The following is a 72,089-nucleotide window of genomic DNA, read 5'->3' as shown; positions in this document are numbered from 1 at the left end:
TTACGAATTAATGATTATTTATGACTGCTAATAATGAATGATATTCTACTACTTCCCCCACCATTGTAACTGTAACTGCATAGATTAGACTCTATAGCTGCATGATTAGATACTATCTATCTATTTTACTGATGTCCTACACTGACAGCTGTCACCCCTAAATTGAACATAGTTGAATTCATTGTCTCCCATTCATTAGTAATGCACTGTGTACCAGGTGCGAATGTAGAATCAGCATTAGTAAGATACTCTTACCGTGATTCTGCTTAGCTGGCCTAATTTTAAAAATTTGCGCAGCTTGCACTGAGTCGCGCAAACCTGGGCTAGAGCAGAGCCTGGTCGGCACTTGGCTGGTCTTGGCTTGACTAGACACACGTGCATTCACACGCCGATGCACGAAGTGTTCACGGGGTCACATTAATAATCACGAGTATAGACTAGGCGTTGATCGGGTTCGATTGGTATCGCTCGGCAGTCACAACACCAATAGGTAATTAGCTTAATCAGAATAATTGGAATAATTAGCGTAATAGGTCTAATTTGGCACATTTGGAACTTGGTCTAGCTTAACTTGCATCCCTAGGCAAGCTAGCATTAATTATGTCTTAATTATGCTAATGAGGTTAATTATTATAATCTACATACTCGAGGCTTCATCTCGACGAGCTTTCACCACAAGTCAGTCGAGACCTAATGAGTTAATTAACGTAATTATTACTAATTAGGATCATTCATAATTAATATATCGGTATCGCTCGGCATCTCTTGCCGAGCTCGGCATGACTACGCAGACTAGAATCTCAACTCGGCCTAATTAGGGCTAATTAGCCTTCTGGCTGTATTATGCTTGGCTAATTAGTTTTCATCCTGCTGAACTAAACTTAATTACAATTGGCTATGATTAACATGCCTTAACTAGGCACAGCTATGCTGAGTGCGCCGGCATAATGATGATTGTGTTTTGTCTACATCGCGAGTAGTACAAAGCGTGGGCATAACTCTGCTGTAAAAAAAATATTAATATTAATTACGCTGCAGAGCCCCTAAATGCCAATTAGCAAACATTCCAAATGTATTCAGCCTCTTCCTATATCCTTTCATTTGATGCATTACTATGTTGTCGACCCCTTAATTTATTGACCATATACCCGCATTTGGCAACTGCCTACAACGATCACTAATAAACTATAATCGTCATCTTTGGCATATCTTTTATTTGATACCTTGAATTGCTAGGTTCCATAGATTTTCCCCAAATTATCCCTGATTACTAATTATCGACAACTATCACTAAAGATAATTGCATGTTACTATCTATCTCGGATGGTAATTTCGTACATTAAATACCCTATATATATCATGTATACATATCCTTCTATACTGAAAGATTTCTATTATAACCTTAAAATTGGTGAATTCATTGCAAGTGATTACTTATATGGTCAGGGTGCAAATGTGCATAATGTTGCTGAGTAAATCTCACTCAGTGTGAATTCTTGGGGGTCATTGTCAACTCTGTTAATTTTTCATAGTAATTAAGCTAAAAGACCCCTAATCACTAATTAGCAACCTAAGATTCTTATATCTTTGATCCTCTTCGTCTCCACTTCTATGTCATACATTACAACGCAATCCTCCTATTAGTTGATTCTTATTTACTCCTTTTCTATTTACCTCAAAGTGTAAGTATTAATAATGACAGAGTACAATTACCATATCTCTTATACCTTTGATTACTAATTAGCTATAACAGTATCTACTGCTAGTTACTTGCATGCGACAGCCATCTAATATTAATGGCGTGCATTGCAATACTAAATCTAAATATATATATAATATATATGTCCTTCTATACTAACCGCCTTCACCAATAAGTTTTAAGTAAATTGTTAAATTCATTAGTACCCTTGATTACTTACACCCAGTGGAGCAAAATTCGTATCCGTATCAATATATCCTGTCAATTCTTACCTACTTTGAATTACGAGGAACTATTCTCATTTTGGACCATCTGCTCTAATTAACCTAAGACTTCTCATTGCTAATTAACAACTTAAGACCTCCACAGTATTCATACCTCCATATCTTTAGCAACTTCAAGAAAAACAAGATTATATAAAAACACTGACATTTTCACCCGTTTTAGGGCAACCGTAAACACTATGAAGCGTATGCACCCCTATAAGGCGGTTTCGCTGCAATGCACCTTAGACAAAAGTTCCCGTCGAACCTCAGAAACTTCGCCGACATCCGCCAAACTTCACAGGTACGAATATTGAACCATCGAGATTAGGTCCCTTCAGTGATTTAAGCAGGTGAGGGCGCATTGTTTTTATATAAATTTTTAAATTATCTCCTATGGAGTTACACATAGCACATAAAAGTGGCTCTCGAACCCAGGAAGTTAATGGGAATAAAGCAAAACTTCTCGCACTGTGGCATAATGACTCCCATATTATATGGACGAAGTGATTTAAGCGTATATTGAAGCGTTACACTACAATAAATGTTTAAAGGTCGGTTCCCATTGAGTGACGCTGCCACTTAGCAGCCAACACAACAGATGGCGCTAGTTGTCAATGTCCCGAATTCCTGGACACGGGCCAGGAAGAGGGTTAGGTGAAACAATGGCGGGAAACGATAGGCGGGGACGCGGAGAACGAGTGAAGTTCTCCAAGGACACGATTAGTGCCGTGAAATCGCGAAACCAACCACCGCCGCCCGTAGCCCCATTTGGCACGTAAGCGCGCTACCTGCTGCCGAGTCCATTGCTCCATGCATGGGCGCGGCGTGCAGCCTCGCCAAACTAAAGCTAGCGCCGTGAATAGGGCGCCTAGACGTTTTAATGCGATAGCGTTAGAGCACACGCTTGAAGAAAAACTCGTCTCTGCAAAATTGGAAGGAATTCACCTGCTTTTTTACTCAGTTATTGCTGGAAAAACTTTGTTAAATCGGGTTTGGTGGCGAAGCTAGTTCGGGTTGATGATAATGCTGAGCCCTACGGGTATTTGCTGGGGAAACCAAATTTCTTCTTTAGATCCGAAACTTTGTAAAATTGGGTTTCGTCAGATCGAGTTTTAACTCTGATAAGTTGAGGAAAGCACTCTAGTGGGCCATAAGGTTACATGGTGTCTTTTTTCTGCAACAAGGCTCCATGAGGTGGGACAACTATTGACGAGCAGTCTGCGAGGTACGTTCTACCTTGCCGCCTATTTATGGGTAGACCGTGATTACTTTAATAATGGGAAGAATTCTGTATGCTGGGGTTTAAGTAAGATCTAATAAATCAGCGCGACAAAAAAAAAAAAGCTTTCTGGGCTGACATTAAGAAAAAAAAAATCATGTCTGGTGATGTAAAACAGGACGTACGATCAATCATGTGAAACTAAGATGAAATACCGACTAAAACGTTCATTAATGTTTATAAAAGTGTATAGTTTGTCTGAAGCCAACGGTATTTACTAGAAAAATACAAGCACTAGCTAATAAAGGCTCATGTTGGATGTCCACTCTTACAGCTATGTAACTGTCGCATGTATGTCCTACTCTGCCACTTCCTGACTCATTAAATGCTTCACACACTACTACAGTTCCCATTAGGAAAATTTGCCACGTTACTGATTTTGAATCCATGAAAAAATAACTTGAGTCCAGATCGACAAGCGTGTTTCAGTTTATAGGTCAACAATTTGTATACGCGCGTTGTAGGGAGCGTCCTTCGGTAACCTGTAATGTCCGTTACCTTACGCACGAAGTCAGAAGCGGAGAGGGAGAGAGAGAGGATGCATTTCTTCAGCGCTTCTACGCTTTTTGGAGCAGTAACACTATCGAATTTGATTATATTTTTGAATCGCGGTGCACTTCACATCAATTTCTAGTCCACAAAATCACTTATTGTTACACACATGGATTTCAAATCCTGACGCAAAGCGGATGACGAGCATGAATAGTTCGAACGCCCAATGAAGGCTAAATAGACCGGTGCTACGCGTTTGTTCCAAGTGTTAAATTAGGCTAGGTGGATTTCAACATCGTACTTATATGGCCGACTGCTGTATAAAAACACTGTCTAACGACAGCTGGCTTGGGAATCGTTTCATCCATAGCTGCTGCCTTCGCGCCTTCGCGCCTTTGCACGCCGTTTGCCAACATCGGCGCTCCTGCATCAGCGGCAGGGGAGACGTGTCACAGACAGGTGTTGCCGCGGCCAGCGAAGAGATTTCTGATCGCCAGCGTGAACGGCGAGCTCAAATAGGAAGCTCACGCTGACAACGCTGGCTGCGTGAGCGTCAACAACGCTGACGGCATGACTTCCGCCGTCAGCGCTGCGAAGATTTCGATCACCGACTGGCGCGGCTTTATTAACGCTGTCTGAACGCCCGTGGCACGTAATTAGCACAACGCGGTACCCGTCCCAGAATTTCGCTTTGGACTTTTTCTATATAATTGCTTTTACGATCTCGCTTTGGCTGCCCCCGTTCAGTAATCAACACGTCAATGGCGCGGGCCCTTTTGTCTGACGAGTCGTAATAGCCAGTGCGCCACGCCAGAGCGTGGACTAAGCGGGTGTTTGATGACGTAATACTGCTACCCCTCCTCCCCTCCCCTTATTATTACATGTGTTATGCTTTTGTTTTCTTGCCTCAATATGTTCGTTTGTTCTGATTACAGACTTTCTTGGATTTCACCCCAATTCACAAATGTCTAAAGTGTTTAGCTTGAGTCGTGTCTATGAAATAACGATGGCGTTGCCTTCTCTCGATCTGGGAGTGCAAACGTAAAGACAACGGAAGAATTGTACGCTTCTCGTCTGCTTCTCACCGCGTGTGTTTCCAACCAGACCTGAGCCAATAAAAACCTATATTAAAGATTTGACATTTAGCTTGCTAATGCAATGTAAATAAAACTGAAATATTCTAATCAACTGTCACTTATTGGAAGGAATGGGCCCGAAAGTGACGGTGCACTCTCTGCCGCGATAGTACAAAAGCTATACGACAAATTAACCACCTGTTCGTTCTTTATCTACTTCTTTGCAGGCAAGCTCACTCTGTTTAGTCATTCAAGTACCTAGCCTTTCACCTAAAGCAAGGACGTACCGCGGTGAGCAAGTGCCTCAGTATTTTTTGTTATCTCGTAAGACTTGCCAAGGATACGAGCGAAATCGATCTCCTTGGAATGTGTAACGCATCTTTCGGGCGTACTTTCTACGTCCATTCCATTTAAATCTAATTTATTAAATGGTTAGCTCAGTGTGTCGGTCAGTTAAAAAAAAGTGTTTTGCGTTACCCGCGTCGTATAAAAAAAAAAACAAGCGCGCATGGTGATTCTATATCGCCTATCAACAATTGTGAGCTCATGCGCGCTTCGTCTCGCGTCTGTCTCAGAGCGCATGTTACCACTAGTAGTATTTGTATTGCGAGTGGTATGAAAATGTTCCAGATGCAACTTACGTTTGCTTCCAATTGCCCCTATCGATCTCGCAGTATATATCACCCCAACCCCTTGGACAATTGAATTCAAGAAATGTATGCTGATCGAGACGCTCTAGGATAGCAAATTTAATTCATAACCGAGTATCTCCTCTTCCGGGTGCACCTCTTCCACAGATCAGGTGGCTAGCGTTGTCGTCTCGGCCCGCGCTACTATAGCAATGGCGTGCTCAGGGCTCATTCTCATACACGGCCGATCTTCTTCCCGTTGAGTGTTAACGTGTGCGCTTGTCGTCAGCTCATCGGTGGTGCTTCTAGTCTTCCCGCTATCTCCTGGCTCTTTATTCATTATTTTTCGAGCTTTCTTTTTAATTAATTCGCGCTGTTGTGCGTATGTCGGAATGAAAAAACAAATACGAGATGGTTGACGTGCAACGACCCTTTAACAGCGACAAAGAAGGAATGTTTGTGGCCGAGCGTTCAGTCCGGCCGCTCTAAGATCGAGCTCTACGAGCGCTGCAACACTCTCGATACCCGGCGTGGAAAACGCGAGAATTGTTCAAATTACTAATGGTAAGCCAGGCCTATAGGCGAAGCTTCCTTTTCATTACCAGTCTGTTGCGCTTCAATTCTTCAAAAGCAGAGATGGTGAGTGAAAGAGAGAGAGAGAGAGAGAGAGAAGAAGGGCAAAGGCAGGAAGGCTAGCCAAGCACTCGCTCGACTGGCTACTCCACACATGGGAAGGGAGAATATAGCTTAAAAGAAGCACCTGCCCGATCACTTCCTGTGAAACTTTTCAGTTTACCTACATTGTTCCTCTCGCTTCGGATTTACAGACCGGTGCTACTGAAACTACATCGTCCTAAATAAAAAGCAACGATCCGCAAAATAAAACACACCAAGAGAGTACTCGAAATGGAGAGATAACGGCGCAATTTGGTCGGCTTTTCCTTCGTCCGTGACCTCTCGGAAAGGGTCTGACGTGCTCATTTTTAATCGCCTTAAGCGAGTGATATTGAGACAAACGATCACCCAATAAAAATAAATGGTCTTCACCGGCGAGGAAGCGAGCATGGCACGGGAAAAGAAAGGAGGGATAATACAAGGATACACTAAAATAAAAATGCTTCTATATCAGCGTAGTCGTTCCGATTGAAATGAAAGGACCAACAATATATATATATATAACTCTGGTGGCAAGCGGACAAAGTTGCAAGAACATCTTAGTTTCTCTATTCTGATCTTCAACTCATAAACTCAAAGCTTATCACAAAAATATCAGGAACAATAAAAAAGAGAAAAAGAACCCAAAACAAGATTACGTTTCCCTGCTTTATTCTTGGCTCAGCTATATGCCGCAGTACTTTGTGAATTGTGCTTCGAAGCGGTTTGAATCCATCCAAAATACCACTGCTGGCATTCGTTACGCCTATACGGATCGCGTTGTTACCGCAGTTTTAAATTTATTTCGTCCAGTAGTTCACCTTGCGGCAAAGTACGACGTGGCTGCAGGGACATAATTGCAACGCACAGGTTCGAGATTCGCATGAGTACGTATAATCTCATTCGAGTACTGGGCCTCTTTACGCAGTCATATTATAACTGCTGCCTAAGTGACCACGTTAACTTTATTTTTTAAATGTTTGGTTGAACTGACGTGATAGCAGCAAAACTTGCTTATTATTTCCTTTGTTTGCGCAACATCTTTGTGATGCAGCTTGCGGAAAATGCGAAGCAAAAAATTTCTTAAATTACCATCTCGGCACGTTTATCTATGACATGACATGACATGACATGACAAGAACTTTATTGGAGTCCTGAGGAACTCGAATCTATCAGCCTATTTTCTTATGTACAATGCCATTCTTGTGTTCTTGAAAGCAAGTTACAGAATATTTACGACATTCGCGCCCATTAGAATGTATTGTCACGTGGTCGTGACGGCGGTGAAGAAAGCAAATACTTAAGCCGGTATATATGAAACTCTTTAATGACCGAACTTTTGCCCAGAAAAACAATGGCAGTCAGAGTGCAACGATATCGGCGCACAGGGTAGTCGGCCGTCCAATAATCATGATCATTGGCGCCACCGTCTCTTTTTATAAATACAGGATTGAAGAATCCAGTTGTATCGTTGGCGGCCACGTTAGTTCCAGAATGGACTGCTCGCGTTGTGCGCGCACTCTTATCAGAAGTGTCTGAAACAATCTGGAAGGTTACCAGACATTCAGGCGCGGCCTGCGCCGAGCAGATGTTATACACGTATGACAGGCAGTTTACATAAACAAACAAAAACAAGCGCGCGTGGCAGTATAGTGTAAATGGCGTCGAGGGGGGGGGGGGGTCACGGCATGTGCTTATGACAGCAAGTAAAAACCATGCATAATGGCAGAGTGTACAAAAACTTTAGTGTATACTGTAACTTTAGTAAATATTAGACATGCCCCTCCATCCTTTTTCCCCTGATTAACGGCTAAAAAAGAACCATCCAAACGTAACACGGTTACAGCTATACTGTAAATACAGAAAAGCTTTTTTTTTCAATGCTAGAAAAAGCAATCGCAGAAACGAAAAGAAAACAAAGAAGGCCATCTGTTTCGCTACACACACACACACACACATATATATATATATATGTGGGTGTATATATATATATATATATATATATATATATATATATATATATATATATATATATATATATATATATATATATTAATGAGAACTAACAGACAATAACGCCAAGGAAAGTACAGGGGGTGTTAACTGTAGTATTTAGAATATAAATGTGAAGGAAGTAAAGTGGACGAAAAGATGACTGGCTGCCGGCAGGGACCGAACCTGCGACCTTCGAAAAACGCGTCCGATGCTCTACCACTGAGCTACGGTGGCGGTCATCCTCCCGTCCACTTTCTGGGGTATATATGTTGATTTAAACCTAGGAGTGTTAGTCAGCGCCAATCGCAGCCATGGCGGCGAGTGTGGAACACTCGTTTTTGCCTGTTGGCGTCACGTAGCACGTGATATTTTTCCGTGCTACGTGTTATATATATATATATATATATATATATATATATATATATATATATATATATATATATATATATATATATATATATATATATATATATTATATATATATATATATATATATGGTTTGAAGTGTCATACTAATGTGTGAAAAATCGAAGTTTAACGACGAAGACCTGAGCACGGCATTATTACAAGCGACGCGCCGGTCTTCTGTGCACTTGCAGTTTGAAATGATCTTACTGAAATTTATTTCCGACAGACCGTTTCTGGTTCGTTTCGGAAGGGCTTTGCGCAATGCCTGTGCGTCCATGGAATATGTTTGCCCGAACTAGGAAATGAAAAGGAGCCGCTAGTTTTTGGAAAAATGAAGAGAAAAGGTCGGAGAACGGTTGCCGCGCTCATTTCCCATTTCGTTTCCGGCGCGCGTTATTACGCTGTTGGATACGAGGAGAAAAAGTCTTTAATGTGGAAAAGTTCGCAACGAGATGCACTAAGTGGGGCAAGGACCTTCCTGCTTACGTATCTTCATTTATATTGCTTCGTTCTGTTGCTTCTTTTATTCTTTCTCAGGCAGCGCGCGGCAAAAGGCAGACTTCGTTGAATTTAGGAGGAGGAAATTATAACTCGCAACGCACACAGACATTTAAAAGTTTCATTTCTCATATCTGACCAGATACCTTTAGTTCTTCCTGATTCTCTCTGTTTCTCTATCCTCTGAGCTGGAAATGACCAAAGCTCGAAGTGACTTGTTGTTCTAGCTAAATGCTAAAAAGTTATCGCTTTTCGATCTCTCTCGTGTACTTGGCGTCCATGTAATGGTGATTATCATGTTGCTACAGGTTAAAAAAAATTGAGGCGACCCTAATCGTAGGTGTCTGGTAGTGGCAGTCGCACGTCAGAGTTCGTGTGTCCTGGTGTATTCCCTGGGTTAACCTCGCGTTTCGTCGCACTGCCGAAACAGATCTCAGAGGCCACATGCAAAGAAGCGCGTCGTTGATGTCTGCTCTGCCAGGTGCCGCAAAGATGCCAGCTTCTCACTAGAAAACCATCGGCTCTTTCAATGAGCTCATTCAATTAATTCGCATTAATTACCATGACAGTTAATTGGCCCTTATCTTAGGTAAACTTATGCTCCGGTATAATTATGCACCCAATATAACGTTTTAGCTATAGAACCAGAACCGTCGATTTCGTAGCAGTTTTATTGTGTAAAGCATGTTTTCTGAATAATCGGAGAAACCGGAAGTAAGTGGTAGACCGGAAGTGTTTAGAAGGGAAACAATAGTGTCGCCCGTCACTCGTGCCACTAAAAAATTACCACCCGTTGAGCGTCTGTTCCCGCTTAGCAGATTTCACGATGTATAGAAGAGAGCGGAAAGGAGAGGCCCCCTACTCGAGCCGCGTACCCATAGCACCGAGTCCTATGTCGGGGTACCTCGCTCTCAGTATATAAAAAAAAGAAGGCTTGATTCAAAGTGCCTGATGGCACTGTGATTCGAACCCAGTACCTCCTGCATTGAAGGCCGACGCTCTATCCCTGGACCTCCAGCCGCGGTTAACCTTTGCTGCCCAGTTCAGTGTTCCAGCACTGGAGCTCTTGCTTATAAACTTCAGAATCTTGCTTATAAAGCAAATGTGGACGCCACGCTAATTGAATTCCTACCAATAATCTTTCTCACCTGATCACCGCCGGTTAGCAGTATTAACCTTCTTATATGTTTATGCAAAAACAAGTTTCATGAAATCAGAACTTTTACAAGGTTATTTACTCATATCAACGCATAAACGTTGATAACTGAATAAGCTAACTTTTAAGAGAAGCAGAAATACTGCTCACTTCAACACTTTCTGCCTCACGGCCATAACACAAACGCAGCATGCTTTGTGGTGCTTTACCGCGACTTACCTAGAAGCTACGATTGGCCGCCCAAACAAGGAATGCTCAATCAACGACGACCGAAATGCGTGCAGCTCAAGACACCGCGAGATCTAATTTGTACCAGGAAGGTTTTGTCAATTATGCTTGCGCACTGTAGTACCATATACGGTTGTCGCCTAACACGCCACGTCGGGCAACGCGCAGGAATGGCCTATATCTACATTCACAGCCGTACATTCCTGAAAATCACCGCTTCTCTCACCACAACTTGGCAGGCACGATTTCTTCGAGGCCGCATTCGTACCGCAGCCCTGTACCACGAAGGCAGTCAAACATTTCGTGTTTCTGGTGCGGCGAATAAGGCGCCTTATTCAGTCCCTGCCACACTGACGTGTAAAGTTGCTTCGCCAAAGCCAAAAGCCTATATATTTTATGTGTGTGTGTGTGTGTGTGTGTGTCGCGATGCTAGCTGCTGCTTATTACTTTACGGGAGCCAGGTGATCACGTTACGCAGCCAGGTTCAGGCTTCCTCCAAGAGACGCAATACCCGCCGTGTCGTTCTGTATCTAGAGTTTCTGCCTTCACCCGCCACTTCAGGAGCGCTGAGCGGCAAACATTGCGTGCCTGTTGTGTATCTTACTGCTCTCTCAGCCACGAAGGAAGTTCTCGGAAGCCACCGCTGCCAGCGTCTGTTTTCGGCCATTCCGTCATCTCGAAAACTTTGTTTGAGCCGTCGTGTTTCCCTCCTTTTCATTTGTTCTCACAGAAGTCCTTCTTCCTGTCTATCCAAGTGCCTGATTCCTCGTTCCTTCCCGCCTACCTCTTCCTGTTTACGCCCAGGAAACTTCGAGAAAGTGTTTGCTCCCATGGACATCTTGATGTACTGGCTTATAAAAGAGCAGCGGCTCTGGAGTTGCGAGGCGCGAAAGTGCATTTGCACAGTTCGGCGAATTAGTGAGGCCCGGTGAGGTCGTGTGTGCCAGAAAGTTTGACCCGATTATTGGGAAGCGGATGTGTGGCAGGCAAGGGGGTGGGGGGCGCAGGCAGTTGAGCGCTCTTAGGGTTCGGGAGGGGCGGCGCGAACACACAGTAATTAGATATGCCCTCTGGGTCGACCGAAAACGGCCTTTCGGGTCAACGCCCGAACGATGAAAGTGCGCGGTTACAAAACCGGGGCAGCATTTGTTTGTAGCTATTAGGACTTTTAGCTTTACGTATACTATACGTTACCTGCGTTACCGGATACCGGATGGAATCGGCGCGTGCGCGTACCTCTACGGTACGTAAACTACTCGCCGGATAGGCTTTACGTTTACGGCCCTATCTCGCAAATCCACCTTATTTCGTGCTGCTCGCAATATCCGCTTCGCGGAGACTCCAGCCGCCGAGTCAAAATAAGCCGAAGTGCGAGCGCCACTTACGATCACCTTGTTTCAGCCGGATTACCGAGGCTAGAGCGACCTAGAACAGCGAATCCGTAAACGTGAGAGACCTATGCCCCTGGCAGGCTATACAGGTGGCGCCATCTGGGTTCCGGAAAAAACGTCCCCGGAAAAAACGTCCCCGGAAGATACGTCCCCTGAATAAACGTCCCCGGAAAAAATGTCCCTGGAAAAAATGTCCCCATTTGCGTTGTCGGAAAAAACGTCCCCAGACGGGACCATCGAACGTTGCGCCTTCCAGTCGCCAATTCTTCATTTCTCAAAGCAAAAAAAAACAAAGAATATGCGCGAAGATTGCAGTTTACTGAAATAATACAGACGCCATAATGACATATTAACTTCAGCCACCCGTCATTAAAGGTACACTAAAGGCAAATAACAATTTATGTCAGAGTGAAAGCTCAATGTATGACACCTTCTAAAACGGCAATATTATCGACGGCAGTGCCCTACTTACCGAGAAATTAAGCTAAATGTATCACAGATGAGCGCCACGAGTGGGACATTTTCGAAGTTATCCCGATGACGTATGCGAGTCTGCCTACAATAAATCACTAGTAATCAAACTAGCAGCAATAAAAAAGGAACCTTCCGCGCATCAAAAGACGTAATAAAATGCTGTTTGTTCGTTTCCGTTTGATTCATGGAAAAAAAGAACCTCTGTGGCATTGCCATGGGGAACAATCATGCGGAGGCCGGAACAGAAGGCTGGGAAGCATGGCCCAGTCTCGAGCCGGTGCACCCCCAAAGAAGAGGAGCAAATCAGCGGTCATGGCCATGCAGCAGCGTGTTCATAACCTATGTCAGGACTATACTGCCGGGAAGACGAAAGTTGAAGATTTCTTGACGGCTGTCGGACATACGATTCGGTTTTAATTTCACTTGTTTTCGAGCAAAATGTGGCAGAAAATTTCAGAAGTGTCGAATAAAGAATGCAGTGTTTTGTCAAGTGAGTTCGCACAAGATTGGTTTTTCGGTTAATTTTTCACTTGGGGACTTTTTTTCCTAGAGAGCAATGCCAGAGGGGACGTTTCTTCCGGGGGCGTTTATTCCGGGGACTTATCTTCCGGGGACGTATATTCCGGGGACGTTTTTTCCTACACCCGCGCCATCTAGCGGGTCCAAAGTGAACCAGGCAAGCACAAAATTGTTATTGAAGATACATCGGGCATTCTGCTTCAAATGTAAATGCCTTGCAGCGGCATAATTACGCATGAGTCGCCTTTTTAATCATTTCCTCCCTTAAAAACACTAAGCGAGAACAAACGTGTCCATGGCTGTGGTTGCACGAAGCGTCACAAGATATCGACACCATCGTCCGGTAACCCGGTATTGCTACGCCCCTTTGCTTATACCGGGATACTGCACACGCTAAAACCTTCCGTATGATTTTGCCGCAGCCTGCTCAGAGCTGGTCAGTTCAATATTATCTAAATTAAATGTAGTCTAAATGCAGGTATCATCACCATTTAGTGGTTTGCGAAAACGTAAATGCATACGCTTACGTACGTACGTAAACGTTTACGTATATGGCGAGCTAAAACTTTTCTAAAACATGCGTTCCGGTTACACGGTAAACGCAATCCGGTATTCCGGTAACACGGTAACGTTAAAAAGTGTAGGTGCACGCTAAAAGTCCCTATTGCCTCGTTCGGTCTCTACGTATAGCAATATAGTTGCTTGACAGATATCTTTATCTGTTGTTCTTCAGCGTCGACAGTGTAGCGAAGAGAAGTACCTACATCACCGACCATGAACGGAGATATCGAGCACCCAGCATGCCTTCTCTTCGAAGGCCACAATATTGTTGAGCAGCTATAGGCATGTCAATTAAAAAGGAGAAAAAAAATGAAGGGAAGTGACAAATTCACATTCGAGAGTCACACGAGCGTAAGTTTCCAGCTCAAGTTGGTTTCAGTTTGTACAAAGCGCTAAATTTCGACTTGCGTTTCAACTTAAGCTTAACTGTCTTTCTATGGTACAGAAAATAGTCGCCCCGTTTTCGCTCAGAACACCGCGGTGAAAATTCGTTGCTTCCTCTGTGGCCGAACGTGGCATTGCGCACACTAGGCAGCAGGGCACATTTAGGGTACAGAGTGCACGGACCGTGCTGGTGCACCACTTAAAAGCGTATGCAGCTTGGGCTCCAGCAATATCCAAGCAGGCTTTAAGTTCCTGCGCATGCTGCCAGTCGGGATCCTTTAACCTACAGCTCTTCAGTTCATTTTCATTCGTGCACGTTTGCACGCTGCCACACCACGATGGTGAGCGTAACTGGATACATTCGTTTACGCTAGTTACGCACAAAAAAATTCTATTCAATTTCTCGTTCTCTGCTCTCAAAGAACCCGTATGTTCCTGCATCGTAGCCGTCACGCAGCATGTATAATAATTATAGGAGAAGAGGAACCCAGACCACAAACGAATAAGAAAAAAACGCCAGGCCTGCGCCGAAACCGCAGCACAGTCACAGCGAAAGCTGGAAGAGCGGCGTTTCTAGAGCCGATTGTAAGCTTTCTTGGGGCTACTAATACAAGTACACTAGCAAGGTGCCCACTACGCCATAAATGACAATTTTTGTGAAGCTGGGAAGCACCTACTAAGCCATTATTCGCCATTCAGCGGAGAAGCGAGGTACCAGCTACACGTCTGTAAGGCATTATGTGCACTTTGTTGAAGCGACGACTGATGACGGTGGATAATTAGGCCTCAGCCCTTTGTAATGGGTTGGAAGCTTTAAACGACCCACTAGTTACGTAAATCATATTCTGTTACGTCCGGTCGCTATTTCCCTCTCCCGTCATGCTGTATAACATACGTTGACGTGGGACAGAGAGAGGGGGGGAGGCGAAGAACTTCACTGAGACCCCGAGGAAATGGATCATGCGCTTATGGGCTTCCTTGGCAACCAATACAAGTGCAGTTGCGAGGAAACCACTACGCTATAAATCGTTGTAATTTTTGAGAAGTATGAAAGCAGGCATTATGCCATTTTTCGTCATTCTACGGAGAGCCGTGGTACCTGCTAAATGCATGTAAGGCATTATGCGCACTTTGTTGATGCTGTGCCTGATGACGACGAAGAATTATGGCGGAGCCCTTTGTAATGGGTTGGAAGCATTCAACAACCTTCTCGTTGCGCAATTCGGATTGTGTGACGCCTGGTTACAGAATTCGCGTTGTGCGACGCTTGGTACTTATTTTACCCTTCTACCACGCTATATTGTACATGTTAATGTGGTTCCTTCCCGACATGAAGCCTGTATAGACCTTTTTGCAAAGCAGTTTCAAGCACCGGCATGGCTCAGAGGTTGAATACTGGGCTCCCACGCAGAGGGACCCAGGTTCGAACCGCGTTTCATCCTGGAATTTTTTTCTTACTTCGAGCGATAGTGGTTACGGACACCGGCGGTGGCGGCGGCGGCGGACAACTACGGCGTCAAAAACAACCGCTGAAATGATCTCATAACAGCTTTCGCTGTAAAAGACATTTCGGCTCCCGCCACGGGAGCCTTGCTCACGTGGTGAAGAAGGGATAGGGGAGCCGGAACGACATTTCCTTATTATGTTGTGGCCGGTGTTCCTCTTTCACCTTTTCTGATACTAATTAGCAGCCAGATGGGATTCTGTCAAAGCTCGAGTTCATGCATATTACTTACGCACTATAAGTGGAGTATATTATGCTGCATCTATTATACCTCAATATAAGCGTAACAGCAGCAGTAATATTGCCATTCATGTTCGCTCTCTGCCGTTTTTATCAACGCCTGCAGCGGCACTCCGCCGGAGAGTCCAGTCATGACGTTCGTTCTTTATCCGCTGCTGGTGTCTGGCACAGGCGATCGGACGATCTTTACGTCGATAAGCGTTGCCGCCAGCCATGAGTAACGACGCGCTTTGTACGAGAGTAGAGTCTGTCCTCCTCGTTAGGCGAAGCGAGACAAATGAACGGACACTGACTCGCTGGACAAACCCGCACCCTAGCTGCATGCACCCGGTGCCTTCGTCTCTTGCTTCCTTCTTCGGCGGCATTCGGTCATTCCCGCAGGGCTCGGCGAGGACTATAGCGGGTGGACGTCCGGCCCCGTCGCCACACCGGATATAGGAGTGGATGCAAATGACTGCGCACGCGCGAAACATGCGGAATGTGTTCATCATCAAAACTCGTATTGTAAAAAAATTGCGGCTTATGCAACTGATCGCTGATTCCTCCGCATGAAATCGATTCTCACAATGCGTGGGATACGCAGGAATTTTTAGATGCGAAGTATCTTATGGCGGAGTTCAATCCGGTGGTGGTGGTGGTGGTGGTGGTGTGCGGCGTGACCACCCTTACTGCGCATGCGCATACCCTCTCCACACAACTCCTCTCCCCTTCCCCCTCACCATTCCTCCTCTCCCCTTTTTCCCTCTCCACATGCCCTCTCCCCTTTTTCCCTCTCCACTCCCCCTTTCCACACTTCCTCTGAAACGCGGGCTAGACATGCTGAAATTCTCTTTTGCGCAACGCCGCGATGAGCACCTGCGCATGAGCGTCCCCTCCTCCTCTCTCTCCTCTCCTACACTGCCACCCTCTCGCGTGCCTGTCCACTGCGTTCCCCGCTCGCCCTGCAAGAAATCACGGCCAGGCTAAAGGGAAGACAAGACGCGCGTAGCGTTTCTCTTCGCGTTCCACGACGCGAGGTCGGTAGCATGCCCAACGAACGCCAACGGAACGCGATCGTGCAAGTGCTCCGGCTTCGCATCGCCTCATGGTCCCTTTTAGCGGGAAATGGTGTAATGTTTTCATCTCTACTTTGTCTGTATATCGCGTGTATCCAGTTACATAATGAAAATTTGCGCCCATTGTACTTTGCAACATCTCCTGTCTTCAGCGATATGATTTAGACCTGAGAATGAAAGTAAGCAGCACATTTGCACTAAGAATGAAAATGTCCTAAATGCTAAGATATCTAAGAAACAGCGGCGGAACTACAGCTTCATACAGCGCCATGCAATGCGGTAATGCTTGGCAGAAAACACCGAACAAGCACGTCCATGTCTAAAACATTCCACGTCTAGTTTTGCCACGCCGGTGCACGTCTCGCCTCAGCAGTTCCGCACATAACGCGTAACAGCAGTGAGTTATAAGGCACACGCGGTGCAATTTATGAACGACGCATCGCTTCAGGGAGACATAAGATGGTACGAAAATAAAAACATACATAGCAACAACAGGTCGCCCCGAGGGAGGCACCCTTATAATATTGATTTTAAGAAAAGCAGAGGCTGATGCCGCCAAGCCCTCTACTCTTACAGAAACGACTTTTGAGTGCCTCCGGAATGCTCCTTCCCACGTAGAATCATGCATTCGCAATGTGTCTCCTGAAACCGAAGTGCGTCATCATATATACATCCCCCTTCGTGGTTCGATTTATGTCAAGGATGGAACGCTATTCCAGGCAACATGTTTGAGAAGCAAATTCTCGTTTTTTTCCGTCAGCTTTTCTTCGCGCATAAGTATTTTTGAGATTGAAGCATGAGGTTGTATCCTATAGAAAAAAGTATTCTTTCTCGTTTTGCAAAAGCTTTACTTTGATCAGCCGGAAATATAGAGACAATGCACTATCGTTAAGGGTATATAGAGAGTGGTGCTGGAACGAGGTGCACACCTCCCGTACGAGCACTATGTAGGTACTCATAAAAAATACAAATATCAGCCACAGAGAAAACGTAGAATACAAAACTGCGCATTGCTGCAGCTTCCATAGTTTCGTCTGACAATATCTACGAATCACTTAGGTGAAAGCCATTGTTTTCGCTACTTGAGAGCACTTCTTCATCAACCCTATATTCTTCCGATTTACATAATTGCGCTCGTTATTATTATATTGCTGGCAATGCTGTTAGAACTCCTCGAGATTTCCCGTTAGACAACTGATAACCGCCAGACATTTTTCGGCGCTCTCTTACGCCGATGGTGGAAACCTTCACTCGCTTTCAATAGCGCCTTGAAGTTTGCCTTTCACGTTCCTAAAAGTCTAAAATAGACAATGGCTTGTCTTCGCTTGCAAAGCCCAGCAGTCAGCTACGCTCGCTTTTTCTTGTGTACCTTACTCGTAAATATTGCAACAGTGAGCTTTTCAATATCTATAATGTGAACAGTCCTGCCACTAAGTCATGCTCGCCTTCGTGTCCTGGCTTTTTTGCGTATGAATGCGACACGTCGTCATCATCCGCCAATATTATGTCCCTTAATAAAACATCTTGTTGGGTTAGTTGGTTCATACTGTGCAAAAGTCAATGTATATACCTGTTGTTCCTTCGCCCTGCGTTGCGTTGTTACCATTTGCACTACATTATGTCTGTTGCAAGCCAAGGGTTTGATGAATAAAGTCACGAATAATCTCTTTCTCCTCTCACCGTGATATTTTTTAGGTATGTAAGATAAGGATAATAATCATATCATATTCCCACTTGTTAAAAAATTTTGAAACCTGGCTTAGCCCACCAAGGCCTTCAGCTCATTTAGTATTTTTATTGAACCACAACACGACAGTAAAATGTATAGGACGATAACAAAAGAAAACGTCGCTTCATCAATCTTTAAGCAGCATCAAATATATAAAACCATGCGTAGGGAATGACAGAGAAATGTTACTGAGGCAAGGTAGTACTTCACTTTATTGGGTTCAAAACGGAAAAGCTCACGACAGTACGGTATACATAGGTTCAAAACGCTGCAAGCATTTTGTCTTTTCGACAAAAATCGGACGTAATCCCAGAGCACCGCGAGGTCACCGCTCATATGCATGCTGCGCCTATAGCTCTTCGAAGCTTTCGAAGTGGAATTTCTCCGTTTCCAAAATGCACACGCTCCGACGCACGGATGCCGCAGTCGTGTGTACGAGACGCCCAGAGACACCGGGGCGCAAGCTGCCGACCCCCCCCCCCCCCCCTTGGATTCAACACTCGTGTCGTCTCTGTGCCTTTGCAGTCTTTCCTTCCTGAATGCTCCTCTAAATTCGAGCATTATAAAGCACGCGTACGTGATCGACATTTGCGCCGAGGTGGCCGCCAAACGGCGTGATGCGACTACGAAACGGAGCACGCCTGCGCCGTCGCCACTGTCAAGGCACGCTTAGAGCTCGAGAAAGAGCAAATATTGAAGAAACAAATAATGAAAAGGTCCTGAACGAAGAAGGAGTTAGCGTGATCCTGCACCAGAGATGAACTTACGCTTGTCCGCACAGACAACCTGGCTCCTGTCACGTTTCCGTTGCATCTGTTGCTGCTGCAACTGATGTGCTCTTTTCTATCATGTCAAAAATGCTATATCGAATTTAATTTTACTGAGACGCTCTCTCCAAAAAGCTTCCGAACCGAATATTGCGGAGAACATACTCAGATTTTTCACTCTTCGTATGATTTCTCTTGACGTTGCTCAGCTTTCTGCGCAGGAAGTAAAGAAAGAAAAAAAGCTGGAAATACGGATGCAAGAATACCTCACGAAATTCTTCGTGCTGCATATCTAATGCACGTCTTCACGAAACTTTTGTTGATCTCGCTACTAACTTCTGTTTTAACACCATCCGAATATTAGCCAACACCTCGAGGTGGGTATTTGGTATTAGCGAAACAAAACGAGACAAAATCAATCACTGTCCGTTAGTTAAAAAATATTCAGTATCATCAAGCTTAAAAACTGGAGGGTTTTTATGTATGCGTCATATTCTGTACTCTATTTTGGCTCTCGAACGATTGTAGCTACAGGCATACGTTCAAAGGTATGACTGCAGCTACAACGTAAGCATGAGGAGTAAACCGTCTGCGCTTACGCCGCTGGAGAATGCGCTCAGCGCGAGCCGCACGAACCACGCATTCCTGTATTCACGGTTTCTCGCTGAATAGTGAGCGACGGAACCGTTGCAAGCGCTTCGTCTGCGGCTGCTGCTAAACGAGTTGCTTAGAGCCAGCGACGCCACAACATTTATTGCGCTCAGGTTTCGCATTAGCAAGTATCGTAATGATGGTAGTTTTTTGTTAGTCCCAAATTCACATTTTCCTGTCGAGGGTAGACCCCAACCACTGACCATGTTGACCTTTCTTCTTTTCTGTTTGTTTTATTGCGTATCGAGGACGCAGATATTCTTATATCAGTAAAAGAACTTGGTGCCGGGCGGCAGTTCCCTTTTCTTTACCGTAGTAGTAAATTTACGTCCTTTGCAGCTAGTAAGAGCCCTGAGCATAAGAGAGAGAGAGAGAAACTACGGAAAGAAAGGCTATGGAGCGCGTAACTTTTTTTGCTTGCTATTACAGGCAACACAGAAACGTGGAATGTTAATACAAAATTTCTCTACTACGCACATCTCTTATTGCTAGGAATGCATCACAAGTGAACGCAAACGCAAATGAGAAAGCAAGGGAAATACACAAACATTTTGTAATGGACGTACTTTGAAAAAAGCAAATACAGACGCACACAAGAGAAAAAAAAAGACTGTAGGCAGCTTTTTCAGCCGAGATTATCCTTCCTCGATGGTATCGCGTGTAAGAAGCGTACGCAGATGGAGAACACCTAGGTGGTATGGGCTAGCCAATTTCAATGCAAGGGGGATGCGTAGTTCAGTTGAAAAAGTATCAAAAGGGAAAGAGAAAGGAGGCTAAGTGGTCGAGTTGAGTCGGTCGGTTCGTCGGTCGGTTCGTCGGTCGATATATGTGCACACACATTTCCTGCCTGCTCGAGTTTATGCCGCGATCCAGCTTCTTCAGTTGGTGGGCTGCAGCCTACGAGGACAGCACTATCTGCATTGCAAAAGGCGCTTGTGTTTACAGAACGCGAAGACTGGGAGAGCAGTACACGCGTAGTGCAAACCCACGTTCTTAGCAGCGCAACACTTCTGTCGCTACAGGCACAAAAAACGACGGTCATGCGTGAAACAATCAAATGCACCAGTAAAAGGTCACAACGAAATGTAGCAACGTGAAATGACAAGCAATCTCGATCAAGGATCAGATTATCATATCCGAAGCGGCTGACCACCGACGAGCCCACGATCGAGAGAGAATCAGTTATGCAAAATGACACATGCAAATACGCATGCGACCGGCGTACCTTCGAGGGCCGCACTGCGCCGGGTTTCCCTCGTACGATGCCGCCGTCACGGAAATCTGTAATTCGTGAAAGCTTCGCTTAAGAAGAAAAGACTGCCTACTGTTGCGCGAATAGCTTCAACTGTGAGAACTACAGAGACTCGGAAAACTGCGGGCAAGCGAGACGGCCAGTGTCCTGTGCATTTCAAACTTTCGGCTTGTTTATAACCCGTTCCATTTGCAGTGCTCTGCGTTGCGTTCATTCGTGTTAGCTCATTGACTATGTCTTGCCGACAATAAGCATGAAGAGACCACCGCGCGAATTCGACAAGCTGCTCTCTGATGAGAGTGGAAGGCCTAGTTTTCGTAGCGTATTCTTAGTTCAATGCGGGCTCGTCTCGACACTATTTTGTAGTTTGTCGGTATTTGTATTACTTTGCGTAGCGCATAGAATACATCCGCAGCTTTTGCAAAGCAGGCGATTGCAGCGCCTGTTGCGGTTGCAGATAAAACCAAGGGATCCAGGCGACCAGACCACGACACATAAAGACAAAGTATGCGGAATACCTTTGGCGCAGCTATTTGTATGTGCTCAAGTCAACCCGTCTATGTAGACCTGCAGGTGGCTGTGATGCACTGTGCTCAAGTGGTACAGCGCAATGTTGTGCCTGTGGCTGGTACACTGATTTGCGGGTAAAATCTTGGAAAGACCACAAAGGGTCCAGATGACTCGGTTTATACCATTCAGTGCCTAATAAATGGATGTTTTTCAGTACGACATAAAAAAGTCAGTTTCGCCGCAAGGGCGAAGCAATGAATGCGATAGCAAGAAACTAATGCTATACGAAGTGAGGTTCGCCAATGGATACTCTCAGTTTGAACAGCGCTCGTTGCAAAGGCGGCCGAAGCAGCGAAGGAAACTAGCGTGCTTCAAGTGTCGAGCTGTGACACTTGATAGTTCGCGCTCGTCTTCCGTTTATTCGTTTAGCGGCGTCCCTTGAGCTCGAGTGACTTTCGTACGCTCCGTAACATGAGCGCGGACATCACGGTGAAAGCGTAAAACATCCCTCTTCCCCTCAGCACGAGAAAACCGCGCGAGCAGACAGCGCAAGGGCAAGAAGCATTTTTCTGAATTATTTTTCTTTGGGGCTTTTATATATATATATATATATATATATATATATATATATATATATATATATATATATATATATATATATATATATATATATATATATATATATATATATACATACTTATACATATACGGTGCATGACGGCGGCGACGGCGACGGCAAAATTCAGCCGAGACTGTCCATATAATTGCTATCGCAATAAAAACGAAAGCGAGTCATCGGAGCCTTGCTCGCGGATGACTCACCTAGTCCTAATAGTTTTGTAAACAAGTGTTGCTTTCGTGAGTCGTTAACGAAGTACCATTCCGATGAATTTCCGTTATGTCGATTTTCATTGCATCGTTTGGTGTGCAAGCTTTCATAGAACAACATGATTGCACTTCTGCTATGTTCAGGGAGTATTTGATGCCAGATGTTGATTTTGTAATAATTTCCACTCAAAAAATAAATGAAAGAATTCGTACTGAGCGGCAGTTTTGGAACCAAACGTTCGTTCAAGACGTGGTCACATTGCATTGTGCCGAACGCACTCTTATACCTCGATACAGTTGCGCGGACGTTTCAACGAGTTCCCAGTGTGGGAAATATCTTACATGTTATCACTGTTCTTGATGTATGGGTTCCTGTAGGATGTGTACACAAGGTCGTTGTGTTTTTCACTTTTCACTACTCAGGAAAGTATAAACAGCCGTATCTTGTCTACTTTTGTGGCTTTCTTAACTCGCTTTAGCATACTTGTATCTCAGCTGGCTTAACTTGCCCACTGTAAGTATGCTGTGTCATGCTTGTACGCCATCTTATCAAACCTCTTCTCTCTCTATTCGTTGCCAGAAAACCCCCTTCCTCTCCTGTAGGGCAACAAAGTGGATAACGTCTAGCTAAGCTTTCTACCATTTTTCTTCATCCCCCACCCTTTTGTGTCTTTTCTTCCTCAGAGTAGATGCGTATTCAAAAAGACGTCCCTGTACAACTATCCAAGGCAAGCCTCTTAAAGGCTGCGCACACCAACACCGACCGATCTGCAACCCTTGGCAAACAATCCACCCATTCACTCAAGCGAATACACAGAGGATTACTAGATGGCGGAACGGCATGGCCTGAATACACAAAGCCTTTTGTCGCTGATCGCATCACTGCGGGTGCTCACGACTGCACGGTTACTAGCGTCCCTGCTGGCGATTATCTGGTTATCTGGTTTTATCCTACTTACCGGTCTACTATGTTTGCTGCTCATGTCCTTTCAGTGTAGAATCAAAGCTCAGCAGTCTACTATGTTTCCTGCTCGTGTCCTCTCAGTGTAGAATCAAAGCTCAGCAGTAGAGCATATATATTCACCCTGCGCACGCGCATCACCAGCTTTCCTGATGAGTTTTATCGACTGAATCGGGCTGGCTGGCTTTCTGCATGTTGGTCGAAAGTCAACAGTGGCGAAGTCTGCTCGATAGTTGGTCTAGTGGCGGAGTGCTGAACGGTGCACAGCGAGAAAATAACGCGTTACACTTCTACGGCCTCTTTGCGAGTACTGGCTTTCTTCCCGTGAAAATTACGACACTCGGCTCTTGCGGTGAAATATGTACGACGATAACTTTATAATGCAGTGCGAATACACCGCCGTTCAATTCTGAAGTGCGATATTTATTAATGTGCGGCGTTTACGCGCCGGAACCACGGTACGAGTATGAGGCACGCCGTAGTGGAGGGCTATCTACAGTGACTTCCTCATATGCCTTATCAGGGACTTTACTTCTTTACGTTACCATGCTACCGGATACCGGATAGAATCTGCGCATGCGCTAACCTTTACGGAACGTAAACGTTCACGGAGCATTAGACAGTTATAGTTTAGCGCTAGCGTGATAGCGGGGGTTAAGGGAATAGCGTTACCGTGCCGCAAACGTTGGTTGCGGAAAGCGTGTTTTAGCTTAGCTGGATAGCGTTTACGTGCCAAAGGTAGGACGGCGGCGCCGCCTAGCGAAGGGTGAATGCGTTGAAAAAATCAGAAGAACAAAACCGAGAATGCTCGCCTGTATCCCCGCACGCAGCAATATTACTACTTTTTTTAGTGACAATAAAAGTAAATAAATATGAACTACGCACCAAAAACGAAAATGTTCATGTTGCAGACTTGTTTACACCGATCTAGGGACGTTCAAAATGGGAAGCGATCTCAAAAACTACGCTAAGTTATCCGTAATACTCTGTCATCGAAGCTACCTGAAGGCAAGCGAAGCCCATTCGCACAGTCGTTTGCTACGAAATAAGTGGATCCGTCCACATCAACGCTAAATTCAGTTCGAAGCAGGCGTCCAAAACCGCTGCCATGTTTTCCGTACACTACGTTATCCACGCAAACACGCTAACGCTAAATCTGAAAAATAGCGTGCGTACGGTAAACGCTACGGGCATTTTAGCGTACTGCGCATGCGCACTTCGATCCCGCTATTCCGCTAAGCCCGCTATTCCGCTAAACGCGCTAAACTATAACTGTCTATTAACTACTCGCCGGATAGGCTTTACGTTTACGGCCCTATCTCGCAAGTCCACCTTCTTTCGTGGCTACTCGCGATATCGGCTTCGCGGAGACTCCAGCAGCCGAGTAAAAATAAGCCGAAGTGCGAGCGCCACTTACGATCACCTTGTTTCAGACGGATTACCGAAGCTAGAGCGACCTATAGTCGGGTACAACTTTAGAAAAAAGGAGAGGCCCCGCCCATATGACCGAAGCGCGGCAGCCTATTGCCTCCGCGGCAAAGAAATAGTCCCGCTTCTTCTCCTTGAGCGGAGGCACCGGCCGTCCGGCTCGTGACGTCAGTCTAGAGCGCGCGCCCATTGGTGGAAGCGCGTGTGCATCCGCCTTTCAGGTGCAAATGCCGCTTTTTTCTAAAGTTGTACCCGACTATAGAATACCGAATGCGAAAACGTGCGAGGCCTAAAGCCCCTGACAGGCTGGATGGGTGGCGCCATCTAGCGGGCCCAAGATGAACCAGGCAGGCCCAAAATTGTTATTGCAGAAACATCGGGCATTCTACTTCCAATGTAAATGCCTTGCAGCGGCATAATTACGAATGAGTTGCCTTGTTAATCATTTTTCCCTCAAAAACACTAAGCGAAAACAAACGTGTCAATGACTGTGGTTGCACGAAGCGTCACAAGATGTCGACACCATCGTCTGGCAACCCGCTCTTGCTACACCCCTTTGCTTATACCGGGATACTGCACACGCTAAAAACCTCTCTTATGATTTCGCATCAGCGGTAATTCAATATTATCTAAATTAAATGCAGTTTAAATGCAATTATCATCACCATTTAGTGGTTTGCGCAAACGTAAAGGTCACAAACGTTTACGTACGTACGTAAACGTAAAGGTCATCAACGTTTACGTACGTACGTAAACGCTTACGTATGACAAGCTAAACGTTTTCTAAAACATGCGTTTCGGTAACACGGTAAACGCAATTCGGTATTCCGGTAACACGTTAACGTTAAAAGTATACGTACAAGCTAAAAGTCCCTGTTACGTGTTGGATTCGTACGGTTGTTACTAGCAAAAATCCAGGCAGCTTAGTCCTCTTCCTTCTCGTTACTTGTAATGCTGAGACGTTTGTGTTATTATTATTCACATTCTACTAATACCTTGTACTTGTCCGGCAGGAAGCACACTCGAAGCCACACCCCGGTAGAAGAGGCCAGCGGCAGGTTACCCTTAGATATGCCTATACAGTTTGTCGTTGCACTCTTCTCCTGTACTCTGAGGCCGACAAACGACGCGAGAAAGATCAAATGGTGGAGAACGCTGGGTTGGGTTAGGAAAGCGGGAATTCCGCCCCCTCCCCGACATGCTTTTCGCTTTCTTTTCGATGAAGGAGCAGAGCATGTTCTTGCCGAGAGCCTGAAAAACGTTAATGGTGCAGACGGGCAGGAAATCCACTTGTGCCAACCGGTCCGTGGATAAAGGTCAGAAATGTGCCGGTGGCCCTCCGATAACGGGCCACTCCCGCTCCCTATCGTCGACTTGCGGCTTTCCTACAAGAAGCCCCCAAAGCCGAAAGAAAAGAAAGTGAGACTTTCCTCCGCTCCAAAACTCAAAGGTCAATGTTCTATTTGCTCCTGTGGAGGGGACCTACACTTATTCGGCAACCTAGGCACCCCCACGGCGCCGTAGTAACGTCGGTTAATGATAATAATTGTTGGGGCTTTACGTCATAAAACCACGATATTATTATGAGAGACGCCGTAGTGGGGGGCTGCGGAAATTTCGACTACCCGGGGTTCCTTAACATGGGCCTAAATCTAAGCACACGGAGTGACATAGGCTAATCTGTACATTATGTCATTAGGCGCCCCTGAGACTTGAACGGAAAACCAGCATAGACTTTTATTGATTGAGCTCAGTACAGAACTTTCATGTCCGCGATAATTGCACAAGCGTAATAACGTAAGAGGCAGGCCATGAACACCAGGAAACAAGACCGAATTAGTGAAGGGCAGGTAACTGGTGAGTTGAAAAAAAAGCAGTACGATAGATGACAGATAAATGAGCCGTTATTGTATGACCTGCGACTTCTGTCTTCAACGTTTCTTTTGTGTTACTTAAAGCCTTTGTACCTTAAGCTAGCACAACAACTTTTAAGCTAGCACAACAATCATGAAACCCTCACGAAGTTACCGATTCTCAAGCTGTCGCGAGCGACACATCCAGTGTAACCTCCATCTCCGTGAACTCTCAAATAATTCGGTTTTTTAAAACACGGTCGATTGTTGCCCCCCTCCCCCTTTCTTCTTTATTTTTTTAGAGCATCAAAAGTGAAAACCAATGGTTCATTAGAATATGAAATGCTTGTTGTAATGTACTGTAGCAAGGCCGACAACTGGGCTACTTCGTACTTGTTGTGTTAAGCGCTTGTTACGCCCGTCTGACTTCGCTCTGTTTTTGCGTTGCTTCAATCTAAAGTGGTGATGAAAGTCACCATGCATGACGCGCGGGAATTGCATGTCCGCACGTTACTCATTTAAGTATCGAGCTGTTTTGATCATCGTGATTGTTGGTCAAGATACGATGAGCTACAAAAGTATTCATGATAAAACAACGCCGCCGAATGCTCAGCGCACACACAACGTGCTTCAATTACTAAGTTACATGCTATTCCTTTCGCGAAGTGCTGAACGCGACGACGCCACACTGTTCGTCTGTGCGGCGTAGGTCCTCGAAGCCAGATGTGCACTCGCAATCAAGATCCCGAGACGTCTGCCGCAATGTCGTCCGCCAGGGCTTGAACCTTCCACGACAGGCAATTTCGGTTACCGGAGGCATTCCCTTTCCTTTCACGGCTCTTTCACTGCTCGATGGCCACAAAAAGACCGGTGAACAGAAGTGCTTCTTCGGGCGTAGGCCTTCTTGACCTCGTGCAAGTACCCTTGCTGTTGAAGTATCATCTCGCTCTTATGATTCTAGCGCCTTATTTTGTTCTGTATTCGTCCTTCATCATTCTGTTTACTTGATGCAGCCTGTTTTATTCGTGATCTCTGGATATCTTCTCACCTGTGCAGCGAAAGTGAATCTCTTAGGCGCCGTTTCTCCGTTCTTTCTAACATTTGACATCTAGTTAGCCTTCTTTTCATCCTTTGTCTTATGATTTACTTTCTTAACAGTGTTCTCTTCTTTATAGCTTTCATATCTTTCGCTTCTTTCACCTGTAGTTTTCCTTCTACTTTTCAATCGCACTGTAGCCGAGAATCGAGCGCCTGAGGGGAAGAAGGTGTCGACCCATCTCACGCACCGCATTCCCTCTTTATCTCGGCAATCACATCCCGCTCGTCCTTTCTCACCCCCGCTTCGCCGAATGGCTAGAAATCGTCACGTGACCACTTCCTTTCAAAGGAGGTTCCCGCCAGCCCGCACGCGGTTTGTTGATGAGTCGCCACGGCCGCGTTTCGACGTGTGCTGCTCCGGCTAGTGTCTTTCCCGCCGCGCCTTGGCGTCATGCTGCGCAATCAGCTACCGGAGTTATTGCCGGGCGTGAAATTTCGATGAGAACAAGGGGGAGGCATGCACGTGCGCGGTGTTTTTTCCGGGTGTGGTGATCGATGCCACCGGGAAAAGGTCCTATCCGCAATTTCTCGCTTCGACTGTGTCCTAGCACAACGTCGCTATGACCTTCCACGCAATGCGGAGGGATAAATTTCTCTCCGAGCAACGACCGACGGCGTAAGGTTAGAGTTCCTGCAGCTACCTTATATGCTGTATGTGTGTGCCGTGCTTCTCCTATTTTGGTGCCGATTTATTAAGGCGAAAGCCTCATGTGGTTCATGAGTAAGAAAAGTCACAGTTACGCCGCAACGGCGAAGCAATGAATGCGATAGCAATAAATTTTAATGTAACGCGAAGAACGGAAAGCAGCTCGAAATTGCCAGCGCGTCGCTCGAGCCCAAAGGACGCATGAAAAGAACGCACACAGGACGAGCGCGAACTAATGCGTCACAGCTCGACACCTGGAGCGCACTGCTCAAACATAAAGCAGGACGCACGAAACGAACGAACAGGTACACACAAAACGAGCGCGAACTAATTGTCAAAGTTGTTACTTATTTCTGTTTGAACAGCGTGCTCCTTTCGCAAACGCGGCCGCTGCAGCGAGCGAAGCGAAGCGCCACACCGGCCGCCCCTTCTTTCCTCGAGATAAGCGCACGAAAGCGACCACACCCTGTAGAGCGAAGAGCAACGGCGTTCGCAGGAGCGGGGCGACGATCTTTAAAGCGCGCCACACGCGCGCACGTCGCGCCATCTATGTGGCCACTAAGAAAGAATGCTGAATTACATGGTGTATATAAATAGCTCGCCGTTACCAGGCTGAAAGACGGTGCTGTCGTGGCCTAACGTTTAACGCGGCGGGCTGCAGAGCGAGAGGTCACCCGTTCGATTCCGCGCGTCGGAAAGAATTTCTGAATTATTTTTCTTTATGGTTTTTCTATGTACATACCTACACATATACGGTGAATGACGGCGACGGGGACGGACATTTTCCAGCCGAGACTGTCCATATAATTGCTATCGCAATAAAAACAAAAGGTCACAGTTTCACCGCAAGGGCGAAGCAATGATTGCGATAGCGATAAATTGGAATATCACAGGAAGAACGGCAAGTAGCTAGAAACTTTCTGCGCGCTGCTCAAGCAGAAAGGACGCATGAAAAGAAACCAGAGAATGCGAGTGCGAACTAACAACTGTCACAGCGCGACACTTGCAGCGCGCTGCTCAAACACAAAGAAGGATGCACGAAAACAACGCACAGGTACACATAGGACGAGCACAAACTGTCACAATTGTTACTTCAACTAACCCCTACTTTGGCTCTTCTAGCTAGCAGATCACTCCTTTCGCAAACGCGGCCGCTGCAGCGAGCAAAGTGACCTTTGTGTGGTCTATTCGCCGCGAGATCGACCTATAGGAGGCAGCACAGTCGCCACGCTTTTCATTGTTGAATCGATGCACGAAGATCATCCAACGTTACTATTACTAGTGAGAGAAGAGCAATCTGCCGTTGAAAGGTATGCTCGCCCTGGGTGACAGTCTGCGCTTACGCACTAGCGTTTTTTGTTGTTTTCTCTGTACGTGTTTACCTTGTGTTCCGTGTACTACGCACTGCTGTAGCGCGCCTGAACTACTTAGGTGTTTACTTCTTCTTCTTCATTTGTATACCAGTCCATATTCATGTGCAATGAATTCGATAGGAATGTTCGCGCGAATACGCATACGCATGTAAGAGTGTTTAGCACAGAGTTTTCATCGATTGATTACGTGCACGACAGTGATGCAACAAAGGTCCGGTTATTTTATGGAATAAGGGTTTTTTTTCTCGAACTAATCATGTCCGCTGCCTTCCCTCAATTTATAACAACTCCACACAAACGCTCAAGATGGTGTAAAAAAAAAGGAATGAGGTTTTGCGTGACATTATACGACAAAAATGTATGGCACGCCGTCGGGATTAATTTTAAATATCTGGGTTCTTCAAAGCGTACCTAAATCTAAGCACACAGGTGTTTCTGCATAAATTTTGCCCAAGGTTAAAATTGCGCGCTGGAACTCTGTTTTATCAGTGCCATGTCATTCCATTGTCTCTTTTTTAGGGGAGAGTCTGAGTACCGAAGTGTCAGACTTCACTTGATAGAAATATTTCGCTGTAGTGGGACCACGACCGTACAATAAAAGGACATCTTAAGCACAACTACAGCTCACCATGAACTACAGTGCCGCAGTTATGTCCCTAACAACAACGCGAAAGTGCATGAGCCTCGCTTTTGTTTACCACCGAGTCGCTAAAACGCGGCATTCACAAACTATTTAATGCTCCTTATGTTTGGGACTATGCCAAGCGCTCTTTACGACGTGCTTGAACCAGAAAGCGGCACCAACACTGAAATCATGCTGGCGAACGAAGGGTACGACACCAATAGACAGCCCTCTCGAAAGACGCACTCACTGATCTTATTACAATGCGCATGCAGCCGAGCAACCCCATTTGCTTCTGTACACCATGTTAGGTATACGTATGAGCAGTTAAACTCGCGCTATCATAACAGAACAAATCACTCTTTGAGAAAGTGCAGGACGTACGCGCACATGCAAACACGACGTGGCTAGCAGACGACACAGGGAGCAATCCACATTAGGCGCGCTTCAGCTAGTAGCCGCCAGGCGGCGACTGTGCTCGATCTCGCGGCCAATAGCTTCAACGCAAACTTTGAGGTGAAAGCACAATACGTACAAAACTCCCCCCCAAGAGATAATCGCGCGAGCATGGTCGACCACGCCCTGTATTTCAAAGGCTCTAGTTACGACATATTCCCGAGGCTAAAATTACAGCGCAAATTTACTTCTTTGTCCTTCTTACCTCTTCTTTACTTCTTTGTCTCTGCACCCATCTGAATATGACTTCATGTCTTCGCGTATCTAATAGACTATCATCCTTATTACATGTTTTGGTGTAGAGATACTGTTGTGTGCGCATGTGCGGTAAGTTTGCCTTGGGCTTATATATGCACTGGCGTATGAAAGAACAAAGCAGTTGTTAGTCAGCTCTTGTGTCGTACGTTTCTTTTCTTCGTGGGTGTCTTGTGCGTTCGCGTTGTAATTTTAGCCTCAGGATTCTGTTCACGGTGTAACATATATACTGTGATTCTAGTTCAGCCGTCTCGTTTCTTCCCTCCTGAGGCATAAGTCTGCAAGAGCCAAAGCGTTCCCACTAGCTCGTGCAACGAGCCACGGGACGTTCTTCTTTTAAAGACGATAGTCTTTCTTGGGGAACTTAGACGCAGAAATTTTGGTCTGTCTGTCTGTCTTTCTGTTTGTCTGTCTGTCACCCGATTCAGCCCACCGGCCAAAGTTTAACCACTTTCTGAACGCCCAGCCATTTTGCACTGGTATCGCCGTTCATGCTTCTGAATATTGTCGATCAAAAAGCAAATGTTAGGCACACCTGAGGCGCAACATCAATACGTAAGTGTTAGGTGGTGTGTTCCTTTACTAAAAATACACTGATACGTAATTCTAAAGACACTAGTGTTTCTTGGGCTGCGCTGCAAATGCTAGTGTCTTTTGGGCTGCGCTGCAAATGCGACGCTAGAAGCCAGATGCTGTGATTCAACATAGAGAAGGAGGACTCATGTAGTACAGCCAACAGAAGACTATCGTCTTTCAACGGCATTGGCAGCGAAGCACGCAGATACGCGGCCAATTTTTTTCCCTGGCCGCCTGGCCACGAGTGGCGGGGTGCTACATTCCCAAAATGGAAAACTAGCGTAGGTCACCAGCGATACGACGCCAATGCAGCGCGGGCGACGAGGCAACATGGCCCGCGTCTAGCATAATGTTAATTTCGCCACGTGTGGCATCCCGTGCGTTTCACCCAACGCCAGGTTCGTTTGTAGTCTGCCGTTAGTATCCTGGAGAATGAATGAGGCATGACGTAACTCTCTAAGGCAACGAGCTGCGGAGCGAGGGTTGCCGGTGCGAAACCCTGGTCGAGCGCCTCAGATTTTTTTCTTCTGAATTATTTTTGTTCGTGGCTTTTATTTATATACACAGACATATACATATCCGGGACATGACGGCGACGGCAAAAATCCGCTATAATTGCTATCGCAATGAAAAAAAATCCAGAACACTTCCGCTAATGTGAGGATAACAGCCAAAGAAGCTGTGAACATTGTGGGTCTGGCGTGGTGAGTATTGCTACGATAAACTTATAACAAATCATTATTGACTACATTGAGCGAATAAAGAGACACACACTCAAAGATGCGGGTGTTTCTTTTGCGCATGACGCATGTTATCTCAAAATTGTTCGCGCCATTCTGCCATGTCGGCGAAACCATACACGTTTATGTTTACTTTTACGCCGTGTCCCTTTTTTCGACGCGAAAACTCTGGATAAGTCGAGTTAGTCGGTTCGCGAAAAATTGTTGTTCTAAGAGTCTTTGTCCGCGGACGCCATCCACCGGAACCGGGCCACGCGCAGCTTCGATGTGAAAAACCGGCGTCCAGCGGCGTGAACACGAATGGTACCGAAAGACTGGTGGGCTAATCCCAGAGGTAGTCAAACATCGCGTGTCGTGAAAAAAGATCGTTTGACGCGATCCGCGAGAAGCACCTAACGCTTCGTTGGAGCGCGATTGTTAGGGCTACTTGATCTTTCAAATGAAGAAAGTACAGGTCGGTCTTTATCCATGCCTTGCCCTCATTCACCGTGCTTCCTTGACGCGTTCAAAAAGCGGCGATCCTGGCGCAATACCGACTCTGCGAGGTTTTGAGTCGACGCTGGAGTTGGTAAATAACTTTGGAACGACTGGCTTGAGGATTCCACGTGAATTAGATTGATAACAAAAAGTTCGTTCTTTAAGGCGTGCGCTAACTTATCCAAGTTTCTGGCTTGTCTTGGTTCATTAGAGCTGCTTTAAAGGCCGAACCATATAGAGCGTTTTTGCCGGCGTTTTCCCGGCGTTTCGTACGCCGGCGTCCCTCGACGTCGACGCTACCGGTGACGGCGGCCGAAACGTCCACCTCTGGACGGTCCAGACATCACGGGCGGCAGCGTCGACGCCGGAAGCAGTTCGATGGACGCAGAACCAATCAGCGTGCGGCTGGCAGCAACTTCCGCTACGTAATGGCGTCATTGCTGCTGCCAAAATGGCTGCCGCCCGCCTCGAATCTAATAAGTCGTCGCCGTGCGCTGTGTGGCCCTTAAGTTCTCCACTGATGCTTGCATTTGTCTTAGCTTGTTCCCTAGAAGCTTCGACAGCAAAGCGCTCGTGATATCTTTGAACTCTTTCCGAGCGCCGTACTCAAGTTCATCGGTAGGCTTAGCACGAATGAGTGTATTGGCCGAATACGTGACCTCAAAGATGTGCGGCAGCTTCAAGCTCAGAGGCCATATATTACGAGGTTGTGGTTCTTCTTAATGCCAATAGCTGGCGCTACAAGTCAAATAAAAAAAAAAAGACTTTTCGGCGGTACTGTGACTCGTTTTTTGCACCACAGAACTGCAAATCAGACATAAAAGCTATAATCAGGAATATATCTTGTTGGTCCATTGACGGAAACTGTACACTGCTTCACGAGGTGTCAGGTTCATTCCCTCTGGTCACACTGTGCGACGCTGAGTTAACGCTCCTCATATGGTTTGCCGCCCTCTCTGACGGCGTTGATGCGACGACGCCGAGGGACGCAACGTCAGAAAACGTCGGCCAAAACGCTCTATATGGTTCGGCCTTAAAGTGTAATCGAGCTTAGTTAAATTAGAGCACGTGTTTGTTAGAAAGCGATATGTTATCCTTCGAAGCAGTTACACAAATGAGAAAAAATCAGAGCAACTTGTTCACGTTTATTTCTAGCCATTGAGATATTTGCCTAAAAAGGAACAATGAAATCTTATTTAAGCTAATCTTAACCAGTACAGTACCTGCCAGTAACTGAGTAGTTTGTGATGTATTTACATCTAAAAGCTCGCCCTAAAGTGTCGAAAACACTTCTACGGTATTATCAAAAGCTAGAGCCGAAAATTTGACGTATCAGTCTGTACATGACACCTTAGAAAATACACGGTTAAACTAGCTTTACAGAAAAGCTGGGAGAGTTCTTCGTCTGCATTGATCGTTCTTTTTTTATAGACAATAGATTTTTCTATTCCAGGATGTTTAGGTATGTCAGTGGTAAGTGCATTGATAGCTTATGGCAAGTTGTGCTAGCATGGATATAGCCATCTGACCGTAGCCATTGTTTCTGACAGATGTTGAATATCTGAGTACTCTACGTCCGTAGTACACAACGATCAAATCCTTAATGAAAGCTCTGCGCAGCGAACCTAACGTACGTGCGCTGCTATTCCGATCACCCCGCGTTAAAAGTCCATAGAAGCCATTCACGGCAGCTCTACCGCTTCTAGAGCACAATTATCATTCAAGGCCTTACAGCATACTAACTTGACGGAAACACTGCCGTTTCACTTGAGTAATCCTTAATGAGCGCACTTCCAATCGTCTACAGCGCCTGTCCCAATGCAACTTCCCGGACGTATAGTGCCCTGCTGTAAAGAAGAGCGTCATTAGACCGTCTGAAAGGCTCGACAAAGGAAAGCAACGTGTTGCTAAATGAAAAGAAAAAACGGGGCTCGCCAAATAGAACAACGATAAACATTTGAGAAGTCTAGTTTGAGGCCGTATATAGCGCCGGCTTTCCCAATTCCAAGCGCGTACTAATTGCCTGCTTAGAAACACTCGCCCGAATGTTCCTGTGAGAGCGATTCTTTGGGCGCTCCATCTCGAACAAAGTGAAGCAAATAATTTAAAGAAAGGGTAATCTTCGCGCCTCTATATAAAAGCGAGAAGCTCGCTTGCATTTCTTTTTCTTGACATGGGAAGTTTAGCTGAGCTCGTAGCTGGGATAAATGGTACATTGCCTTGAAGAAACAGAAGTTTCCCTTCTTTTTCTTTTTCTGTGGTGGTGGTGTGGCGTGTACTTTATTCAAAGGAAGTACATGCTTCTGTTGTGAGCGAAAAGTAAGAGTGCAATTGTAATTACCTCCAGTTGCTCTCCTTTCATGTTCTTAATATTGATTTTTTTTGTGTCGCCAGGAATTCAGAGTAAACTCCCATATTCACTGGAATGTAACGCGATCTTTTTTTTTTCAGATTTTTGCTACCTAAAGTCGACCCTCGCGTTACAACCGAATACCGAAATTCCAATTTTTCTTCCTGGACGCAATGAAATGTCATCCCTCGCGTTACAATCGTGGTCACGTTACAAACGAGTAAATACGGTAGAAATATCCTCAGTAGTCCTTAGCTGTTCCTGTTGTGTGGACAATGTGAAAGGCAATAGCTCGTGTCAGCGCAATGCTCTTCGGCGTTCTTCCTTAAATGATGCGAAGTAGCGCCAGCGAGTGACTTTACTCGCGCAACAGTGGGCATACGTTTTCGGACTTGTGAAAGACTACCTTGCAACAGACTCAAACCGAATTGCGAGAGAGATAATACAAATCCGGATTTACATATCCTCGCGGAAACTGGACGAAACGTTAAGAATTCTGCTCCTGCCGGATGTTGCAGATATAGAACACGAGCTGATCAGATTTGCATAGTGCTTGTACAGCTGGCGAAAAACATAGCAATATGCTCGAGAAAACGTTCCTTGGAATAATAATTGCATTATTTGCAACAAACCAGAAGCGATAGGCCGTACATTTCCGTATTCCTGGGATGCAGTGTTCTTACGGGACTGTCTCAAACGTGCTTTGAAGAAAGAATTGGCGGTTACTTTCTGTGGCATTTGGTTTCTTCCTACAGATAGGACAGGTTTCCCTTATGACATGATTATGCTGTTATGTATGCAAAGCATATGGAAAACGAGAATGGTGGTGCAAAACGCTTATCCTGACGCTCGATCCGCTAGTGGGTATTCTATAGAGTATGCAACATATATAGAGAAACCTGTGGAATTCAGGATGAACCACAAACATGGATGACCATGTTGGGCGACACGAAGCGTTTTTAAGCCTCTGAAAGGCCAGTCAAAAAAGTTTGACCTTCCTTGGCGCACATCCTCATTCGTATGGGTCTCCTTGTGCTTCCTGTTATCTTCTATATACGTTTGTCTTCGTAAAAGCACAAAACCAGCAATAAAGAAAAATAAAAGAACGCAAAGTAAGGATGAAGGGACCAGTTGCCAATAAATAGCAGCTCTAAACATTCGTTCTGATGTGCTTTTCTATCGCTTGCGCTTACGTACCACAAACGAGTGTGTAGTGTTACTGTGACGACTAACGGAAGTCTACTAGAAATCGTGTTCGATATTCGACGCGGTCAAAAATATGAGGCATGCTCAATTCAAAATTAAAGCGCTTGCATTGGTTCAGCTTGGTATCATTTGCGTGTTTGTTTTGCTGTATGCTAAACAATTCAAAACTCATGCAACAAAATGAACTTGTTTTCATATGCAATTGCATAGGGTGGCTATTTCTATGTAGCACATCCTGATGCAATCAAAGAAGTTTTGAAATTTCATAAGTGCGTATCTGTGTCCGTTCAAGTATGGGGGACGAGTGGACTGCGAAAAACGATGCTCGCAGAGACATTGTTAGAAAAACAAGCACAAGCTGGCAGTTCCCAACTGACGGTTTCCAGACACAGATCTGCGGATGTTATCCTTTCAACTGAAATCATGCACAACACTGCTAGGACAATATATGATACATATCGCCATATGACGCATAACTGAATACGTCCGATGTAGTGTAAGTGACAGCAGAGTTGCGTGGTCTCAAACATTTCCTTAGAAACTGCGTTCTCTTAATCGATGCACTGATCACTTATGTATGACAGCACAACCACACGGATATCACTTTGTTGTCTACAACTTGTAAATTAATGAACAGCGTTACTATTGGCATATTAAGGGCAGATGCTTGGGCGGGGTCATGAGGATTCATACAGAAGATGTTTGCAGCACACATATGTTCAGGGCGAGGTGCAAGTGGAGAAAAAGTGCGCCGACTTCCAACGAGTTAGGTGTTCCTTTTCGGCGACGAATCGCACTACGTGGCGCTCACCCTGTTCTCGCGCCAACGCGAGCCACTTTGCCAGGTGAGGCTGATACGGGGCTCTATTTCGGGAAATGCGCCGGGTTCTCCGCCAACCTTAGAGAAGCCCGATTGCCAGAGGCGGCGGGCCGCAACCGATACTACACTTCTCTCTCGCGGGGCGCCTATCGATTCCGGCGGCGGCTGCCTGCGCGTCGTCAGTTGAGGGAACACTACCTAAAGAAAAGGCGAAGGGAGCATTGGGAGTGAATCGGGATAAGAGGACGAGGGGCACCCGAACAGAGACTCCACCTCGCCGCTAGGTGAGAATCGGAGAATTAAGGGGCGCCCACCAAGGCGAACAGGCGCCGGGTTGCAGGACATTTTCTCATTGTTTCTAGGTTTTGTTTGCATTCCACCAGCACTGCCTCATCGTTTAATGCTAGGCAGATATTTTTGAAATTCTTTAGAGAGGCTGGTCTCATTGAAATACTTTCATTTGTTTATTATTGCGGTTGTGCTGTCTACGTTGACGCTTATGTCGCACCAATGCGTGTGTCACTACTTTCTTCAAAATAACCACCTGGATCAACATGCTAAGCGCATCGCCAAGCACATCTTTTCAGTAGTCATTAGAGAAACTGTATCTCTGTCTCTCTGAAGTTAATGCAAGTTTCCGACAGGGCGACATCTTGTATGAGAAATTTTCTTTGATCAACGAAAGAGCCTAATTTTGCGCGAACTAACCTTTGTGCTTTAATTTTTGTATTTTTATGTTTATCAGTGAGAAAAATGAGATATCCAGTGACGCGGATAACGCCATATCATCTTGGTGTTTGGCTTGGAGAGTTCGCCGCGTCGACAGCCATTCCCGGTGTACCTAAATTTCATTATTTCACCACTTTGAATGTTTAATCCTGTCATGAAATTTGTCGCAAACTTCTAATTTGACTCCCGCTATCCTGACAGCAGCTTTCTATGTTGGCATCTTACCAGCTGAGCATACTGCCCAGTTTTTAAAGAAACGAAAGCTTTTATAAGTTACAATTTTCAGAATACTTCTGTCCTTCAAGATGAACCAAAGAAGGCGTGTAAATCGAAGGGTCCATTTGTTTTCTAGACGTAACCCAATGAAACCATCAGACAACGAAGCAAAGAAGGGCGCATTCGTCGTAGTTTTTAATTTAAAGCTAGTGATTATAACATGAAGGGAAATTAATAAAAGTCGACGAAGATATACTTTGTCGCCGGTTGGGTCCGAACCCACAGGCTTCGAATACAACTTAGCAAAGAAATACAAGTTCACGACTGATCTGCCCTTGATTCAATGCTTCATTAATAGTTTTTCTAGGAGGCAAACTGTTATGTTGCCCTTGCGTACAATGGTCCTTACGATTCGCAAATCCACATGGCGTACTTAACCTCAAGGTAGACATAAAGGACAGAGATTGGAAGATGAGGTTGGCAAGACCAAAACTGCGAGCAAGAAAACCAGCAAGACAAATAGGAATTGGCGCATCCTCCCTTTGGGTAGTACGTGTCATTCCCGAGTGAGGAGCTTATCACTCTATCTAGTCGACACTCTATCGTGGCAAGCTCACTCATCCTGGATGCCCTGCCCCCAATAGTGCCGAAGAGAAACTTCGCACACTTCCGAGCGGGTCATCAATCCCGTTGAGTTGGGCGTTGCGTGTGTATTTCTCTGGACTTCCTTACCGCATCGAGGATTTCCTTCGTTCTACTCCGAACGGGAAAGTGGCCGCTGTCGAGGTTTCATTTTATGTCGAGCATCATCCGCCCCAGGCGCCGGGCGGACGCCTGTCTTTGCGTTGTCACGTCTCCGGCCGGGCGTGCCAATATCCTCAGCAAACCGTCTGACAATATTCTCGGGCACCGTCTCGCAAGCATAAAGAATAGAGAGACATAAAAAAAAAGAAAAGAAACTGACACCATTTCGGCCAGCCGAGCGGCAAGCGATGGGGCCCAAACGAACGTGAGCCTTTCAGGGGATCATTTGAGCTTCTGATGACTCGAGGCAAGGTATACTTTCTTTCTTGTTGCTAGGCGGTAATATTCTTTTTCTTCTGGGTGGTTGTACGCATCATGCTGTTCTTACGATACGCTGGCCGTGTTCATACGGCTGCATCACGACGTGCATATCTTCTCTTTACATTCCCCAAAATTTTCCTTGTTTCTCTGTTGTTATTCTTGTCCTCGTCATCGTTGTCGTCGTTGCAGTTGTTGTTGTACTTTAACGTCGACCGCCCTGTACTCGAGAACCACTCGTAGCATCTGAAAGCCCGCAGAAGCAGGCTTACAAATATACTGGGACCTCGGGCTAAATGAAGCACAACAGTGACCAATAAAAATGAAGAACCAGAAACTCAGAGGCAAATGAAAATTAAGTTCTGTGCACAAAGAAAAAACTGTAATCATGCATGCACGCTTTCTGGTGCATAAGCTGTTACCTTTGAACAAAGGCGTAGACGTCTCGGACAAATGTTGCCAGCTTAAAAAGGTGGGCAGGGGTAACGTGCGCGGAAAAGTCTTGCATTGCTTTTTTTTATTGTAATACACTGGATATTCAGATAATGAAAGGAAAAAATATTGAAAAGAAGCAGATTTTAACTTAATCGAAATATGCAAACTAAGTGGACAAATCTTGCTGCCCTCTTTTCCCTCTTCCCCCTTCTTGGAATGCTGGATAATAACTCTTATATTTTTGAGAGCAAGGAGGCTTCTCTGCTTGAATGACTTTGGCGGCGAAGAACAAGGGACCATTAAAAAACGAATATCATCGCATATTTATATTTACGCACAGGTTTTCCTTTTTTTCCCCTTTTTTCTTTCTTCATATCTTCTTATTAAAAATTCAAATGGTCGTCAATACTAGCTGGCTGCTTTAGGCAGCAGCCACGCCTTTACAGCGAACGTAGGGAGAGGGGGGGGGGGGGGGAATCAAAGGCAATGATAACCCCGGGGCGTCCAGGAGACGATCCGCTCAGTTCGGCGTTGGAAAGAGAGGATAACATGGGTGGGGAGAGTACTCGCCGCCGGCCAGATAAAGCACGTCAGAGCCATGTGTCTTTTTATACGTCAGCCACGCGTTCTATACGCTACAGATGCCCGCATGCATCCCTGAGGCAGGGAGTCCGCGACCACAATTGCAAGCACCCCGTCGTGTCTTCGTGTATTGCTTCTTTCCCCCATCTCTTCTTGTGGTTCTGTAGTTTTTGTTTGTATACACACTTCGCTGTCTTCACTCCCGGTTCATCATTCTTTCTCCCTTGCCTACCCACGGTCATAATGGTGCATACCGCACTTATGAGATATTCTTTTACTAGTACTACGCCATTGTTTGTTACTGCGTAATAAGTCAGTACGTAAAATTTCTGAGCTTTGAATCGGGAGCGCATTTATCGCACTCAAGCGCAGTGAAAACCGAGTGGGACGCTTGTACAGGTGTTCTGAGATATCAGCCCCTTTGTCTTTGCTTAACGTATCTCTCTCTCCCTTTGAGCACAGCATCGTACTTCTACTTCATACGGTGACTACTGACCCAGAAATATTTTGGTTAGTATTAAAAAACGAAGAATGAAGCTTCTCTGCATGTAATCAACTCGTTATGTCGTGTGATCGCCAAGCGTGACCTAATCTCGCGTCAGAGTAATTAGGCTCGACACCTCGGCACTAGCAGCTTGCTTGAGTCGGTTTCCTCTGGGTGCCATGTTCACAAAAAAAAAAAGCATCGCAAGCAAGTCAAGAAAGTTTGGTGTTGCGCGCTGTTTTCATCTCCCACCGCGCCCAGTATATTTATATATTTATATATATCTATATATCTACGTATTTGTATATTCTTTCAGTATTCTTGTAGGATGATGACGTTTTCTACAGTGACTTTCATTTTTATACTTCTTCAGGAATATGGTACCCTCTCACTCCCCTCGCGCGCGGCTTGCATCTTCGATCATCCGGTTTCTTGCACGATCAATTTATCATCATCTCACTCGGCAACCAGTGACAGTCTGGTTTCACGCAGGCATATACCTCTGATGCTAGCTGGTCTTATTTATGCTTGGCTCACGTCATAATTTTTTATTGATTTTACTGCCTTCCTTTCTTCACAAAAGTCTCTGGTGTTTCCTCGTACAAGTATATGCACTACTATTCCTCGTTCCCACTGCAGTTACAACGTCTTCTTCTTCTTTATCTTTAAATCTCGCATCTAATCTACAAACTCTCTATTGCTTTCTCCTCACTTATCTTTCTCGCCGATTCCTGATCCCGGTAAGATCCAGTTGAAGGAAAATTGCCTCGGTCGTTAACATTTCATGTCTTTGGCTTTTTGGGCCACTATTATGTTTACTTCCAATTTCGCGAGGTACGCATCCAATTTCGAAATTGGATGGGCAAGTAAAAGTAAGAAAGGAAGAAATCAACGCGCACGCACGCACACACACGCCCCCCCCCCCCCCCCCACACACACACAGACACACAAACACGCGCGCGCGCGCTCGAAGTGAGAACATAGAACGTATTGTTCTGTTCTTTTCCATGACAGCCACCAGACGCTTGCACTCAAGTCGTGCAACGGAGCTTTCCTGGTTGAAAGCCACCGCAGAGTTCTTCTCGCCAAAGCCTCCTATAAGGCCTGCTGCGTGTCCGCTCCTCGCTTTCCTCTCATCTGTCCCTTTGAAACGTTGTAAGATTGACGTTTTGTGCTTTCTTGGGTCCGCAATGCGTAGCGAGGGACATACCGCATGACTGGCTTCGGGAACCTCTGGATCTCCTCGGCCAGCGGTAATAGGCTCTCCCGCCGGCGTTTCCAGTCCCGTGGCCGAGCCTGAGATTCTCCCCTCGGGCTGCTCACTCAGTGAAAATCGCTTCATGGTTGGACAAACCACAAATTTACGCTCCACCGATGCCTTTCTTTTTGTTTTTTTCCACTCTTTCCCTTCCGACAACGCATCTGTGGAAATGTCAGCGCCGGTGATGTTTTCTTGCTTTTGCTTCTTTTCACCTGTATGATTTTCTTTTGGTGTCGTTGCCTATACTTTTGTCATTATTGTTCGATATTGATTTTCTCCTCAGTTTCAGGTTTAGTATGTCACACTGTGCGAGCCCTGTTTTCTTCTCTGACATACTCAGTTGACTATGTTTGATGCAAATCTTAGCCTTCTTTGCATTGTCCGCCAGTTAGAAAAACAGAACATACACTCGAGTGTTCAGACCGTGTGACTGTGAAGATAACGGTCTATGAGACATTCATTGGAACATGCGCTGAGCGCTAAAAAGCAGCGCCTCACGTCTCGGTGAGATGCGATGAGGGCTGCTTTTTGCCTACTTTCGTTGCGGGGAATTCAACGCTTCAGTTAAAACAGGCAGTCGCCAAATGAAAGCTCTGGTAAATGCGAGTTAGTGTCCCTTTCTTAGCCCGTAGCTAGTGAAGCCACGCATGCTGTGCTTTCCGCCGTTCGTTGGAGAAGGAAAAAAATTGGCCGCGTATCTGCGTGCTTCGCTGCAAATGTCGTCTAAAAACGATAGAAGAGGCGCTGCGTGAGATATGGACGCCATCTGGCAATACGTCGGGAAACATGAGTGCTGTGTTGCGGGCTGGTAGTCCCGGCGCAGCGGCAGGCGAAGACCGGCGGTGACCAACGCGACCGGTGGGGACGCCGGCCAGCCCGAACACCCTGTTTGGCGCGATGCGCCGAAGGAGAAGAAACGTCCGCACTCAACGAGTACTCTCCACAAACTCTCTTACTTACATGTCGCCTGGGTAAAACAGGAATGCCAGAGCGGCGCCCCCTGTCATTCGTACAATGCAATACTGAACCGAAACCGAAACACAACATGAGCTTGTGCAGAGGGCACGGAGGAAGACAAGTTTCGGCGCAGTCGCATTTTCAGCGCACCTTAAGAAACTAGGGTTGTAAAATTGTAGGGCGAGTAGGGCCAGAAGGACCGTCACGACGAAAACCTGCCTCCTCAGTCGTATTCGCCTGGAACGTTGGTGTGGCTTCGCGTTCCCTCCTCCGCTCCTGGCCTTTCCACAAAGCTACTGCCTAAGTACGAAGGCCCCTACCGCGTCCTACGTCAAGCATCCCTAGTTAACTATATGATTGAGCCTGTTCAATCATCTACGGACCGCGGTCATCGCGGCCGCGAGACTGTTCACGTCGATCGACTGAAGCCGCATTATGACCCATCAGTTGTGCCTGTTCCTTAGGTCGCCAGGATGGCTCCTTTTCCGCGGGGGAGTGATTTGTAACATGGTAGTGCGTAGACAAGAACGCCTGCGAAAGAAGAAGACGAAGACGGTTGTTGTTGGCGCTCGCGCTTGCTCGGCTGGGACCGCTGATCGCTTCAGCTGTGGCAATCTTTTAATAAACGCGTTACTGTCTCAACGTGAAACGCATACCATCAAGGTCCTTAAAATTGCGTATCTATGCATTTTCTATTAAAGGAACACACCACCTAATACTTACCTAATGATGTTACGCCTCAGATATGCGTAATATTTACTTTTTGATCGACAACGTTCACAAGTATGAACAGCCGTACCAGTTCAAGATGGGTGGGCTGTAAGCAAGTGGTTCAACTTTGGCCGGTTGGCTGAATCGGGTGACGTGCCGACAAACAGAAAGACAGACCAAAATTTCTGCGTTTAAGTTCCCCAAGAAAGACTATCGTCTTTAAAAGAAAAGCAACGCCGCAGCCAAGCCTCTCTATACCTGCGGAACAGCCTCGCCTGTTAAATGATCCAGCGAGTGATCCAGACGTAAATATCCATCCTCAGTGACAACCAGTCTACTAACGAGAGCCTGCCTGGACCAAAGCAGTGTGGATGACACGGATACAAGATAGCATGGTACAACGTTTTCCCTTACATGCCAGGGTCGTCGCCCCAACAACAGTGGGGGAATCGCCAATTAGTCGCAAGCTCTCTGTCCAATTACTGATACACCCCTCTCCACACACCCCTCTCCTCTAGGTTTATAGAGCGAACCTTAAGGGAGACTCAGCGCCGCGGATGCAAGAAAGGTAGACCGGTTTAAGCAGGTCGCATTGGGCCCAAGGGAAAACTGGCGGTTACAGGAGAGAGAGGACAGAAATGCCGGGGCCTTGAATGAAATGCCGGGACCCTAAAGAATGTGTCTTCTCCATTAATTATGTAGCTCTCTCACTCTCCTATATTGGCCTGGCTGCGTGCGTGCGACCTTTCCGGCGGGCGCAAATACAATGCATCTCGGGGGTTACCGGGATGGTTGCACTCCAAGGAGCTCATCTCGTCCGCTAATGTCACTACCTCTGGTCGGTAGCTCCCGAAGATCTGCCTCTGCCTACCACTGAGCCTAACATGCATCGGAGGGGGCACGCTACGCTGCGCGACATATAACGATCGCTCGGTAGAAACACGCGAGCGATCGGAGCGCCGATACGTAGTTGCAAGGCGTGTTGTGCAAGGGGCTGCAGCATTCGCACCGCGGGCGTTGAACCTGTTTCCTTCCGCTCCAACAACCGGTCTTATCTATGTGGACTAATCATTATTTCACTCCTGCGTTTGTGTGAGTGCATAGAGTAAGTACACTGTTAAATTGTGAATGTCGTGGGGTTCGCCTTTTCCGACAAAACTTCCCCTTACTCCATAGGCAGGGACAGTGCACGTCAAACATCTGCGATTGAAGATTTAATTTTTGAAGAAAAAAATCACGCCATATCCACGACGTGAATGATGATTGAGGAGCTGGCTCGGAGATAATCGGGTAAACCGTGAATGCGCGCGAGCGTGCGCATGCTACAGTTGGCTGTGATATATATGTGGTTTGGCCTGCGTTAATATCATCAACAAGGCACTCGTAGAAGACGAGAAAGAAGACTTCTATATCGCGCGAGCTGCGCCTGTAGCGGTCACCTACGGAACTAAGGTTACGCGTACGCCGCGGGACTTTGCCCCAGCTTAAGAACCTGGCGAGCCAGCTCCTGAAAGAGAGAGAAACGTTTATTTGTGTCTCAAGCTGTTGGCATAGTGAGAGGCTTTTCACGCTATTCCAGAGAAGAGAGTCGGCATTGAAGCAAAATGCCTTACAAGTTCTTTAGAATGACGGTAAGTTGAGCTAGAGTTGGTGGCTATTCATCGCCGCAGAAACAAGGAGTGCAGGCACGTACGTGGTGCGCATTTGTTATTTCTGTTTTCATTATCTTGCGTCCATATTTGCAAGTTCTGTTACGATTACGAGTTCAGTTTACCACATCGGAAACTTCCGAAGCCGAGCTTTATGTTGACTAGCCTGCCGGCTTTGCCAAGGCTGGTCGCGCAGCTCAAGGCAAGTGAAAGCGGTCGGCTGCATCGCGCGCATTGTGCAGGAGCGTCTACTTGTACGCAGTTGAATGCACAACCGGACATGGTAATTTTTTTTTTCGTTCGAACTACAGCGCCGTATTTCGTAAGCTAACGTATTTCTATTGCCTCTGCAGACTCCTTCCGAAGTACTCATTAAATAAATAAATAAAATAAATAAATAAATAAATAAATAAATAAATAAATAAATAAATAAATAAATAAATAAATAACACCGCTCCTACACACATTTCGAAGGTGAAAGCGAGATTGGGCATATCGGGTGCTACGACGCCATGCTGTGCTGCAGTATCCTGAAGTCCGCAACTCACTCTGAAAGCCTGCCATCTCACGCTTCAATTTATTTCCCATATAATACGACGTTAGTTAAAATCCTTTCGACAAAAACATGAGCGGAGTGCGTTCAAGCATTTTCTATTTCGCATTCATTAGTAAAGAGAGTAAACGCTTGCCGCGGCTTCTTTTTCAATGCTTAACAGCCCCTGTACAAGCTCTTCCCCTGAAAAAAAAAGAAAGAAAAATAAAGCTACCCACTATGTTTCCGAACTCTGTCTTTACGCAGTGCTTGCCCGGAACTTTTTCAAAGACTCTTGCTGGCCCAGTCCGAATATCCGCAGGCGACAGTCTTGCTTTGTTACTGTTACCGTTCCCAACTTTCGCTTGGCCCTTTTGTTGCGTGCTTCAATTGTACCGCTGAGTGCCGCTGAGAAGACATTGCTGTATAGCGCCGATAGCGAAACACTGATAACGAACGGCGAACGCCAAGGACAGGAAAGACGCTTCACAATCCTAGCTTTACTGGAATTCCACATCCCAGCCGACAAAGTAAGGAAAGTTCGTCCTTGCTTTTCCTCGGTTCCCGAAGCAAACCATTTCCAGTCCTTCTTCCTCTTGTCCTTATATTCTTATTCGCGTTTCGCCGCTGCACTTAGAAAGCCTCTCTTGAGGCGAAAACGAAGTTTCCGGTTTCCACTCAGAGTTCGCGAGAGACGCACCTTTCGAAGTGCAACCCCGGAAAGTAAATTTTTAAGTGATGCACGTTTCAAAGGACCAACCTGGAACCACGGCTAAATTGGAGAGTGGCCGGAGCTGTACTTCGCTACTCAGTTTTTTTCTGCTTCCAAGCGCTCTCTTTGCGCTTGCAGGCTTTCAACTAAAAGTGCCACTGTTTTTACTCATAGCCTTAGCTTCTTTCTTCTCTCTCTTCTTAAGGACGCAACAATATATTTTTATGTGACTGTAATTTGTCTGCTTCTATTCGGCCATCTCGGATCTCTAAGCAATTGCTCCACGTGGCGAGCAACAAATGAACGCACCAAGGGACCTCTCCTTGGTCATCTTATAGTTCCAAACAAAGGGGGAGCTACAGTTTTCGAAGTTTAGGTGCAGCAGCCGTGAAGAACGATAATGATGAATGGATCCTTAACGGCACTAGGAGCAGTTCTGGCCAAAGAGCACCAAGACAATAACAAATAAAGTCACCCCCCCCCCGCCCCCTCCCGTAGACTATTTAGTGTTTGCATTTACAGGTCACCGGAGCCGTTCACAGTGGTGGCAGAGCTGATAGCGACAAAACTTATGGCGCTTTGTTCCCACTGCACCACCTTAGCAAGAATTTTCAGTCGCGTCAGTGTTCTACTAAAAACAAATAATGAGAGTACTGTGAGTTAATGATTATCTAACTGGCAGTGATTCACTCCAGCAGTTGAGTAAAGCTTGTAAGTCACCGCCTTTACCATCACGTATACTTCTCCGGTCACCCGTAAAAGCGTAAGCGGTAAGAAGTGTAAGGAGAAACTAAAGTTCACTGATAATGAGATAACAACAATCACTGCTTTGTTGTTTCTTGCGTGTATTGTATGCAGTTCTGCTGAACGCGTTGTTTCGTTGCCTTTACTTTCTCCTAGATCGACTGTTTTAAGTGTGTTTGGAAAACAAGCTGTGTTATCTGCACGTTATTCACATCACATCGTATTATCACGTATTGTTTGTCCGTGGAGCATTTCGCTGTTTCTGCCAAATGCGAGGAACATGGCTGTAGGGGTAGGTCATTTCTAATCACACCCAATGAAAACACGCACGCACTGTTCTACTGGCGTGCAGGGATAACTGCAGTGATTCGTTCTGCCAATACTCACTTACGAGACTTCCCTCCTATCACACCAATGTTCTTTCACTATAAGAGGTCAACATGTTTCCCAACGCTGCACTGCATCACCATTGTGAAGTCCCACAGTCCTCGTTCCCTTCGTTTGTTGTCGGGGCTGGAGTCATCGTGTCTGCCGATTTCGGTCTAGTTGGGCATTCTTTTTCTTTTTTCTCCTCTTTAATCTGTTCCTTTCCTTTGCTTATTTTCTGCCACTACTGATTTCTTCGTTCTCACGCGAAGGTTTTAGCGGACACCCACAGCGGCGACTCGAGTCGCACGACTTGCCCGCTTCTACATCTAGAAGTACGTCGCAAGCTTCGTCCTCGCCTCCCATTTAATCCCATCGGCCTCGGTCCAACCACAATGCCCTAAGCAACGTGAATGAACATAACATATGTCGAGTAACGCTGCACTGTTTTTTACAGCGAAAGCTGTTATGAGATCATTTCAACGGCCGTTTTTGGCGCCGTAGTTGTCCGCCGCCGCCGCCACCGGTGTCCGTAACCACTATCGCACGAAATAAAAAAAAAAGGAAATAAGAAAAAATTTCCAGGATGGAACGAGGATCGAACCTGGGTCCTCTGCGTGGGAGCCCAGTGTTCTACCACGGGGCCTTGCTGGTGCTTGAAACTGCGCTGCAAAAAGACCCTATACAGGCTTCATGTCGGGAAGGAATCCCATTAACATATGTAATGTAGTGTGGTGGAAGAGTAAAATAACGACCAGGCGTCACACAAACGCGAATTCTGTAACCGGGCATCACACAATGCAAATTGCGCAACCAGTGGGTTGTTGAGTGCTTCCAGCCCATTACAAAGGACTCTGCCATAATTCTTCATCGTAATCAGCCACAGCGTCAACAAAGTGCACATAATGCCTTACAGGTGTTCAGCGAGTACTACGGTTCTCCGCAGAATGACGAAAAATTGCATAGTGGCTGCTTCCCTACTTCACAAAAAATATGATGATTTATAACGTAGTGGGTTCCTGGCAAGTGCACCTCTATTGGTTGCCAAGGAAGCCCATAAGGCTCCCATGATCCATTTCCTCAGGCTCTCAATAAAGTTAATTCCTTCTCTCTCTCGCTCTCCGTTTCTCCGGTTAACGTATGTTATAAAGCGTGGTGGGACAGTTAAATAATGACCGGGCGTAACACAATACGAATTACGTAACTAGTGGGTAGTTTAAAGCTTCCAAACCATTACAAAGGGCTCAGCCATAATTTCATCAACCACCGCAATAATGCACATAATGCCTCACAGATGGTACCTCGCTTCTCCGCAGAATAACGAATAATATCGTGGTGGGTGCTTCCCAACTTCCCGAAAATTATGATTTGTGGCGTAGTGGGTACGTTGCTAATGTACGTGTATTAGTAGCCACAAGAGAGTTTATAACGGGATCTAGAAATGCCGCTCTTCCAGCTTTCGCTGTGACTGTGCTGCGCTTTCCGCGCAGGCCTGGCGCTTTTTTTTTATCATTCTCCGCAGTTCCAATTAGTATCGCGATGGCTCTCTCTGACTAATAAAGAAATGGTTACTTCATCCTGAGTAATAAGGTTTCGCTCACCGAGATATATCGCAGCTGTAACAGCAGAACTCAAGATATGCGCGATCGCCGCTATTACGATCAGTTAGGCGCCACGTTTACTGCATTTGCGATGCTGCAAGAAACGATGATGCAAAAACAGCGACACTGGACCGGATCAATTTCGACCGCTTTTTAAATGCGAAGCATTTCTTAGCGAACCTTTGGCACTTTGAGCGTTTCTATCTATCTATCTATCTATCTATCTATCTATCTATCTATCTATCTATCTATCTATCTATCTATCTATCTATCTATCTATCTATCTATCTATCTATCTATCTATCTATCTATCTATCTATCTATCTATCTATCTATCTATCTACTATCTATCTATCTATCTATCTGTCCTGTCTGTCTGTCTGTCTGTCTGTCTGTCTGTCTGTCTGTCTGTCTGTCTGTCTGTCTGTCTGTCTGTCTATCTATCTATCTATCTATCTATCTATCTATCTATCTATCTATCTATCTATCTATCTATCTATCTATCTATCTATCTATCTATCTATCTATCTACGGCTGGGTGCTCCCATGATCGCCTCCTTAACTTGGTGTAAGCCAAAATTCGCATGGTAGGGTAAGAGGATTTGACAAATATGACTGTTGGGTCATGACATGAATAATGTGAACATTCTGTCGAGTAATACCCTAGTTACACAGCCAAGTTAACCGCAGTTGCGACCAACCACGGTTAACCGCTTTGAACCACGGTTAGCGCCAACCACGGTTCGCCTATGTTACACGGCGCACAAGCGACCTCGGTTAAAGCGGACTTGCTTTCGCGTGAATGGCTCTGCGTCTGGCGGCAGTCCAATGTTCAATTCGGCGGTTATTGCCGCGTCCACTTTCGCATTCCTTGAGGTGCTCCGCAGATGACGCTAATTGTTTTCCCAAAGCCTAACAGGCTTTCTGTGGTTCGTGCAGTCCGATTCGTTCATTTTTCACGAACGCTCGCGGCGTACACACGTCCTCCATGGAGGCCGCCATTTTCTCGGTTAGCAGCCAAACCGAGGTCGCCATGCTCGGTTTGATACAACCGCGGTTAGCGGCATAACCGCGGTTTCGCGTACCGTGTAACATAAGCGAACCGCGGTTACATTAACCGAGGTTTAGGCTGCCTGTGTAATACCCTTGTTACACAGGCAAGCTAACCGCAGTTACGACCAACCACGGTTGACCGCGTTGAACCACGGTTAGCGCCAACCACGGTTCGCCGATGTTACACAGCGCACAAGCGTCCTCGGTTAAAGCGGACTTGCTTTCGCGTGAATGGCTCTGCGTCTGGCGGCAGTCCGGCGTTCCACTCGGCTGTTATTGCCGCGTCCACTTTCGCGTTCCTTGAGGTGCTCCGTAGATGATGCAAATTGTTTTAGGGGCGAAGCTCCTCAAGGCGGCACCCGTTCGTCCCTTGTATTTGTCGTAGTCGTAGTGCGTAACCAGTCGTAACTACATATGTACTCCTACGATACAGGCGTCATATCAGATTAACGCCTGTGTTTCCAGCGTTGGCTCCGCTTTTATAGCGGTCTAATAAACATTACATTTGTATTCCTGTGATTCAGCAAGCTACATTGAAGCATTGCTCGACCACGGAGGAATACATTAACGAAAGTTACGTATGATATTCACATGATTGCACCATAAAGTACCCTTAGTTTCTATAATACTGACGTATGTACTCTAGCGTGAAGGCTGACGTTACGTCGCACCACAAGTTACCCTTTAAACGCCAGTGTTGTCGACGTGCCTGGTAAACCGACAATGTGCACACAGCTACTATACTTACAAAAACGCACCGATCCACCTCGTAACGCTGGGCTCAAAGCCATAAAATATAGCATAGAAGTACTTGCTGACTGCTTCGCATGAAACCGATTCCCACAGCGCGTGGGATCTGCCGAATTTTTTTTTTAGCTTTGAGACGTGTGATGCTGCTCTTTTATTTTTTATACGACGTTAACATACGCCCCAAAATAATTAAAGCTACGACGTTTAACTTTTATCATGAAGTGTAGCTGAGTTTACGCAGCAATCCGAGCCTAATAACGCGGAAGCTGAAACCTAAGATTTTATACCCAATCTCTCTGCCTCGTCGCATTAGTAAGTATGACTCGACGGTTCTGCATCTGATCATACGGTTAATATCTCTAAGTGATGGTTAACGAGGTTGTCTCGACAAAGCTCCTTTAGTTGTAGTTATACCTTCCGTATTATTATCGTGGATACCTTGACTAGGTAAAGCATCGTCGGCTTATGTCTTTTGACATCTAACGGTCAGAAAAAAAAGTAATGCCATCGAGGCATCGCTTGCTAACTAGGTTCCTTATTGGGGCAGCATTCATTGCCACACTCCACGTTAGTTTTTAGCCTGAATAAAGTGGTGCAGGAGGAAAAGAGCAAGACTGACCGACAAGCGGGTTCGAGTGCGAAGATTTTATTATTCTGACACACTATTCTAATGTTATAGTATGTTATCCTGCAATATGGTCTGATATACTTTGATACACCAGAATGTGATTTACTATATATGTCGTATGGAACATACTGGCTATAACAGTTGAATCAAGAGATTCATAAAAGTCGCGCGTTGCTTTGCATAAACTACATTTCGTGCAGTTACCAATGCTAGGCCCACGGCAATCGCGTGCTGATGATAATGGTTCAAAAAGGGGACATGTGGACGTCAGGAGAAAACGTTTGCTGCGGCTATCAAACACCAGAATGTGATTTTCTGCGTCGTATGGAACATACTGGCTATAACAGTTGAATCAAGAGACTCACAAAAGTCGCGCGTTGCCTTGCATAAACTACACAGCGTGCAGTTACCAATGGTAGACCCACGGAAATCGCATGCTGGAGATAATGGTTCAAAAAGGGGACATCTGGACGTCAGGAGAAAACGTTTGCTGCGGCTACCAAGTCTTTCGAGCTTTTGTTTCCCACTGAATTTCTTCTGTTTGATACACATGATGTGGCGTGACAAGTAAGAATAGAGAAGGCAAACAAAAATATTGGTGGGCCACTCAATGAGTTTGTATTTGATTTTCTACATCACCGTGAGCAAGCGGTCACACGAAAAAAAAGAAAAGAAAAGAAAAGAAAAGAAAACGTAAGTTCGAGACAACGTACCAAACACCTATGATTTTGAGAATGATGTTTTGAGCAGCAGAGACGTAAAATTAAGGAGAGCGCCCGAGTTAGAACGCAATGTACCCACGATTACAGAAAAGGCAGAGTAACATTTGCCCGGCTTCTTCACCAAGGCATTTCGTTTTCGTTCCATCACCTTTTCTATATTTATGGCCCTTAGTGTTGTCCTCACAGCGGGTCACAGCCAAGGAACATATAGCGTATAGCAGGGTCGATAGCTGGGCTAGTTGGTAGGGTTTCATTTTAGAGTGAAGCACCACAAGAACAGAGACGAAGTTACACGGACACAAAAAGCGCTTGCTATGCCCGTCTAAGCTCGTCTCTGCTGTTTGCACAGCGTCAGTCTAAAATGGAGCCCAGGAACGCCTGCAGGTACGCCAGAAAACGAGTTGGGTTTTCGTCTCTTGTTGTTTTCGCTGTTACTGCTGCTAGTTTAAACTTGCTACGCGGGAATTTCGTCACATTGCCCACTCCTCCCCTGACGTCCACGGCGCCTGCCCTCGCAAACGAGAACTCGGAAGACACGGTCGCCGGTGCCGTGCAAGCACCTTGTTGCGTCGAGGAGGGCGAAAGAAAACCCTTTATACGCCGTTGACCCCCCCAACCGAGTAGCACATCTGCGCCCTTTGACTGGCCGACATGACAACAACGCTGGTGCTAACAAAGGAGACAAATGGATAAGGAGAACGTTCACTTGCAATGCAGTGGAGAGCCAAGGAGCGTAAAAAATAACGGCTGCACGAAGAAAGATGCTTCAGAAAATGTAGCGATGGCAGCTCATTAGAAACGAAAACCCCGTGCTCTATATATTCGTCCGACTTGTACGCGTTACAGAAAATGAGTAACCGATTACAATTACAATTACTTCGTTTAAAGTGTAATTGACTACAGTAGTTGCAATTACAGCCCCAGAAGAGTAACTGAGCAATTACTGAAATGTAATCGATTACTTTCGCGTTGCTTTCCTTCAACATTTTATTGCCGTAGCACAAATAACACGAGTTTACTCAGGCTACAACGAACAACTGTGGCTTGCATGGTAGAGAGAAGGCTGGGGGCTCGCGTGAAGGCTGGGGAGCTTACTGTGGCTTCTGTGATATAGTGTTACGCGTTATTAACTTTCAGCAGGAGTCGTTTTTCAAAGTTGTCATCGCTGATTCTTCCACGTTTCCTCGTTAAGAGGTCAGCTGCTACACTGAACACTCTCTCTATGCACGTGTTGGAGGAAAGGGTTCTATTATAACGGAGGAACGCCCTGCGCACCAGGTCGTAATTGCGCACTGCTTCTATGCTAGTGTCCATTCTCTCTGGGAAGCGTCGCGCTTCGCTTTTGCTGGCTCTCGGGTAAGGTGTTGGAAGTAAGCCAACGAAAAGGTAAAAAAAAGAAGGCTCTGTAGGGACCACCGTCTGATAGGACAGGCAGTCCCTGCAGAGCGGTCGCATATTATTTGGGAAAAAAATTGCCGTAGAAGAATGGTTAGAACTCGATTTTGGAAAATAAAGTAATTGATTATCTGTAATTAATTACAAGAAAATCTAATTTATTTACCCAGAACTTGACTGTTTCGAACAAGTAATCGATTATATTACAAAATTACAAGACAATGTAATTGATTAGAAGTAATCAATTACTTGTAACGCGTTACGTGTAACTGATACCCATAGGAGTGCGCACAGGGAGAGGGGTGCTGCCCCCCCCCCTCCCCCTATAATACCTCGTCATTGCACTGCGTTCTGATCGTATGGGCCTCAGAGGGAAAGGGTAGGGAGCGAGAGGAGGCGCTGCGGTGCAATTTCTCCCAGTGGGTTGTTATTCGTAAGTCACCAGCATTTTGGTCTAGTCAAAGTCTCGCACGCACGCACGCACGCACGCACGAACGGACGGATCGTGCGGATAACTCTCTATTCAATAGATCCGGTGCTTTGTAAGTATCAGAATAAAATAGGAAACGAGATGTGGTAAACGTCTCTTAAAAGCTTGCAATACCAAAACTGACTGTCTTCGCTGTTATAAGACCCAACCTGAGCAATCATACTCCACCAATTAATATTAACAACTTTTGTTGAGGCAGCAAAATATGGAATTAACACCGCTTGCTGCACAAAAGTGCTTCATTGTATTGAGTGCAAATGCAACAAAGTTGAGGAAATTTCAAATGTCCCGTGAAATGAGAAAAAGTTAATCTACGCAATGTGGTTGGATGCGCAATACAAATTGAAAGGCAACAGAGTATAGCCTGATGCACATATATTTTGAATGAATCTAGAAGTCGTATGCACAACGTGTAAAGTGAAGGTTCCAATCTGCAAAACTCGTATATCAACAGAGCTACCACTAGGGATTAAAAGAAAAAGAAAGTACAACGAAATGTACACTGGACAGCCTTTGTATATCTTCGTTGCAAGTTACTTAGCTACTGTTAGGTTCTTGTTATGGATTTGATATTTGCTGTCCCTTCTCTCGGCGAAAGTATCTTGCTTAGAGTTGGACGAATTGAGATGCATTATCTGTTTTCTTTCTTTCGCAGGTAAGCTCATCTTTCCTCTGTTTCTCGAAACACCTAGCAACTGAAGGGCATAACATCGGCCACACAGGAAGACAAGTGCGGCAAGTTGGGCAGGTTGGTAAAGATGCATAATTTCAAATGGGACACTGATGCAAAAGACAGACACGTAGACAGCACGAGTGCTAACTTCAAACCACGTTTATTTCGGAACACACAAGAATATGTACTGTCACAAATCACAGCGATCTCACGCATCATGCTCTTATAATGACAGTACTAAAAATACTTTAAACTACCAAGAAAAAACAGTGATACTACCGAGGAGAAAATACTGCATTCATGCTCGTCTAACGTCAATTGCGGTTGCATTGTTGGGTTTCCGCTTTATTAAAATCTAAGAAACATTAAATGTGTACTCCCGTGACTCGGCAAGCTGTCGTGTAGCGTCTCTCGATCGTCACCGCAAATATGCCAACGAACGCTTCTCGTACTTGTTTTCGATAAATATGACGCATGCGCTGTAACGTAAGCTGAGCGGCAATGACCGGCACAAGAAATTCGCGAAACAGGACAGTGTTTCAAGTGGATGATTCGTTCCTCATGAGGCTAGACAGCGATAGACAAAGAAAAAAGATAAACCAAGAAGAAAAGCAAATAGGGCCAGTGCTGTGTACACTGCCGGGCGGCAAAGGAGTCGCTTCCCGGCTCTTAGCGGGCACAATAGGTCTTTCTCAAGCTAGCGGTGCACTCTGGGCTGTAATGCGGATCCAAGTCCTGGCTGACTACGATAAACACAGCCGGCCGGCCGTTCCGCGCGGCTCATGCACAATTGATATAAATTGAGCCAGATTCAGCGCGCCTGGTCCGTTCGTCGTTCCCAGGGGCTGGCCCTTGCAGAGTGTTGCCGTCCACCTCTCCTTTTCTCTCGCTCTCTGTCTTATTCTCTCTGTCGTTCTAGAGCTCACTCTATCACCATATGGCTCATTCTCTCTCTCTGCCATTGTATACCCGTACCTTGGTAGTCGGGAACGACAGTGGGACTAAGCACGCGTGACGTGTCGCGCGCCCGCTATCTATCCTCTCAGATTCCACGCGTCCCCGCGATAGCGTTATAAAATCTCGCCAGCCACGTGACGCGCTAATGCTAACTGATAAAAACGGCAACCTGTGCTCACTCTGAATGCGCGACTTTGGACATATGCTGCGCCCGTGAAATCCCGTTTCCTCGGTAACTTCGTCCCTTTTCGACCGTCGTTCTTTGTTTTGTTCGCGCATTGGCGTCGGATTTAAGTTGATTAGGCAATAAGAAAGAGGAGTTCCAGCTGTTTGATGGAACACTTGCGAAAGGCTGAGACCTAATGCATTTTGCCGGGCTACTGGGAATTCTGAGCGTTGGTGCATCGCCAGAGCTTAAACGAAAAAAGGAAAAAAAGAAAACATGCATACACGAAAATAGAAAGGGATAGTGGGAACACTGGTACCGTTCTTACTGTCCCTTTTCCTGTACGTATCTGAATTTTTGTTCGCTTAAGTGCTGAAAATTCCTCACAGGAAGGCCAAGTTTGCTGCTCCAGGTGGGTATGATGAGGAGTGAAGTTATACACAGGGTGTGCTACCAACAATAAACTTTAGTGCGAACACACCACACCGCTCAATATACAAGTATTTCAATGAGACTAATGCCTCTAGGAATGCTCAGAATGGGTGTCAATTGCTCAAGAAAGTACGCGAGAGTGGACCGGAGAGAGCGAGAACCGTCAGAACGGTGTAAAAAAGACCTGTTAGTTCGTTCATGTTAGTTCGTTGGTGCACACATCGCAGCAGCTTCACGTCGAAGATACGCCCCACGGTAGTATGCTTCCTACAAAAGAGCTTCGTTTACTTGTGCTGGCTGCCGTACACGCACAAACTCACGCACTTCTCCGCATAACGACCGGCGGCGCACTGGCACCAGACACACAAAGCTCCGCTAACGACGAAACATTGCCGCTGCTGATAAATATGGCTGCAGGCCGACAGGACACAAAAGTGTCATGTGACAATCCTTATACGAACATTGCATGTCGTCTATGTTTTCTGGACCACTGTCTGCCCTCCTACTTATCCTCATAGTCCCCCTAAAAGGTCTTGGCGTTAGTTGATGCGCTTTGCGATCGCTTCTTGATGTCCCGCCAACCTATTCCGCAAGCAAACTGCTACACCCTCGTCAGTCGGGGAACAGCGCTGACTTCGGCAGTTAACCCTTATAGAAGTCCCTCTCTTAACAGGCCTCTCCCATAAGGATGCTGTAGCTTGTGATCCTTTGAAGAAACACGTAGCGCACACTCGAGGGAATTAGCACAGACCTGACTGCACTGTGGCAAGCGATCTGCCGGTTTGATCACATGTGCATGGAACACCCACCTTGTGATTACGTCAGGGATCATGCTCTCGTGCCCCGCCACGGTGGTCTAGTGGTTATGGCGCTCGACTGCCGACCCGAAGGTCGCGGGGTCGAATCCCGGCCGCGGCGGCTGCATTTTCGATGGAGGCGAAAATGTTTGCGGCTCGTGTACTTAGATTTAGGTGCACGTTAATGAACCCCAGGTGGTCGAAATTTGCGGAGCCCTTCACCATAGCGTCTCTCATAATCATATCGTGGTTTTGGGACGTTGAACGCCAGATATTATTATTATCGTGCTCTCGCCTTTCCGCAAATATGAGCGTTCCCAAAATAATGTCACACCAACACCTTCGCGAAAAGTACCGGAAATTTCTTTATTTAGTTAGCACATTTGATATAATCATTTTCTCAGTAACAACACGAGTAAATAAATTATAGAGGTATTTGGAAAATCCAGATAACCACCATTTCGGTGTCAAAGGCACAATGTTTTGTGTTTGTCTTGATATGTTTAATTCCAACAGCAGAAACTCCTTTAAGCCAAACAGAGAGATGAAATTACCTCGCTTTGCCCACATTTGATCTCAAGACTAAGAACGCCAGCGACGGATACCGATAATGCCACTTGTCATATTTCTCAGCCTTTTTTTCTACCACTGCTATGTGCCTCTTCTGGCTGACCCTTGACGAATTTATACAGGCCTGTCACTAATTTCAAACGACGAATCTGGCTTAGGCTCCTGTTTTAGTGGGCCATTTTCACATTACCTTTCTTCTTTTTGCTGTATTTCTGTATAATCTTATACACACATTCATCAGGTGATCTTGCAATCTGTCACAACAGAGAAGTTCTTTTCTCACTGTCAAAGCGACCAATCTGAGACGTTGCCTCTACGACGGGTCTCTCTGCATCGCTCAAGTATCACATGTCAACACACACAAAATTAAACGCGGAAAGAATAAGTCTTGCACAGAGCAGCAATATTCTGAACACTACGAAAAGAAGAAAGATTCATTGTTTGCAGGAGTTCGTTTCCCCCTCGTGTTCGGTGACCCAGAAACTTTCCCAAATCGATGTAGAGGGCCTACCTAATTACCCTTCATTCACTTCCACTCCCGCCGGACTCAAACATCTCTTCGGCCGCGCTCAACACTAGTTCGCGATAACCGAGTCCTACCCTCCTACCCACGTGACCTCATAGTCCCTGCAAATTCAGTACCGCTGCGCAGAAGGCACCTCTCCCGCGGCTCTTATGCGCGCCAGGATGGTAAAGTGGACCGGCGCGCAAACACGCACGCGTCCGCCCAGAAACATTTTTGGGGAGTGAAGCGGAGCACGCATGGGAATGCAACAAAGGAAGAAGGAAAACCGTGGGAACAAAAGAAAGCGGAAGAACGCAAACGCGAACAAACTTTTTTCGCACCGCCACACGGCGCGTATAGGAACAGGCGCCAGCATCACGCCCTGGTTGGAGTAACATATAAGACAAAGCTCATGCAAACACGAGGCGGCTATAGAGTGCGGCATTTGGTCTTGCGCGCACCAAAGCTCAGCCAGCACGAGCGCAACGAAAGAGGGCGTGCCGGCATTGAATATTCTGGCGGGAGCATATTGCGACGAGCGAGAGTTGGGCAGGACTCCTCCGCAACGTTGTGAGCACCAACGCCTGCACTGCATGGTCGCCTTGCAAGGCTGGAGGTACATGATAAACTCACCGGAAAAGGGATGAAGAAAAGTGTGTGTAGCGTTCTAAGTGAATGTAGCACCCTGTTGCTGTAGGCGGTACCACGCCGCAGTTTTAAACGAAGTTAAGGAAAGTTAAATAAGTGATACAGCGTCCAAGCAGTGAATGATTTAATATCCTATACGCAGGAGTACAACAGGAAGCTTGAAGAAAGAAGGAAGGAAAGAGAGAAAAAGTGAAAAGATACGAGTGAACCACCTCATAGATATTTTACATCAGTCGAATGCGATTTAGTTTATTGAAGTGTGCTACATCAAATGCCCGTTTTTCGAAAATGAATTTTTACTCACCGATTTTCACGTCACTGTGTACTTGTGATGTGATAAGTGGCCGTGTGTGAAGGGCCAAGTGAACAGTGAAGCGCGGGAAACGCGTTTGAACGGCGCGCCTCTGAGACCATCGAGGAAGACGACAGGTGGAATCGGTGCGAGACGCGGTGGCGCGAGACGTGGTGGAAGGAGACGGGAAAAAGAAGGGGAAGAAGATAGGCAGACGTGGCCGGCGATCGAAGGACCAGGGCGCGGGAACAGAGACCTGTCGGGTTCCGGACTCGAGGTAGCAGCAGGTTCCCACCTGGGGCCAAACCAGCCGTCCAAGCACCTGTGGCCAAACCAGCCATCCAAGCACCTGGGGCCAAACCAGCCGTCCTCGTACCTGGGGCCGACCCGGGACCACCTCGGGCCTGGCGTGGTTGAAACGTCGCCAGGACGTTCCCGCCAGGCGAGCCACGTGTCTACCCATGCAGAGCCTCGGCCAGCATTCGTGAGCAGCGTGGCAGGAGCCATGCGCGTTCAAGGTCAACCACCCCGGTGGTGAGCAGCGCTGCCGACCGCAGCTAGCAGCGCAGCTACCACGCTACCCAGGCATCGAGTGCCTTCGCTCAACGTCGTTGAGACGTCAGCCCTCTCCCAGGACTTGACCTCCGCTATGCCCCGGTGAACTCACTCATTGCTTCGTTCTATCGTTGACTTTTCGTTAGCACTCTTAGCACTTGTTCTATTTCTTTACCATCATTAGAGTTCCCTCATCCTCTGTAAATACATTAATTTTCTTCAGGCATAAACGGCCTCGTTATTGTCCCGATGACTGTTAAGTCATCGTGGTTCTTTTCCCACAAACACGAGCACGTCGTTTAGAGCTCTGTCTCGCCATTACAGCTCGTTACATTGGCGTCCAAGGCGACAGGACGAAGCCGTTTATTGCATTATTAGTCGCAGGAGTTTGTGCATTTCGCTAAGAGTATAGAAGACCGATCAAAGATGAGTTCGGATCTAGTGAAACTGGCATTGCGCATGGGGCTAGAAGGAGCTGAGCTCAAGGCTTGGGTAGAAGAACGGGAGGCTCAAGCTCGAGACGATAGGGCGGCAGAACGCGAAGTAATTAAGGAGAAGATGGAGGAGATGGAGCTCGAGCGGAAACTTGAAGCTGAAGCTCAGAGGACTTTACAGCTGCGTCTGCAACTTGCTCAGGCTCAAGGCGTTAGAGAGTCAGTGGTAGCTGACGAAGGCCGACAGGTTCGAGCATCGTCTAACGTCAATCCTCACAATTTTATGCCAGGGTTCAATGAGAACCGGGATGACTTAGACGCGTACCTCAAGAGATTTGAGAATATTGCTACCGGTCAAGATTGGCCAAAAGACAAGTGGGCCACGGCCCTAAGTTTGTGTTTGAGTGGAGAAGCGCTCAAGGTCTTTGGTCGTCTGGCTCCAGAAGAGGCACTCGATTACGACAAAACCAAGTTGGCGCTCTTGCAAAGATTTCGGTTCACCGCAGAAGGCTACCGTGAAAAATTCCGGCACAGCAAACCACAAGATGGTGAAACGGGCGTGCAGTACGCCGCGAGGCTAACAAGTTTCTTTGACAGATGGGTCGAGATGTCGAAGACGGAAAAAGAGTACTCAGCCGTTCGGAACCTCATAGTAGCGGAACAGTTTATGAACAGCTGTCATGATAAAGTGGCACTATTTCTGCGAGAGAAAAACTGCCGCAAGCTGGAAGAGATGGCGGAAGCCGCCGACAATTTCCTGGAAGCGCAGCGACAGACAAACTTGCAGATTTTCCGGGAAAAAGCGGAGAATACCTCGGCAGGAAAAGGCGCAAACACAACATCAAAGGTTCCAACACGATGTTTTGTGTGTGACAAGCCCGGCCACATAGCTGCAGAATGCCGATCTCGGAAGAGGCAACCATTCTGTGGGTTTTGTCACAAATCTGGGCACGACAGTCAAGCGTGCACCAAGAAAACCACCACCACGCGGAAAACGTCATGTATATGGTCGCAGAACCAGAACTGTAAGGAAGTCAAGGAAGTAGACGACGACAAGAGCGAAGATTGTATGGCTAGCGCTGTGAAGATGAGACCAAAGATGACTAAGCGACCGATGCCAGTGTTGCAAGGCATCATATTTGGAAAGATGGTATCAGTATTGCGAGATACGGGAAGTGACACGATGGTTGTGCGTCGTTCTCTTGTACCAGACGAAGCACTTACGGGAACCACGGCTACGTTGTTCTTGGCGGACGGAAGCAAAATTACGGTTCCAGAGACAACGGTGGAAATTTTTTCACCCTACTTTTCAGGCGTATGCACCGTAAAATGCATGGAGTCCCCATTGTACGACATCATCGTGGGAAATGTACCCGGATCACGTCAGGCTCATGACCCAGATTCAACATGGGAAGAGAGACTGGCTGCAGCGGAATTGGATTCGGACAGCACGACCCGTGTGAAGTATAAGAAGAAAGGCCAACATTGGAAACCCTTCTTGAGTGGCATCAAGAGTGCAAGGTCCCAGCCAAACTCAGCAACACTCAAGGTCGACACTTTGAAGATGACGAGAGAGGAGCTGAAAGCTGCGCAAGCAGAAGATAACACCTTGGATACCTGCAGAGACAAAGTCGGACAAGTTTATTTTGGAAGAGGATCAACACGGTATTCGTTTACCGCAGAAAAGGGGCTACTCTACCGCCATTACCGGTTATCCTCTGGCAAAACGGTAAAGCAGCTGGTCGTTCCCAGTAATCTGCGTAGTCAAGTGCTTGAGATGGCTCACGAAAGTTTGATGGCAGGACATCAAGGCATCAAACGAACGACTGATCGTGTGCTGGGATCGTTCTATTGGCCTGGAGTACAGGAAGAAATTAAACGCTACGTTCGCTCATGTGATACATGCCAAAGAACGTATCCAAAAAGTAAACTAGGCAAGGCACCACTGGGCCAAATGCCACTGATTGATACTGCATTCGAGCGAGTAGCGGTAGACATTATCGGTCCCTTGAAACCAGTTTCTAACAGAGGTAACCGATACATACTGACGATGGTTGACTTTGCCACCCGCTACCCGGACGCAGTGGCTCTGCCCGCTATTGCTTCGGCGACTGTGACAGAGGGCCTGTTGGAAATGTTTTCGCTCACTGGATTTCCCCGTGAGATTCTATGCGATCGGGCGTCCTGCTTTACGTCCGAGTTGATGAGAGAAGTAAATGACTCGCTGTCCATCAAGCATCTGAATTCGACACCCTACCACCCCATGTGCAACGGGATGGTGGAAAGATTCAATGGCACGCTGAAACAGATGCTGCGTAAACTCTGCCAAGAGGATCCGAAATCATGGGACCGGCTGCTGATACCACTCCTGTTTGCGTACAGAGAGGTACCTCAAACCAGCATGGGATTCTCGCCCTTCGAACTTATCTATGGAAGATACGTTCGAGGCCCTCTACGCATATTGAAGGAGATGTGGACAGGAGAACACATCAGCGACGTAATGAAAACAACATATGGCTACGTCTTGGATCTTCGAGATCGTCTTGAGAAGACCTTGCAAGTAGCCCATGAGAACCTGTCCCAAGCAAAGAAAACCCCAAAGAGATACTACGATCGGGGGAGCAAGAACCGTCAACTCGAAATTGGAGATCTTGCTCTGATCCTACTTCCTACCACGGAAAACAAGTTATTAATGCAGTGGAAAGGGCCGTTCAAAGTCGTTGGGAAAAAGGGTAACCACGACTATTTATTGGATCTGGGACATGACAACAAACTGTTCCACATAAATATGTTAAAGCGCTATGAAAAACGGCAGCCGCAAACAACCTCTCAGACAGCATCTTTCGTGGTCATGGAAGAGGAGGAGACAGACACACCACTACGAGTTTGCAGGGCAACTCGAAGCGTTGGCGTGGAAGCAATACCTATAGCCGAGGGGCTGGAAGAAGAAAAGCGTGTTGAGCTTGATAAGATTCTAGCTGCTTATGACGATGTCTTTTCCGACATACCTGGAAAGACAAACATTTTGGAGTGCCGCCTTCAGTTGACAACATCTGAACCTATTAACACTCCACAATACCCTTTGCGGATAGCAATGAAGGAAGTCGTCGAGAAGGAAGTTCAAGACATGCTGAAGCTTGGCGTCATCGAGCGATCGAATTCTCCCTACAATTCACCACTTGTTCTCGTCAAGAAGCCGGATAACACTTATCGTACCTGTGTGGACTTTCGGCGTATCAATGAGATTCTGATATCCGATGCCGAACCCATACCACGAACGGATATAATGTTCACAGAGGTCGGCACCAAGAGATATTTTTCGAAGTTCGATCTGACGAAAGGCTATTGGCAAGTTCCACTCCATCGGGCTTCAAGACCAGTCACTGCCTTCTCGACGCAGTCGGGACATTACCAATTCATATATGCCTTTCGGCATCAAGACGGCTTCCGCAGTGTTCACGAGATTAATGAGGACTCTTCTTCTTGGTATTGAAAACGTAGTCCATTACATTGACGACGTTCTCATAGCTACAGAGACCTGGGAGGAGCACGTGGAGACTTTACAACACTTGTTGCAGCGAGGCCGTGAAGCAGGACTAACCATCAAGCCTCAGAAATGTGAAATCGCCGTGGAATCCATCATCTTCTTGGGTCATCGGTTGGGAGGCGGAACTATTCAACCAGTAGAAAGTACAGTGGCAAAGATTGCTAACGCAACTCGACCTGAGACCAAGAAGCAGCTGCGATCTTTCCTAGGATTAGCTGGATATTACCGCGATTTAATACCCAGATATGCAGAGAAGGCCCATCCTTTAACAGAGTTGACCAAGAAAAGAGAGAAGAACCAGATTTTGTGGACCCCAGAAAGAGAAGCGGCTTTCAAGACACTGAAGCAAGCCCTTGCGTCGGGACCAATAGTACGAGCTCCTGATCCGAAACGCATCTTCGTACTGCGTTCGGATGCGTCTGATACTTGTATCGGGGCAGTTCTCATGCAGGAACACGATGGCATACTACATCCAGTGTCATACGCCAGCCGACAGCTCTTGCCCCGAGAACGCAACTACTCCACCATTGAACGAGAATGTCTAGCACTAGTCTGGGCAATAGAAAAATTTCACATCTTCTTGTACGGAACGCAGTTTGTCGTACAAACGGATCATCAACCGTTGCAATATCTAGCTAAGGCGAAGCACCTGAATAGCAGAGTATTAAGGTGGAGTTTGGCTATACAGGAGTATTCTTTTGTCATTCAACATATTAGAGGCTCAGAGAATGTAGGAGCCGACTTCATGAGTAGGTTGTAACATAAGCCTGCACGGAAGTGTTACAATGTTTTTTTCTTGTGTGTATTCGAACATTTCTTGTGGACTTGCGGACGTGTGTTCACCATGACAGTGCAGTGTTCTTGCGGGACAAGTGGTCAATGCGTCTAAAACATACTTGCAAAGTTTTTTTTTTTAGAAAAAAAACTTTTTTCCCGAAAGAGGGGCATGTGTGATGTGATAAGTGGCCGTGTGTGAAGGGCCAAGTGAACAGTGAAGCGCGGGAAACGCGTTTGAACGGCGCGCCTCTGAGGCCATCGAGGAAGACGACAGGTGGAATCGGCGCGAGACGCGGTGGCGCGAGACGCGGTGGAAGGAGACGGGAAAAAGAAGGGGAAGAAGATAGGCAGACGTGGCCGGCGATCGAAGGACCAGGGCGCGGGAACAGAGACCTGTCGGGTTCCGGACTCGAGGTAGCAGCAGGTTCCCACCTGGGGCCAAACCAGCCGTCCAAGCACCTGTGGCCAAACCAGCCATCCAAGCACCTGGGGCCAAACCAGCCGTCCTCGTACCTGGGGCCGACCCGGGACCACCTCGGGCCTGGCGTGGTTGAAACGTCGCCAGGACGTTCCCGCCAGGCGAGCCACGTGTCTACCCATGCAGAGCCTCGGCCAGCATTCGTGAGCAGCGTGGCAGGAGCCATGCGCGTTCAAGGTCAACCACCCCGGTGGTGAGCAGCGCTGCCGACCGCAGCTAGCAGCGCAGCTACCACGCTACCCAGGCATCGAGTGCCTTCGCTCAACGTCGTTGAGACGTCAGCCCTCTCCCAGGACTTGACCTCCGCTATGCCCCGGTGAACTCACTCATTGCTTCGTTCTATCGTTGACTTTTCGTTAGCACTCTTAGCACTTGTTCTATTTCTTTGCTATCATTAGAGTTCCCAAATCCTCTGTAAATACATTAATTTTCTTCAGGCATAAACGGCCTCGTTATTGTCCCGATGACTGTTAAGTCATCGTGGTTCTTTTCCCACAAACACGAGCACGTCGTTTAGAGCTCTGTCTCGCCATTACAGCTCGTTACAGTACTTTTACAAGCACCGGAGTATTTCACTTACGATGAGTGTCACAAATTAGCGTGTTATAAAGCGCGCGCGCAGCCGCTTTCAAGCAGCTACGAGACAGAACAGCGCGAGCCGCGCGACCAAGAAGCACGAAATACGAAAAAACAAGCATCTAAAGACGCCGGCGCGCCGCATTCTCCTCACCCACTCGAGCCAGACGCAGTCAACACGATCGAACGCCCGGCAAAGCCTGGATCTTTCTAGAAGGAAAGGGTGACGCATCCGCTAGCGATGCCGCCGCGATTCGAACCTACGAGAAAGCTCTCGCCCTTTCTCCAGCCTCAGCTGTATTGCACGCCGAAGAACTCTCCCGACGCTTCTAGAAACCGGAGGAGAAGGGATAAAAGCGTGCGACGATGACGAGTCGGGAGGTCAGTGAAGAAGTGAAGGTCGAGAGAGTCAGCGAAGGAGTGAGCGAGTCAGTCAGCCCGGTGATGGTGAAGTTACGCTAAGTGTGGCTCCGTTAGCCAAAGAAGACGTGTTTATGATGGTGTGCGGTCAGTCGCTCGTCGTTCTGGAGGGATCCGATGACGACACCGTGTGAGCCGTGACAAGTCACGACGACGGTTGAGCTACGACGATCAACGCTGGAGCTGGCGTGAGTGTTTCCTTGAAGAGAAGCATTCGATTACCGTCCAAGTATTGCGGACTGGATACGCCATTGTATATTCAGGACTTTAACGGTCATTGAATAGTTGTAATGGATGCGATTGCATTTGTAGCGTGTGATCTGTTTGTTTAGCTCCCGTCGTGTAAACACCATCAGAGTTATATTGTGAAGTTGTAACTGGTACCAGCCGAGGGTGCATGTGTTTGTATTATTTGTATTGCCTTAACTGAGAATATATTTCGTTTTCATTTGTGTTATCGACTCTCGGCTCTGACTCGGTCTTTGGACCACAACCGGCGTTCGCTGGCGCACCAAAGGACCAACTCTAAATTGTCCGCGCTTTCGTGGTGCGTTTTCGGAGGGCTGTGACGCCAGCCCTTAGAATCCGCCCGGCGATTGCAGTCCCCATTAACGGGATCAGGGGCAATGAGCTAGTTCTCAATCCGAAGAAGTGCGTGGAACCTGCCATGTATTTGTGCTTCCCCTGGCTTTTATTTTTATTGTACATGCATTTTATGTTTATGAAAACGCTCACAGACCATTCAATGTTAACGTTACTGTATCGGTGACGTATGACACGCAACCTTAAAGGCATGTACGTCACTAACACGCAGCTGCAAGAAACGCACATCTGCACTCGTAGTGTCATTTATTCGTTTTCTGCGTCGCGAAGCAATTGAGTTTGTAACAAGCAGCTTCCAGCAGGTGGCGTTTCATAAGTGACACCCCTGGAGCGTTGTTCTGGAACCACAGAGTACACCTGCGGCTGTAGCCAACACATCAAAAACGCAAAGCGCCTAGCTGTAAGCACTGAAAAAAGCCAAAAGAATAAAAGAAACTCGTCTCCGGTGCCAGAGCACGTACTGATCAAACGCGTTATCTCTACACCTCTACCAAGTCGTAATTTAACTAGCTTTTCTCTTCCAAAGCCATTGTGGGTCGCGAGAGCTTGGAGGAAAAAATGTGCGGTAGCATTGAAGCGACACAAAACGATAAATAAATAAAAGGCAAACAAGGAGTATTCCGACAGATATAAATCGCCGAATCCAGAAGAATGTCAGCGAAAAGCAAAGGCATATAACAGTAGCATAGCTGGCAGTTGCGTAGCCAAGGGGTAGAACACCAGGCACGTGCGCTACCCCCAAAGGGGCGGCGACCGTTATCCACCAGAGTACTTCTAGCGACCTCTAGAGCAGAGCTGTAAATAACGGGTATGCGCAGTCGACTCGATCATGCAGAATGATGCTCGCATACGTCCAGCATTTACACGTGCTTATTTTACTTCTACAGGACGCATGAAAGCGTGTAAACGTCCTCGAAAACTGGGGCATCTCAGAGGCGTTTCGACTCCGAAAGTGTAGGTCCGATGGCACCTTCTTGTACGACAGCTGCTGCGAATGCACATTCTGTAATCGTTCTCGGTAATCCTTGACTCCCACCTCACTAAAGATAAATTGGCCTTTCTTTTTTTTTTAAGGCAACGTGTTTGGCCTATATTCTGTCTATATAGTATATAAAGACGACCAATAAAATGTGCATATCGCTTTACGAACAGGAGAGCTAGAAATGCGGAAAAAAATACTTTGTGTCATGATACAAAAGGTGCTGCTTTGCTTCTTGAGGCATAAGTTCAGTGCCTAAGAAAAAAAAAAGAAAAAAAAAAGAAAAGACATGCCACCGCAGATATCCGCTGCAGGATGGGGTGTGTGTTTGCTGCGGCGAAAATATGGAGGCTATTGAGGCTATTTAGCGCAATAGCAATGGAATGCCAAGATATTTACGCAACCTATAACGGTATATAAACCCCCTACCTTCGCTACATCCCCTTTTTCTGGTGCAGGGTAGCAAACCGGACGCACCTCTGGTTCACCTCTCTGGCTTTCTTTTCATCCTTTTGTTTCCTGCATTAAAGAAGCGCTAAGGTTTCAAATTGATGGAAGCATTTCTTTTTTTTTCTAATGTAATCTTATCTGTGTATGTTCCATGTTATCTATTTGATTGCTGACTGCGTTTTTATTTCTCTGCCATGTATGTAGCATGCAAGTAATAGGCTCCGCCTCAGCCGCACCCAAGCTAAAATTTTGTAAAGGAAACATTATTAAGAGGCCAGCAGTCGGTGAGCTCATCAAGAGACGCTTGAAATATCGGTGGGGGAAAATAGCATATGGTGAAGAAGTGCTGGCCTAGCTGTTTATACAAGTTAAAGGGCTTCATACAGCTTACAAAACACGCAACGCAGTGAGTATTTCACGCTCATTTCTTATCTTCTGGTGCAGGAAAGGAGATGACTTTTAAGGGCTCGCTTTCCTTTGTTAGACACAATATTAATGAGAACTAACAGACAATAACGCCGAGGAAAGTATAGGGGGTGTTTCCTGTAGCTTTTAGAATATAAATGTGAAGAAAGTAAAGTGGACGAAAAGATAACTTGCGGCCGGCAGGGACCGAGCTAAACGAGCGAAAGCTAACCTTCGGCTGCCTTTTTGCAGTTTACACAATAATCTTTCTGCACCGTCATGGTGCCTGTAAACAAAGATACCCTTTGTGGCATGCGAGAACAACAGACAAAACCACGGCAACCAGTTTCCATCTTTTTTTTTTGTAAGATACGGTGCAGCACTGCTGAAAAAGTTCAGTCTCAAGCGTCAGTAATACCTGTTGAAGGCAGAACACAGCGAGGACACGTTTATAATGAGTGTTAGTTTGTCAGGCAAGCAACTTAATGAATACACATAACGAAAAGCAGATTCGGGGCCTCCATTAAAAAAAATGTTTTACGCTACAGTCCTTCGCTAGAAAACAGCTAGCCGATCTTGATGCTGGACACATCCTAACTGAAGGCCGTCAACGAGTGGCGAACAGCACTTGCGAACAAAAAGCTTTGTGAATTCGGGATAGGAAAAGTAAAGACCCCTGCGAACAACGTGTCCGGTAGTGGCCGTCAAGGCGGATTAGTTAGTAATCCACGGCTGCCGCAAGTGGTGTCAGTAACATCTCCGCGCATTTTTTTTTTTTCACTCCGTGCGATAATTACTGTCAGTTGCTCATTTTTGCGTGAAAAAAAAAAGAAAGTCAGGCAGGTAAAGAAATTCATAAATGGGCACCGGCTCCAGACTCTCCAGGGTATGTTTGGATAGCTATTGCGTTAGGAAGTCAAGATTCGACGACGACACATTTACACAACAATAATAGTAATCGTATCTGGGGTTTCCAGCACGGCCTCTAGCATTTAGCCTCCATCGTAATGCGGCCGCCATGGTCGGGATTGAACCCGCGACCTTCGGGTCAGCAGCCGAGCACCATCTTCACTGTACCACCGTGTCGGCTATTCACATCACCTTGCACTAAGAACGGCATAAGGCAGCTACGAAAAGAATAAGGCAAGAAGAGATAAAAAATACGCATACATGCGAGGCGTTTAAAACAAGACGCCGCGATGCCATTCCGCAATGAACACGCCCGGAGAACGTTGCAACACAGCCGCGCGCGTCCGTATCAGTCATCTGCGCGTGCTTGAATAGATGTAGCTCTTCACTACCGCAAGCGGCACTATATAAGCAATAGCACTCGTACTTTTCTCGGAACTGTTCCGAAGAAGAGGAAAGCAGAAACACGTCTCCCTGTTTTTTCTTCCAGCCACATTCCGCAGAGTGACGATATCGAGTGTGTATGTACTCAAAGAATGAAGTCTTGATGACGACACCGGGTCACCCAAGCATCATCGTTCTTTCTTATTCTTTTCCTACCCCATTGCGCGCCGCGTGAATGGCAGAAGGAGCAAAAGAATGGGAAAGGGGCGAAGGTTTTCGGAGTAAGGCTGTGCTTTAAAGAGAAGCGCTACAATAAGCAAATTCTCACGCCACCAACATGTGAAAAAAGAGGTTCCCAAACTGAGAGCGAATAAAGAGAAGGGGAAAACGAACACGCAACCAACCAAGAGCAGACAAGAAGCACTTGCGGCTTTTTTTTCTCCCTCGCTTCTCTGACCACGTGTGCTGTTTGCTCTTTCTCTCTCGCTTTTCCTTTTCGCTCGTGCGCCTTCTGAATGCTTCTCCCAGCCCTGCTTCCCTTTTTAACTCTCTTTTCCTCGAGAGGGCTCGCTTCTCCAAGCTTCTTTTTGCTCTTATTTTGTTTCTTCACACTCCACTTCCCGCCCTTTCACGCCTTTCGCAACTTCTCTGGAGGGATCGCCCAAGCGTAACGAGCTCAGCGGAAGGCAAAAAGGGGTGCGAAGCAGGGTCCGTGCAGAGGTTTTTTTTTCATCTTTGTCGCTGCTTCAGCGCCTTCTTTTCTCCTTTGTATCCCCTCTCCTCCCGTCTCACCATCACTCACGTCGTCATGTCTTGCGCCCACCGGCCATCGGAACTCACCGGTGTTTCCCGATGAAAGTGCCATTTCGGGCCGTGTCATTCGAATCTCATTTGTGCCAGCAGCTACCAGCGGGTAATAACCACCACACACATTCTCCCTTCCTTGTCTCGCCTCATACGTCCTCCCTCCCATCTCCATTTGTTCCCGTCCTTCGTCGTTCATTGCTTCTTCATCTCCATTCCTGACTTTTGTGCACGTGTGCACAAGTACAGGCACTATCCTTCGCGCCTCTGGTCGATTCTAAGCCTTTTCTTCGGTCAGTGACTACATCTTTATACGGTCGGTGAGGCCCCGCGTTACACGCACTCGACTGAAACCACGGCTTTTAAGGGGTATACAGACGGGGGACAAATGCTCGGGAGATAAAGGCGGAGCCTAGTGACGTCAGCTCGCGAGGAGAAGTCTCCACAAATGCCCCCCACTCACACGGACGAGGCGAACGGAGGGGGAGACCAGTGTTACTAGACTACTCTGGTGGTTTGCACCACCCGTTTGACGAGCTGCTACGACTATAGTCCCTAGATTTCTCCCTGTTCTTTCTTAAGTACCGACAACCATTGAAGCGCCGGCGACGAATCTCATTGGCTAACGCTCGTTTTCGGTAGCCATGTTCTTCCTAACTCTTATCCAGCACCTGGTGAAACGCGTCCCCCATTCACTAATGGCAGGGGGTTGACGGGAGGAGAAAGGCGCGTCGCGGTAGCATATTGTCCGCTGAAAGATGCGTGGCTAATGTACTTAGACGCGCATGGCTTTGTAAATCTTCCAAGTTAGGAAGAAAATGGCGTCGGACGCCAGCTGCGCGTGAGAGAGGGCCGTGAAAGGAGGCAGTTGTCGGTACTTAAGTAAAAAGGAAAAATTTAGCTACGACGAGCTACAGACGACCATGCAACTGCTGACTGTACACCCGCTGCCGCTCTCTGCAGGAGCAAGTGCAACAATGTGTCCAAACAAGAGCCCGAAATTTCGCTATATCCCCCACCGCCGGAGGATCGTTCGTCCTTTCGGGGAAAAGCTCCCCGTCTCCCTTGAGGAGGCGCGGGGGGGATCACGCCCACTCGCTAATCCGCGACGTCGCGGTCACGTGATCCGCAATCCCCCCGTCTCCCCCGAGCATTTCTCCCCCGTCTGAATACCCCTTTACGAGAATGAAGGCAGCCAGGCAGGCACAGAGGTGGCGGCCACTCAAAGCCGAGCTTATACGGGGTTCACGTACATACATATTGTGAAAGCCCGCGCGTACATGTTCTTCTTAAAGCTCTTCTATATCCCTCTTTTTAACATGAAAGCATTTGATGGCGGGTTCCACCAAGACTTTCACGACGCATTTCCGTCACGCAAATAAGTCAGGAAAATGCACACGATCAGAAGGCAAAGAAAAAAACACTGGAGCTCTAGTTTGATAGGAGACCGCTAGAGGGCCACAACTGCGCGCTTCCTCTCTTTCGACAGTTGTTAGACAGTGCGCTTCGATGCTAATAAGACCCTGCGGTGAGAGCTCGCGTG

The sequence above is a fragment of the Rhipicephalus sanguineus genome, chromosome 5 (genome assembly GCF_013339695.2).
Source record: "Rhipicephalus sanguineus isolate Rsan-2018 chromosome 5, BIME_Rsan_1.4, whole genome shotgun sequence".
Classification (NCBI taxonomy): Eukaryota; Metazoa; Arthropoda; class Arachnida; order Ixodida; family Ixodidae; genus Rhipicephalus; species Rhipicephalus sanguineus.
The sequence above is the reverse complement of the archived record's forward strand: the minus strand, read 5'-3'. Positions refer to the sequence as shown.